This window comes from Coffea eugenioides, chromosome 11, assembly GCF_003713205.1.
Source record: "Coffea eugenioides isolate CCC68of chromosome 11, Ceug_1.0, whole genome shotgun sequence".
NCBI classification, from domain to species: domain Eukaryota; kingdom Viridiplantae; phylum Streptophyta; class Magnoliopsida; order Gentianales; family Rubiaceae; genus Coffea; species Coffea eugenioides.
In genome coordinates this window covers 25,466,971-25,539,059 of record NC_040045.1, presented here as the reverse complement: position 1 = coordinate 25,539,059, position 72,089 = coordinate 25,466,971, and the positions used below count along the sequence as shown (strand labels likewise).

The window sequence follows — 72,089 nt, the reverse complement described above, 5'->3', positions numbered from 1 at the left end:
GTAAGGAGAATGCACTGTATTACTTGAGTCGGATGATGACATCTAATGAGTTGAATTACTCACCCATTGAGAAGTTGTGTTTGGTACTTATATTTGTCATTCAGAAGTTGAAACATTATTTTCAAGCACACACTATTCGACTCATATCTAAGTCTAATCCCATTAAATATGTCATGGCGAAACCTGTATTATCTGATCGGCTCGCGAGATGGTACTTCCAATTTCAATAATTCGAAAATATTTATGTACCTGCAAAGGCTATCAAAGGACAAATATTGGCAGACTTTTTAGCCGATCATCCCATACCTGCCGAGTGGGAGTTGACTGATGAACTGTCCGATGAAGAAGTGTTTATGATCGAATCCTCGTAGTCGATGTATTTTGATGGAGTTGCTCACCGTGATGGAGCTGTTGCGGGAGTTATCTTTTATACTCTTGAAGCAGATATATTGCAGTACTCTTTCACTTTAACACGCCGGTGTTCAAACAATGTGGCCGAATATCAGGTGCTAATTCTTGGTCTTGAAACGGCTGTAGACATGAAGTGGTTGCATCTTAGAATCTATGGTAATTCAAAATTAGTGGTAAATCAACTTCTTAATATTTATGATGTCAAGAAACCTGAATTGATCACATATTATAAGTATGCAAGACAACTCATGGGATATTTAGATAATATCACTATGGAACATATCCCTAAAAATTTCAACCAACAAGCTGACTCTTTGGCAAGGGTGGCGTCCATGATCACTCTATCTTCTCATTGAAATCAAATTTTAATATGTCAAAATTGGGTCATACCTCCAATGTTCGATGAAGAAGATGATGGTGGAGAAGAAAAATACTTATCATATTTTTGTCCATGAGATTGAAAAGGAGGATTGGCGTCACCTCATTATTGATTACCTTAATCATGGGAAGTTACCTAAAGATCCCAAGAAAATGGTTGATATACGTCGTCGAGCGCCACGTTTCATTTACTACAAAGGGACGTTTTACCGAAAATCATTCGATGAGGTGTTTCTACGATGTCTTGGAGAAGATGAGTCCATGCAAGCAATGGAGGAGGCTCATTCTGGGATATGTGGTGCTCACCAATTTGGTCTGAAATTACACTTTCGCATTAAGAGAAAGGGATACTACTGGCCAACGATGGTAAAAGACTGTATCGATTTTGCTAGAAAATGTCAAGTTTGTCAATTTCATGGCAATTTCATCCGTCAACCTCCTGAACCATTGCATCCAACTGTGGCTTCTTGGCCGTTCGATGCTTGGGGTTTGAATATAGTTGGATCGCTCCCAAAATCTTCTGGAGGACACATTTTCATTTTGGCGGCAACAGATTATTTCTCAAAATGGGCCGAAGCGGTTCCTCTAAGAGAGGTCAAAAAAGAGAATGTAGTAGATTTCATTCGCTCGCACATCATTCATCGATATGGGGTCCCGCGTTATATCATCACCGATAATGGTAAGCCTTTTGCAATGTAGCAATGAACAAGCTTTGCGAAAAGTTTCATTTCAAATAATACAATTCGTCCATGTACTACGCTGCCGCAAATGGACTCGTTAAAACATTCAACAAGACCTTATGTAATCTGTTGAAGAAAATCGTGGATAAATCGAAAAGGGATTGGCATCTTCGAATTTGAGAAGCACTTTGGACATACCGAACTACTTTTCGAACTCCCACGCAAGCGACCCCATATGCGCTTGTTTACAGTGTTGAACCTGTTCTTCCACTTGAGTGTCAAATACCTTCGCTAAAAATTGCGATTCAAGAAGGGATCAGTGAAGAAGATAATGTTTGTCTTCGTCTCGAAGAGTTAGAAGCACTCGACGAAAAGAGATTGGAAACTCAACAACGAATTGAGTGCTATCAAGCACGTCTTTCAAAAGCATTCAATAAGCATATCTGGCCACGCTCTTTTCAGATTGGAGAGTTAGTACTCACTGTTCGGAGACCGATCATTCTCACTCATGACGGACAAAGAAAGTTTATTTCTAAGTGGGATGATCCATATGTTGTTCGAGAAGTGTATACAAATGGCTCATACAAGTTGGTTGCTGAGAATGGATTAAGAGTTGGCCCCATCAATGGCAAGTACCTAAAAAGGTACTATGCGTAATCGGAACCACGTGATGCTCCTGGTCCGCATGAGCTAAAACTGTGGATGGCAACCACCAATAGTGTAGTAGTGGTTAAACTGCTAAAACACTCCACCAAATCTAAGATGGTAAACAAATAGATACTCCTGTCCCGCATGAGCTAAAACTGTGGATGGCAATCACCAATAGTGTAGTATGTGGTTAAACTGCTGAAACACTCCACCAAATTTAAGGTGGTAAACAAATAGATACTCTTGACCCGCATGAGGTTAAAATGTGAACGGCAGGAACTACGTGTGATTTGATTCCCTTTTTGGGATACGTAGGTAGATTGGAGGGTAACTTCTAAGTTCAATCACACCACTCCAAATCAAATCTTTGTTCCTTGCAAAAAAAAAAAAAGAATCTTCTCTTTAAAAAAAATATAAAATAAATAAAATGCTCCATTTGAGTTCTTGTATCTTAAAAAAAAAAAGAGATAAGGAACGGAAAGCATTTTATTATTCATAAAAAAGGGGAAAATTCATTACATGGAAAAAGAAAAAAAATGGAACCGATTCAGAAAAAAAACATGGTGAAAAGTCTAAATGTCAAATTTGTAGTCCACTACACCTATCTTGCATGATTCAAGTGCAGATTTCATGTTTTCAATTTCTTTCACTGCGTCATCAATCAAGATGCTGGTACTTTCAATAGAAGAGAACTCATCATGTGTCCAAGTTATTTCAGTCTGGATCTCTTTGAAAGTTTCATACTTTTGATTGATAGTTGAGCTGATTTCCAGACCTTGTTTTCCCAAATTGATAAGTTCCTGTTGCAGAACTTCCTTCCTGTCTTCAATAGATTGTAACTTTTCTTCAAGACTTTACAGATGACGAGTTAGTTCTTCTTCATTCGCCTTAGTTCTCCCGAGTTGGGCGGTCACTTTGGAAAGGAGTTATGCATGTGTTTCTTCACTCATCTTTTTCCATGACGAAAATGCCAAAACATCATATGCCTCCGCCTTGACAAATAATTCTATCAAGAAGTCCTTTAAAGGGAGACCATTGGTAGGATCCGTTCTTGTGATTTCCGCAATGATTTCCTCTGCGCACTCTTTTAAAGAAAAGATCTGTTCAATTGGAGTGTCAAGAATCTGCCCGCAAAAATCCATCTACAAACTCTGCAAGTATCTCTTTCGATGAGCTTGGATCAATTTTTGCTCGTGAAATTCTAAAATCAGTGCTGGCTTAGGTTTCTTTCGGATCTCGTGCGAACCAATTAACTCCTTCTTACGCATTGACGAGGTACCTCAACTGGGGGCAAATTATTTTGGAGTATTGATAGCTACTTCGTCACTTTTATTATTTGAAATTATATCATCAGTTTCGAGTTTGGGTGGTAAATTGTTACCAACATCTTCTTGACGGAATTCAAGAAACGGGGGCTGAAAAGAAAAAAAGTTACCAAAAAAAATTATTACAAAAAAAAAAAATAGCGAGATGATTACCTTAAGTGGCGACACTCCAATCGACGATGGTGTAAAGGAAACCTTCTTCAAATCAGAAGATGTCCTCTTCTTGGATCGGTTCTAGTGACGGTCTTGACTACTATTATCACTCGCCAATGAATGGACTCCTCCTTGGGTAGATCTGATGCTCCGAACTTGAATCCATTCCTTTTCTATAGACTCGATAGAATCACGATTGTCCACCGTTTCGATTTCGATATCTTCTTCTGTGCGAGTCATCGATAAGGATTTTGAAACTTTGGGCGGTGTCTTCTTTGCTGGAATCACTGGTTGTGCCTCTTTGATGGCCTGTCGAGAGTCCTTGGAAGATTTATTTTTTGTGACAATATTTTTCAAGGGACTGCTAGTAATTTTGTTCTTCCGCAAGGTGGATGAGGTAAGACCCGTTACAATCTCTATAGCTCCATTATGATGCACTGACTCGTTGGCGGAAGTAACCTTACTCTTCTTCGATGATTGCTGAGGGATCTTAACGGTGAATTTAAGGAAGTTGAAGAGACACTGTTTGACCGAGTCAACCACCAGGCGTCATAGTCTTTTGTGATCAATGGATGCTTCCTGTGCATGGGTATAGTCATTCGAAATCGCGTCTACGTGCGAATTGAGAAATCCCATAGTTGAATAGCCTCACCCAAAGTATAAGTATAAGTGATCTCTTTCAAGTTGTTGGGGATGTCTTGACAGAAGCGGAATTGTCTGCTAAACCTGCAAGGATTATATTTTTCAATAATGAAAGTATTGTCCTTACGAAGAGTTAAATGGCAAGATCGTTGACTAATGAAGTAGCTCGTAAGTCTTGATGATAAGGATCCATTGTCGACCAACACCTTTTCTTTATTTTCAGTCCAACACAATTTTGGGAAGCATCAAAGGATTCACTTCTTTGAAAATTTCCTCAATTTCTGATTGGCCATAAAATATTGCCATTTTCTCACCACTAAATCTTGTCATGCGCGCATGGTTGCTACTCACTTGATTGTTTTCATAATATACATTGAAGTATTGGCCAATTTAAGCATAGACATAATGGATTGGAAAAGTTATCCCATATTCTCCAAGGTTAGGGGTGTGGACGATCTCTCTCAACCCATAATATATGCTCGCAAGAACGGGAATTGCAAGACAAAATCTTTTCCCTGTGGCCATTAAGCATGCAACCTTAAAGACACTTGGGCGAATACGATCGACCTTTTTGCTTGGCAAAAGGAATTTACAAATCCAGCACGCTATGAATGTCGCAATATAGGTTTCCTTTCTTAAAAACACTGGGATATCCAGTGTGTTGAAAGGGATGTTGAAATCCTTCGTATCAGCAAGGTCGTGTAGCTCTAAGCTTTCAGAAGGGTTGTAAGTCATTTTTGGTTTAGATGTGATCTTTCTTCTATTCGTCCTATTTGGAGGAGCCCTATACCTAGCATCTCTTTTGAACCAGAAGCGAATCCAGTCTTTCATCCATACCCCTTGATCATTCGTCCAAAGGTGGTAGTAAGCAGAAAAGAGGTGCCTGTAAGTCTCAGGGAGAAGTGGTTTCCCTTCTTTGTCACGAGTGAGAAGCTCCTGCGCCGAAGAAATAATTTCATCAAAGAACGAGCCATCGATCGAAAGGCCACCAAGTCGATAAAGGTCCCAAAGTGTGATGGACAACTCCCCAACGGGTGTATGAAATGTATTTGTCAAGGGATGCCAATATTTGAAGAAGGCTAGCAAGATATTTTCACAGCAGTCGTAAGAGTATCTCGACGCGTAGACAGTTTCAAATATGTCAGTATGTGTGAGTATCTCTTTATACCTTCCGAGAATGTCCTCGATCCATTTCCAATAATGAGAAGTGAAGCACGCCTCGCTAAAGAAGGACGAAGGGATCTTCCATATAGTTTTGTCAATATTGAATCCCACGAACGGAAGCGTGAATTTGGCTATTTCTGGATTTCCGTTGTGAAGTGACGAGTTAATACGACCACTTCTTCTTCCCTCGATGTAGTGGAGAAAGTCGAGGGTGCCACCACTTCCTTAGCCCACTTGCTAGTCCAATCTTCGAGATGAAGGCATCCTTCAAGGGGTATGAAAGATTCAGCGAACGGGCTGATTGCGGGTTTATGAATATGTAGTGATAAGCTCTTTGATTGAGGTCCACCCCGTTCGTCCGTCAATGAAATATGTGGCAATGGCGTGTCGTAGTTCTTAATTTGCATGTTTGTTAGAATTTTGTAAAAGAAAGTATTAGATGATGAAGGGAACTTCTTACAAAAGTTTGGTAACTAAATTACCTAATTGGTTGCTTTCTTCAAATCCCTGAAATTGTTTCTAGCTTATTTTCAAGCACGGGGTTGGTTATCTACAAGAGAGCAAGTTAGTAAGGTTGAGATATTGATATGGACCGGTGTGAAAATTAAGGCCATCTTATGACACATGCGGATGCAATTCTACAAGTTTAAAACACAAGACAAGTAGGCATACGAATTTCAAGTGCCAATCACATCCGAGACATCAAGGATGCATCAAAATAAACACACAAAGTCTATTGCCGAAGTTCCGTTTAACAATTAAGTACGGGAAAGCAAAATCCTAGGTGCCAATTTGTCATAAACATGAAAAAAATGGCATAAAAAAATGGCATCGACAGGATGTGGATAGCGGGTGGCACCAATTTGGTTGAAGCAACCGTCAAATATTTCTATATGACCGCTCATAGTGCATCAACTTTTCATCTTAAAGCATGATTGGCAGACATAATGTTCTTACCAATTCATGATGGGAAGTTTCATGTGAGGCCAACAAAGACAATAATTCATATACTTAGCATCTTGTATGGGAAATAAATGTAAAGCACATTGTGTCAGGTGTTCTGGCAACATCGGCAAAGAAAATATTGTCCCTGAATCTATCTGTGCACAGACTACAAAAATCAGCAATTGTTCCATGCAAGGTAGTAAAAAGAAAAAAAAAAGAAACACAAGCAGGGTGGTAATGAGAGCGTCAAGTCATTCATCGGTTAATCCGTATGGGTTCTACTGTAAACTCAAGAGGCATATTAGATCACTGCATGAAAGTTATTTCGGGTGGGATAATTTGAGAGCCCGCGGGTTAGTTATACATAGATAAAAAGGAAAAAAAAGGGTTTTGAACTCTAGCAAGGAACAAATTCATCCATGGCTTGGGAAAAGTAGTGCGTACCTTGAAATAATAGCTCGGCAGCAGTGATGACCGACTTCAAGTTGATTCTATCAGTCGAAAAGGCCAGCAAAGCCAAGCAAACCAGCAAATAATAAACGGCGGCACTAGCAAATAAAGACGTAGCTGCAGTTCGATAACATTAGCGAAAAAAAACGAGGGAGAGTTTGCCTTTGGATTGTGGGTAAACTAATGCCTCAAACCTTCGAGTATATATAGTAGATATGCGTTCCATATTCAAGAAGGATTCTGGTCGAAGGATTCTGGTCAAAGGTGTTTCAGCTTGAGATGACAAAGGGTTCATTATTTGCGGCTTAGCGGGTTAATTTGTCAAGCCGAGGAAGTTGACTAGCAAAAGAAGTTGGTTTCCTCCTGTTTAGTATAGTGGGACGAAAAGGGAAGAAAAAGACGTGGAGTTCCGACTCAAGATAGTTTAGGAGAAGAATTGTTCTCGCAATCGACTTCCTCTGCGAGTTGGGTCTCAACATTGGTGTCAGACGGCTCCTTGAGTTTCAAATATGTTCAGTGGAGAAGTTAATTGATTAGTCAACAATGATGCAAATCCTAGCTTCAAGAGATGGAATACCACAAAGAATAGAATTGGTCTGAAATAGCAAACATGAAGCTACTACGTAAGATGATCCGGCCTCGGGAAATTGAGAGCACTAGTACATGCAATCATCATTCTATGTTATCAATTAAGAGCCATGACTAGTTTCAAGGAGCTTCATACATTAACGGCTTTGGACTTGGGGATTTATAGAAAGGATTTCTACTACAAATTCGGAGAGGAAGGTGAGTTCAAGTGTAATTGGCTTCCTAGTTCACCTAAATTGTCTAGGGAATACCTTCGCTCTGGAGGTTCCTAGCAATTAAATCGGTTGGCAGGCTGATCATCTAAAAGAAAGTGAATTCTAAGCTGGTTTCGGGGGCTTGCTCTTCCATAGGATTATAAAGGACAAAGCTTCAATTCAGGTTGGCCTTGGAAGGGATTATTTTCGCAACCAACTTCTATAGGCTGATTAATTCCTTAAAGAATTGTGGTGGGTTACTCTTCAAGCTTCGGCTTTATCACAAAAAGAAGGAAAACAAAAAGGAACTCAAATGTTTAAGTTCATCAAGGATACAAATCCTAGGATTTCGACATGAAGCCGACTGGTTCGGACCTTGAATCTTGTGAAGCGGTGGAATTCATGATTGATCAAGGAACAATGCACTTGTCTTATAATTGGAGTTGGAAACTTCCTAGGCTAATGAAAAGGTGTTTTGCATGTAAGGTGCACTGGTGCACTAGTGCTTGATCAATCACTTACGAGATTGAATTCCATGAAGTTTGATTAATCACTTATGTGCCTATTCGGTCATTGAAGTCTTTGTGCGGCTGGCTTCCTATTTAGGTGACTTGATTCACAAAGTTTCGAAGTCCAATTTGGCCAGAAAGGAACTTAAGCGAATTAAAGAAAGTCAAAACTTGTCCGTTCAAGTTGTACTCTTCGCAAACAAGTTTTGAGGGGGCATTTGTAGACAATGAAATTTTAATTAAATTCTAAAAATTACCATTGGTCTATAAAGTATTTTTATGGCTTATTTTTATCCAATTGGATATTGTCATATGTCATGTACACTTGGAAAAATTGGTTATTAAATGGCCAATTATATTTCGCCACGCGTCAAGTTGAGGTGTTCCAAATCAATTCAAATTGCAGGGATATCTCCACCAACCAAATCATATCATGTCACATTTCGATTGGATAAATATCTAAATATTTATTTCTTATTAAAGGGATAATATTTAGAGTTGTTTAATCCAAGTATATTTCTTATATACTGCAATAGCTTATCCAGTCAAACGGCGCCACATCACGTGTCCTCACGAGTTTGGCTAATCGAGAAATTACTTATCTCTTTATTGATAAATATAAAATGAAGAGATAATATTTGACTAGCATAGTCCTAATATGACTGCACGTCTTGCAAGACAAGTAAGGTGGTACACAGGTGTTCAACCTCTACCTCTAGCTACAGCTATAAATAGGGGTCTCTCAACCAAATCAAGGGGACAGAGACACCAAGAGGCATCTCATAGGCTCAAAGCATTGAAGCTCCAAGCTACAAAGGTCCGGATCTTCAAACTCTCCAAGTCTCCCATATATCAAGACTTGAGTCTTCAAATGTTTTCTAAAGTTCTTCAAATCTTCTATATCAAGATTTGACCAAATCAGTGGTAGATCCAAGAACAAGCTGCGAAACCCTTGGATTGGCATTCGAGGAGGAGAATCGAGGGAAACTCTTAACGAGTTCGAGAAAACCCTAGAAATTGTACTCACATATTTTTCTTTAATTTATATATCACATATTTGTCATGTATATTTCTTGTTTCTGCAGACTTGAAATTTTATCGCGTACAGGGACATTATTCTCACCCTTGATTAGAATAGTCCCATTCGCCTACCAACGAATCACACAAGAATGAGCGAAGATGCTTAGTTTGTTCTTTTGGCGAAAAGTTGTATTTATAAGTAGCTCTTGGAAGCAAACGAAGGACTAAACCATACTGTGCTTCAATTGCTGGAGGAGAATCTCGTGAAGTACTTCGATCGACCACCTTATACAAATTCTCATCTTTTGCCTTGGCTAAGCACAGATCTCTCATAAGATCATGAAGCCGACATGACTCCAACTTTGTCACTGCACGTTTCCCCTCCTCATGTACTTTAATCTCAACCATGCATCTGTTTGCTAATTCTTCCAAGTAACGCTCTGCAACATCCATCATTGTTTCTTGCTCCCTTCTATCATTCTCAAATATCATACCTTCTCCTATCAACATCTGATATAAACTCTCTGCTTCAATATCGAAATCTTCCCTGAATTTACCCAAGTAAAGGAAGCATGGTTTTAGTTGCCAGGGAGGTCATCGTAACTGTAAGCTAAAACCTTGGGCATCTCTCCTTCTTTTCCAATTTTTTCTCCCTTATCCAGATAAGATTTGATATTCTAATGCACTTCATTCCATTCCCTGAAGGTTTTTTAAGTTCTAAGAATTCCACCTAGAACCACCACGGCCAATGGAAGACCCCCACAGTTATTCAACATTATCTTTCCTAACTCTTCCATCTTGCCCAAATCTTCACAACCTGTGTAGCATTACACAAACTGAGTTTATATCAACTACGACGCATCTATCATTCATAAGCATCATGTTATCATTCAACAACTATACGAAAAATTTGATAGTCTGTTGGCTGAATAAGTCTTCCAATCCAACAACTTGAGAGCTATCAATAGTCCTGAAAAAGGCTATCTTAAGATGCATTTTAGTTCTTTTTTTAATCTACTGGACTATATGAATCTGAAAAAAAGATCAGGTTGTTTAAGTAAATGGTGACAATACAAAAGGAATTATGTTTCCATTGTAGTATTTCAATTGTTAAATATTTCAGAAAGGCTATCAAAAAAAATTGGCACTGATATACATGAAACATGTTTTATATGTCTTGGTTAGCAAGTCAAAAATGTACCTAAAATTATTCGTCATGCGGACGAAATTGTAGGACTATCAGTCTCACACAAACACACACACACACACAGATACACATATCCTTTTACGTGAAATGCATTTAATGTGAATAAAGGAGAAAATTTTTACCTGCACCATTACTCGCCCACAATGATTTCTTTCGTAGCAATTCCCAACTTTCTTCCTTGGTCAAACAATGCAGTTGATGGTGATAACCATTTGGATCAACATGTGTTGCCACATCTCTATTATGAGTTGTGAGCAAAATTTTGGATCCATGCTCCGAAACTCGGATTGCGTCTTTTAGGCAATCCCAAGCTTCTGTTGACCAAATATCGTCGAGGACTATCAAACATCTCCTAGCTCGCTAGCTCATCTTCTTTGCTCGTCATTAGCTGATTGGTCTGTTCAGGTATAAGCTTGAGTAGAATGCGTTGCAAGAGATCTTTTGGTTGCCATTGTTGTGACACACAAACCCAAGCAAAACCTTTAAAATAGTCCTTAAATCTTCCATGGTGATATACCTTTCTAGCAACAGTCGTTTTGCCTATACCACCCATGACGAAAATCGAAGCCACGCTTATTTTGTGCTCTGCCACCTCATTCAGCAAATATTTAACCAGCACCTGAACATCATTAGGCAGTTCAACCACATCCTCGTCGGCCACAAAGAAGTGTGCCTTAATTGTTGCTGCCTGGATGGAGCACTCGACTCCCTTTCCTCCATTCTGGCCATTACATCCCCATACTCGCCAAAATTTTTGGTGAGATTAGAGATCCTACTTCTGAGACTTTGAATCTCTACAACCAAATCATGACGGCTGTGACCTTCTGTGGCAATACAAGAAATCCTCTTTAGAGTATTTGTAAAGCCTCTGTTGCTTGAAATTGAAACCCTCAAAGCATAATCTTCAACCACATCACTTGCTTCACAAGCGACAGATCTAAATTGCGGAACCGCTGTTGTATACTGTCCCTTGCAGACTGTTTCGTGTCTGCATATCTTAAGAATATTTTTATCCGTTCGAGATCGTCACGAAGGAGTCTAACTTGCTCGCTAACGCCTTGTAGAAAGTTTCCTTCTTCAATAATCAATTGCCTATATTCTCTACTGCAAAGGATAGGATTGCGTCTGCCATCTTGGACGAGATTGATTTATATTTTCTGTAATGAATGGAATTCAAAAGCAAAAGATGATGGTTTTACTCTTACATAGCAAGGGGAGAATTTTATCTGACTCAGATATCGACAAACGTTAGTAGACTTTCACATCCTGGCTCTGGAAAGTCCGAAAACCTTGTAGGAATGCTATTAAATTGGTTGCTTCTAGTGTGAAAAGTAGGAATTTCTTCCCACCATGGGCAGAACCACTACAATCACAGCAACTTTTCCCTCGGACCATTGTCAAAGGCTTATGGATCCACATAGGTTCCGGCAACCGGTAGGCAACAGAAGGTGAATTACACAGGAGAGGAATGGGACTTTCTAAAGGACTCAACTGCACACATGAATATACATTAGATTGGATTAATAAATGCTCAATGGGAGAACATAAAGATCCGAGAGACAATAAGACATAAACGCCAAATTCCTTTTCTCAAAACATGAATCCAATGGCCATCATTTTCCAGTTTTAATAATATTCAATTTCTATGCGCATGATTGTGTAAAATTCCTCCAATTTCTCTTGTGGCGGCCAACTCTATTACTGAACCAAATAACTAAAACTAACTGTTTAATAAAAGTTCATTATTCACTATCATTATCATTAGTCAATGACAATTGATTTTTGTTGAACCCATAAAACGTTTGGTAACTTAAAAAATATAGGTATAGCTTTTGCATTTTTCCCTTTTTCCTACTTCTTTTTCTTCTAAATTTTCTTCACTCTCTCAATTTGTTCTAGTATTTTTTTATAGGCGTATGCAACTAATTGAAATTAGTGTAAAACCTCTGCAAATCAATAAATTTGAGACCATACAGGTTTTATTAATTTAAAGAGGTACTAATTAATTGACAAGTTAATAATGTATTAAGTTCTCAAGTGTACTTACAATTCAAAGAAATGCCCATTTAATCAACAAAAGTTTTATTTTATTTTATGAAATATAAAGTATTCTATTAATAAAAGGAGACTAAAATCTAAGATATTTACGAACTTAAGATGATAATCAATATTAGCTACCATAATACAATAAATGTTACTAGTTGGATTATTTGGGTGAAAATGATACAAGTTCAGAAATCTCAATTTTAGAAAAATTTATTGTTGGCATCACTAAAAATCTTGCTAATGATGAAACTAAGGATGATACTATAGTTTTGGAGCCTGTTATGTAGAAAGAAATACTCAAAGCATCAATAACTCTTCATAATTTCTTACTGTAGCATGAGAATTCAAATCCAAAACTTTTAGATGCAATAAGAAAAATAAGGGATGAGATTCAGTTAGATTTAAATTTTAAGAAATAACCAACTAAAATACAATATATATATATATATATAATTTTATTGAATTATTAATTTATGATATGAATAGGACCAAAGGGTTATATAAGATTTTCAAAAAAATTTTATTATTTTATTATTTTATCAAAATTATTAATTAAGCTCATTAACCCAAGTTAGGATCAAAAAATTATTATTTAATAGAGGTTATTGATTTATTAAATATCAATTTTTTGAGTTTTTCTGGTCATTTGTAATAATATCATTCATGAAAATTAGTTTTTGTGAAGGATATTTAAGATATGGTGATTTTCTATGTTATTAGTTATGTAATAATTAATTTCAATTGGCTAATGACTAACATAATTTAAGTTTATATTCAAAAATAAGAGGGTACATAACTAACTAATTAACAAAAGTACCACAAGCAATCGGCTTTCGCGGGTGTATAATCAATTGGTGAACTTTTTTTTTTCCAATCCACAAGCAACCGGCTTTCACCAGTTTACAGTATATCTTTCGGCGGTCACTCTCTACCGGCCCCCACTAAGCTCTATTGGCTTTCTCTTATTCGCTCTGTCCACGGTAAGCAAAAATATTCACTTTTCACCGTAGCCAGAACCCTGCTGAATTTCTCCATGACCAAGGTCTTTTGACATTTCCTCACAATGCATTATTCACGCGGTACTGGCTAGGTAGATGTATACCTGGCAATTGGGCGGATTGGGCGGGTTTTGAGCGGGTTAATATTGGGTTTTTATTTAAATGGATTATATTCAACCCATCCAACTTTAAATGGGATTAATTTTGGATTGGGTCATGTTGGGTCTTCTCAAACCCAAAACCCAAATATGACCCAATATATTAATTAATAGATTTTGATACATAAATTCTCTCAAATATATTTTTATGTACAAAAAAAAATTTTCGCACACATAAACACATTTTCACACACTAAAATAATTTTGGTCCAAGTTGGATATAGCATGAAAAAATTGTATACCAATATACAATTTTCCAAGTCTTGTTACTTGATTTAGCATTTGCCATACCAAACATATTTCTAATATCATAAAAGATCCAATCACGTCTTAATTAAACTGAAATTTTGATGAGAGAGATATAATTCTCAACAAATTAGTTCAAATATCACTATCCAATTCATTTGAAAATTTTTGGAAAAAATTAACACAACATTAAAATAGGACCAATGACAACTCAATCATCCACCAGTCACCAATAAAGCACATTCTAATGCCTTTGGTCCTACATTCTATACGTTTATAAAATGCACAATTAAGAATGTAAACTCTAGCTTCACAGCCAGTGCTACAGAACCAGCTGAATTGTTGGCGTGTTCACCTCGTATAAACTAAAATCTAACTCTGATGGGTATCCATTAAATATGATTTAAAATATATTTCAGGTATCGTATTTTTTTTAAATGAAAGATTAATTAAGAAAAAATAAATAAATATAATAAAGAATGGGTAAGATTAAATAGGAAAAACATATAAATATGAGAGAGAATAATAACTGTTAATACGCGTATATACATGATTAATTAGATAAAATTTAAATGTGTTAATGAACACCTATAAGAAAATTTTTTTAACTAAATATGTGGAGATCAAACACATAATTAGGCTTGTTTATTAAATGAACTGAACAAAGTGCGAGTTATAAATAACTCATTTAAGCTTATTTAGATTCATTTATGTGCTAGAACAAGCATGTTTAATCCTCAATTTCATTCGCATTAAGGTTATTCTACAAATCTTGATATGCGGCAAAAAAAAAATGAAGATGTTGATCAAATAAATTAGGTTCAAAATAATATGGATAAGATAAATTTTTTTCATTGTTAATATATATGAAGTTTGGCTAATTAGACACACTTACATTTGCTTGAATTACTTGAATTTAATTTCTTTATTTGTTTTTTAAATTTAAGTTGGGTAATGGGTGCCCAACACAAATGTCCAAACCGCCCAAAATATATTTAGGTTTTTATTATCCAATCCAAAATTGGCCTAACACCCAAATTACCCAACCCAACCTCTCAAATTAGTGGGTGGGTTGGGTGGGTTGTTGGGTTTTGGGCATAATTGCCAGCTATAGGTTGATGCGTCCCTACACCGTGCATTATTACGATGCACCTGACCAGAATAAATCAGAGTAGAAGAAGGGGACAAAGGCACAATCAACAATAACTATCAGCTCTATAGTAGAAGAAGGGGACACAAAACTGTCCACCCTCAACAATTACTATCAGCTCCACAATAGCTGTCCACACTCAACAATAGAAGGAAGGGACACAAATATCTTCCAATTTTGTGTGGTGATGACAAATTTTGTTCTTCCGAGTTGAGGCCGTGTCTCCTTTTCTTTTATACTTGGTACTCCAATGATCCTAATAGCGTCACAAAATCTTTTCAAAGATAAACATATTCAGAAGAAAACCTAATTAAGTGCAATCTTAATTTTTACTTTACAAATGAACTTCGGAAACCGATTTATCTAAAGACAAGAAACTGTCGATTTTATCGGTAAAGAGAGACAACTTTTGCATCTTTTTTTTTTGGCCCCCTCTACAGAAAGCGAACAAATAAAAGAAAAGTTCTTTGGCTTTGCATATAAATATCATCTCACATTGTTTCCAGTCCAATGCCAAAAATGAAAAAAGGTCAGATTAAAACTAAAATCTATAATCAAGTATAGCTCTTTGTATATCTTAAATATTGTAAAATATTGAACTATTAAAAACTAAAAAGCTTGGCGGTAATAGATGAAAATTACAGAAACAGTGTTGCTAAATGATGCGAGAGAAAGTTGAAAGATTATTTTGTGAAATACTATTGTCATGAAATGTATCATATTAAGGGAAAGAAAAGAATTAGAAAATAAAAAATGAAGTCATTTTCTCATCCTATTTATACTTTACTAGCATGGTCGTTGTGTTTTGTAAAGTTAAACATGGTACATAAAGACCCTAATTGATTTCCCAATTAGTCTACCTAAATCGTGGCTTGGATTGTACTCCATCATTTGAACCCCAGGCGTGCTGTTGTTAGATGCATATTCCCCAGCTGCTCGAAGAGTCCTTGCCAAGTCCAAGTTTTCTAGAAAGGATAATTCAAGTCCAAGTAAAATTAAAGTTCATTTGGGAGTTCAATACCAATATTCGTTAGAATTACTATTTTTTGGAGTTTTTTAAGAAAAATATACTATAGCAATTTAATGTATATGAGGTAAAATGGTGATTAAAAAATATGTTTGCAAAAAATGTATAAAGTTTGATTATCCTTCCACTTAAACAATCACTTCAAGAAAAAGTTTATTCACCTTAAAGACACTCGGGCGATGACTCCATAGCTGTCAAAGTTAATTTCTGTATGGATTCTGGGGGCACTCATGAAACTAATTCGAACCTTGAGCAATTTTTTTTTTTTTGTTATTATTCATTGTTTAATCATGATTCTGGTGGGGATCATTTTTTAAGTTAATTATTTGAGCTTACAAATATGAAAATTTTATTTTGCTGAAAAATAAGCCTTAATTAGATAATTAATTTAATGATGTTACTAAACTATTAAGGTAAAAGTAACTAAACTTTTTTTAAATATGAGGCTATCGATTGACAAAGCCATTTGCGAATGGATTAAATTAGATGGAATGGATGGGATGTTACGTAGTCTGATTACCAATTTGAAATTTAAAAAAAATAATCAATGACCAAAGTATAATGGCTAGTATATGAAAGTCAAGCAACCTTAATTCACGTTGGACAAAAGAGAACACACATGGACATTCATGAACTTTGATGTAAGTTTAAGGGCGCGCTAAGAATCTCTTCAAGAGAATAGTTTAAAGTAAGTGGTAATTACCCCTTTAAGTTTTTTGAAATGTTAAATATGAATTTCCTCAATTAAATGCTATATTTTGATATATGTAAAATGGATCATATATGCCTATTTGAAATAATTTGCTATGCAATGTTTTATGAAATGAGTGATATATTTTCATGAAATGAAAAAGTTGTGCATATGAATTGTGAAATAATTTTATGTTACGGAAATCTCTAAATGGTCTAAAATAGATGGTAGGGGCTATAATCCTAACATGTTATTTTATGTTAGTCATGAGAGCCGGTATAGAGTCTAACCGATTGATTTATGTTATGTTATGTGATCAAGGGGTAATCGCAAAACCTTTTGATCGCCTCTTAAAAGGGATTCATTCTTTAGGCTAACTACTCAGAAACCGAATATTGCATGTACTTGTTTATGAGACATATTTATGAAATGAAATGACATGATTGATATGTTTTATGATTTGCAAGTATGTTCAATGAATACAATTATGTCATGTTATGTGTGTTTCTATGCCATGTTCGGGGATGGCCACCATTAGAACCTGTGGGATTAAGTATCACGTCGGATCCAGGCCACTTGTGTGCATGCCACTCACCTTCAATGAAATATGTTTATGTAATATATGAAATGGAATGACAAATATTTTTAATTGATGTATGCATGTGATACGGTATGACCGAATTTGCAAATGTATATGAAAGACGTGGGTTGAGCAACAAATGCCCAACATATGTAAGTACTATCTGCTGGGCATTCATTGCTCAACCCACGTCTTTTTTTTTTTCTTGTAGTTCAAGAAACTCAGCTCGTATACATTTAAAAGATAAGTGAGAGAGGTAAATAAATAAATGTTTAAGTTTTAGGAAGTTAAAGTAATGCATTTTGTAGATGCAATTAGTGAAGTATATGTATTTCATTGATATCTAAAAGATTTAAACTTTAGTCAAATTTTGTAAGTTATAATCATGATGCCTTGTATTAATGGGAGTAAAGTCTCATAGATACGGCATGCCACTTTCCAAATCCGATCCAGGAACCCAAATTTAGGCCGTGCCAATATTTATAGTTGGCGATTTGTTTGAGATCCTCAAGATTGTGATACACTGTTCCTCTAAAAGAACTGAGATTCATCAATTTGGACAAGTCTCAAGAATTGTAAGACATATTATCTAATGAGTCAAGTACCTCCAACTGCTTGCCCAACCCATCTACCAAAGCTTAGGGCTAGAGAAAGAGCTCAGGAGATGAAAGATATCTCAAATGTCCCAAGTTGGGTATTTTTCTGAAACATTGACTATTAGTTAAATCAAGAGGGAAGGCCGAAAGAGGAAGATGGAGAGAGAGAGAGAGAGAGAGGGAGGGAGGGAGGGAGAAGCTTTAAATAAAAAAAAGGTGCTAGAAAGATTTAAATAAAAAAAAAGATCTAAATTCAAAGAAAATTTCTAACTGCATAGGAAGTTTAAAGAAATAAACAAAATTTAAGCAAAATGAAAAATGAGGAACGAAAGTCATTTGTTGATACAAGAAAAATGAAAAAAAAAAAACTGATTTGATTTGATTTGTCTACATGCACGTAGCCGTTTATTGTCCTTTATTGAAAATTATTGATAGATTTCAAATTCAGTACGAGTAAAAAGCTGTGAATTATAGAAGAAGGGATGGAATCAAGAAACCTGCATTGGGTAGTGGTAGAATTGCTCTTTTTTGGGAGAATGATGGATCTTAGTAGGAAAAGTAAATACTTTAGATTGGTTATGGTAATGTTTCTTAAAAAAGTAGAGAATAATGTGGTGGTGTCTAAATCATTGAAATTGGGAAAGTTTCCTTATTAATTTAACCTCTCTTCTTCAGAACACAAGAACATAGATGGCCTCCTCCAACTGCATTGGTGAATCTTGCACTGAATCTAGCTCTATGCCAACAGCTTGTGAGCGCAAGGAAAGTTTAAGCAGCTAAACAAAGTGAGACAAACCAAACCAACAGCTAAAAATAGTCACAGATTATCTCCTTGTTGGATCAAACACTAAAAGTGAAGGATCATATAACAAATTGGTATCTTTCCCTAATAGCTAAGTAAAGATGCTCGCAATACACACAAATACTAGCTACACAAGATGACCCAACAACTTGCAATCTTGTTGGCCCTTGTCATGCTGGTTTCAGATCATTTGGAGTCCCATAGCAGCTGCTATGTGCAAAGAAACTTATGAACTGAAACTGCAACATGCAAATGAAAGATGGTGCAAGACTTTAGTCAAGAGTTTTCAATACAGAAAATTGGTAATAGAGGCAAGTATTGTTTTCTTAAGAAACCTGAGGCTCAGAATTTCCTGCAACAAACCTTAATTGTTTGACAAATGTTTCAGAGTTTGAATTAACTTTCTTTCGTGTCTAACCATGTAGAATGAAACTAGAAAAAGGACTTAATCAGTCATCATAAGATAAAATTGCAATATACCAAGCTTTAACAATATAGGAAACAAACTCAGTCATTCATCATAAGAATAATTTGTATGTGTAATAAGCTTTATTAAGAATACAATACTCTGCCATTGTACCTTTTTTGGGACAATTAGCAGAGAAAATTTTCATATAAATTTTAATTGTATAGACTAACATAGCGCCAGCTTTTGCAGCAAACTTTAATTTCAAAACCTATAAGAGTGGACCAATATCACATATTTGTGAATCAAAAGACATCACAGATTGAATTTTGAAACCAGAAATCTACAATTCCAGTTCAAATCACATTAAATTTTTTTAAAAAAGTGTGAAAACACCGCAATCATCCATGTTACAAATCAATTACTCCAAGTTTTTCAATTAATATCCTTCTATGGGTTAAAATTTCCATATAAATTAAAAATTGCAGGAAAACAGAAAAGAGATTAAGTAAGTTTAATTACCTCACATTTGAATCAGATGAGATCAGGGAAAGTCAGGATATTCACTGTAGAATTTTCTTAAGACAAGACCCAGGTTTTGTTAAACAGCGTTGCTTGGACGAACAATTTCCACTTGATAAGTTATACCAACCAATCTGCACAACGACACGAAAATAAAGAGAAATAACCACAAAATTGAGCTCAATCTACTATTACAAATGTCCTTCAAAAAGCTGATACAAAAGTGAAAACTCTGAGAAAGACAAGAAAAAGATTAAGCTGAAGGGCAACAGATAAATAGCCATAAAATTGAGCTAAATCTGCTATTAAATCTTACAAAATTTCTTCACCTTTTGGAAGTGGATCTATTTTTTCATGAAACAGGGGAATGGCAACAAAAGTGTGTTGTCATAGCCAAAAAATTCATGTTAGGACAATATTTTAGTGATTTTTCTCATAACAAAAATATGTGTTCTATTAATGACAATAACACAAGTCCTCACCAAAAAATTAACATTATGGGATAATAAGCACTATTGTCATTAAATTTAATTTATTTATGAAAAAATTAGATGTTGTCATAGGGTGTTGTAATTAAATTTGATATATATCAGATAATATTTAAGGCAAAAGCAGCTAAACAGCAAAACAAATCTGACTCCACGGCAAATATATAGATTGCATCTTTTAAAATTAAAAGGAAACAAGATGATAAACAAATATAAACCGGACAAGCAAATTAAACAAATGTAAAGTCTGCCAACTAAGCTTATAAATTTTTAACCAATAAAAAAGTGTCTTGCATCTTTTCCTACTTAACTTATGTATTTCATTCTATTCAATTGTAATTCTTTGGCATCTTATATTTAACAATCCTTTATATATATATATATATATATATAAATATATATATATATAGTTCAATCCAATTAGTAATAGAAAATAATGATCTTAAAATTTTTCTATAAATATCTATAGTAAATTCATTCATCTTTAACAAAAAAAATTGATAACATTGCTGCAAAAAAAGAAAAGTTAATAAGCCCAAACAAAAAAAATCTCAAAAAAGAATTTTCCACCAACATTTTGTCCTCCCAATCCTCCACAGGCACCACTTGCATGGGAAATAATTCTAATAACTGAGAATGGAATCAAAGTGCATCATCACTCAACAAACATGTCATATCATTTTGTCCTACAAATTAAAGTAAATAGTATTTGATTGAATTAACACAAGCTCTAATTGTTGCACTACAAGAAAAAAGGTCATTAGTGACAACATTTCTTTGTGATGACAAAAAGTCGTCACAAAATGAGGTTGTTTAGTCACGACTTTGAAGGTTGTCACAATTGACTCAAAGCAACTGAGTTTTCAGTGACAACCTTTAATTGTTGTCACAAAACTATTTCGCGCCACGGGACTTGGAAGGCGCGAGTTTTGCGATAGTGACGACTTGATAAAAGTTGTCAGTAATTCTACCACTTTCTTTGACAACTTTACATTGTTGTCACTGTTTATGTTTATTGACGACCAATTTTTGTCAATAAAACTATAGTGTAGTTAGTGACAACATAAGTATCATCACTAACTTGAACATCTCTAATGCATTTATTTAATTGTGAGCCTCAATATTAATTTAATTTTTTTTTAAAATTTGATGATTTATTAACTATGACTTTATTTAATTGTGAGCCTCAATATTAATTTAATTTTTTTTAAAATTTGATGATTTATTAAACTAGTCAGAGTTACTTAAATATTAATTTAATTTTTTTAAATTTGATAATTTATTAAACTAGTCATAGTTACTCAATAAGTTTTTAACTGAAAAAAATTAATGAAAGTTTTTAATTAGAACAACTATATAAACTATTACAATTAGAACTCAAGGCCTCTAAATTCAAATACCTTAATTTTGGATACTGTCAATGCCTCCTTGACATCTAATTGGTCGAATGTTGAAACTCATTAAGTACAAATTCATTTTGATGAAAAGCGGAAATAGTTGTGTTATATAAGTTAATTAATGAAATCAGGACTACTAATTACTGCAATTCCTTCAAATTTAATGTTGATTTGCTAAAAGTCAAAACGAATACATATTTTTCTTACAAATCAATACGTATACTATAGTTTCGTGCAAGTTTACATTCATGATTCTTCAATATAAAACATCTAAAAAAATATAGTACTATTAGACAAAACTAACAAAATTTTCTAGAAACTGATAGAAAGTTCTTAACACATAATTAAGATTTTTCTTTTTTCATGTTTAAAAATAATTAATTATTTCTTAAAATAATATGAAAGTAGATTCCCGATTTAGTATACTTAATTAAAATGTTTAATTTAATACAAAGAAAATAACCTTTCTTTGAGAATCTAAATAAAAAGATAAAACTAAAAATTGGATCAAATTTTTCGTTCAAAATGAAAAAGAAACAGCGGGAATTGAAAATTGGTGGAGACATTCTTTAAAAAGCAATTTTCAAAAGAGTACAAGTCTACCACTTTTGGGCTAAGTCTGATACACTTCTAATTCTCACATTTTCACTCGCTGGCCTTCTCACTGTCTCTCTCGGTCTCTCTCTCACTTCGACCCCTCTCAATTTCTTTCTCACTAATGCTTGAGCATTCCTTCTTATTGGGCTACTGATTTTGATATGTTTCCTCAGAGCATGTGCTGTAAAAAGGCAAGTTTCTCTCTTCTTGCTTAGTAATCAATTTCCCCCAATTTTTATTGACCCGATTTTGTGTTCCCAACTTTCAATTTTTGGGTAAATTCTCTTCTTCTCTATCATTTGTATAGTTTCCCCAAAGTTTCTTACCCTAATTAGCAATCACCATCATTTGCAATCACCTTTTCTACCCTACTTAGATGATCAATTGTTTCAATTTCTCCCCAAATTTTATTGCCCTAATTTAAAAAAAAAAATTTTCTGCCCAGGACAAGGAGGGCATCCCCGGGACCAGCAGCACCTCATCTTCACTGGCAAGCAGCTCGAGGACAGCCGCACCCTAGTCGACTGCAACATCCAGAAGGAGTCAGCCCTCCACCTCGACGGTGGCGCCAAGAAGCGCAAGAAGAACACCTGCACCAAGCCGGCGGTGATTGAGGGAAATTCTCCCCCTCTTTTTTATAAACTTTATTGTTACTAGTCTAATTGAACATTAGCAGCATGTTCTTATTTTGAAGATTTGGGTTTGTTACTGCAAATCGTTGAGTTATTGAACCATTTGCATCATGAGCTGTGCCTCGTTAACTTGCTTATTTGTGAGTTGTGTTATAGAGGTTTCTGTGGGAAGCTTGTCGAGACACTACTTTAATCATCTTGATGGTAGCTGCGGCTGCTTCTTTGGCCCTTGGGATAAAGACAGAGGTAAGCTTAATTTTTGAGTTTGCTCTAATTATTATTATTATTATTTTAATTTTAAGGATAAGTTCACTCTTAATACTTATTTTGAATTGAGAATTGTAAGCCCTATAAAGTTTTTTCTGTTTAATAATTTTGTTGTACTACTATATGTTTGAGATCATGATTTTGTTAGTTGTATGAATTTTAAATCTTGTCTTTTGATTTTCTGACAAGAATGGTATCTGTCCCTATCAAATTCTTATAGATTAAAGTATTTTTTAATATACTTGTGATTTACTAGCTAATCTGAGTGGAAAATGGAAAATGCTGACATGTTTTGATTGGTTAATTTTGATTTGGTCTTGCCATAGTCTAATATGTTGTTTTCCAGGGTATAAAAGAAGGATGGTATGATGGTGGAAGTATTGCGTTGGCTGTCTTTATCGTCATTGTTGTAACAGGTATTATGACAAGTTTAGCAAAGAAAGTTGGTACAATGTGTGGTTAATTAATGACCAGAAATGCAGTTAATTTCGATTCTGTGGAGAACTGAATGAAATGTATTACATCCCCCCCTGTTGGAAGTGCTCTATCTTTGTGTAAATGTGCGCACTCACAAATCGACTCTCATTTCCTTTGTTTCCATTTATTTATTTTTTTAGAAACCTGGACAAGTTGCTCCAAATCATTGCATTTGTACTTTGCCTTAAAAGCTGTATATTAGCTATGGATGTAGTCCTGCAAGTTAAGATACTGTAGACTTTTTTTTTCTGCTAACTTATAAATTCATTCTAGAACACAAACCTCTAAGGTTGCATCTCAAGTCTAAGGTGTTGCATCTGGTGACTGAGAAATCTGGTGATAGAGTTCTAAGGCTGCATCTCAAGTCTACTTAAGGACTTGTACTAGTATCATTTTGGAAGAGCTTGGTAAGAGGACCAAAACTCATCAATTAGTTTTGATGTGAAAAAAGATCTTCCTCCGTAAAAATTCATGAACTAGGAATGTTATTAGAACAGCATGGACAGCTTCTTATGGTATGTTTTGAGAGTCCATGATTCTCCAGAATATACTTGTTAGCCTTACTTGTGCTGAATTTCACATGTTTCACTATTTTTTAAGGGCAAAGGTGCTTTGGCCAAAATGTTTTGCTTGCAAATGTGTTGACCACATTTACTTCTCTGCCTAGTATGTTCCTTTTGTTAAGTTTACAAGGGAGAGGTCAATCCTCTTAAACAGAAACAAAACATAGGGTCGCAGCCCCTAAAATATTTGCACCACGCAATTCACTAAGTTCCTGTGGCGGTTCTGTTATAATCTGCATCCCAGATTCTTTGTTGACACTACTTTTAGCTAGCTAGTCTGCACACTTACTTCTTTCTCCAAACATGTTGTAGCCAGGATTCCCGATCCCTGCTTAAAACATTCCTGATCTGACATATTAGATTGTATAGTGGTGAGTCCTGTCCTGCTCCTTGTATTAGTTCGAAAGCTGCCTTGCAATTCGTGTCCAGAATCACTCTTCTTTCTCCAGAGTTCCAAGCCATTTTTATCCTTTTGAGTACTCCCCACAGCTCTGCTAAGTGCTATCATATTATCTATTAGCCCAATATTCACTATAAAACCTGTTTTCCATCTCCCCCAGCTATCTATATGTCCCTTTTCAAATTAATATGGCTTTGCCTCTTCTACTTGGAATAATGCTAAATTGAGAAGTGTACATCTTGCCACAGTTAATTGCTAATTATTGATAGTTTCACGTCTTACATGGTAGTTTGTTCTCCATATAGCATTATTTTATACTGTATAATCACAAACTTTTTGCTGGATGTAGGTTGGATTTTCTGTTAACGGAGTAATAATACTAACTTTTATGTGGGTTTTGAAGGCATTCCTTGAGGTAATACCTTTTCTTTTCACATGAATGGTTCCCATTTTTGGTGCCATTCTTGAAGTAAATTTCACTGTGAATGTTTTGCAATGTCCCGCCACTTGCCTAACTCACTAGTTTGATTGGAATACAATATTAAGGGGTGCTGGTTTTCTATGGAATTAATACACCATGACAAACAGCAAAAGTAATTTCAGAGATCTAGAACAAGAAAGTTGTTATTTGCTTTTAAATGGCAAAGAAACATTCTAGTTATGTTGGTACACATTGCTCCTACTTGACACCTTATATCATGATCGACATTACTTTGGTTATCATACTTGACACCTTGTATCCTCTGTGGTGCATTAGTTTGGATTGTTTTGGTTTAGTTTAGTTTAGTTTATTTGAATGTTTTAGCTAAGCAAGTGAACTGAAGTTGCTTTTCCTTTAGTGTTGTGCTTATCGTCTTATCAACTGGTTATATTGTTCATAGCAGTACTTATATCAGTACTTGTTATAGTAGTGCTTGTTGCCTTATCAACTTGTTATATTATTCCTTTGAGGCTGAAGTTTAATAGCAGTACTTATTTCTTGAGCTAATTTGGTGCATTAGTTTGGGGCTGATTTTGATTTTCTTTGGGGCTGATTTTGATTTTGATTTTGAATGTCTTAGGACGATGGAAGGTAACTTTGGTCCGGATCTTCTTGGCTTTCTTCTTAAAAGTTGTCCCAGATTTGACAAATTTGGCAACCTTGGCTGCCTGAGCCTTTGTATCAAGCTTTTTTGTGGTGTCAGCTTTAGGAGCCATTGCTGAAAACTGCCTTACAAATCTTTTACCTGAGGGGAGGAGCTGAGTGTTGCTGAAGCGGCTCTGTGTTGAAATTTGGGACTTGGATTTGTTTTGTAAAGCTACCTCGAGTTATGTGTGAAATTTAGGCCAAATACCACTTATCAAACTATCTATAGGGTGTTGTTGAACTTCATTATGATATTTGAATGCTTATATGATATTTTGACATTTCGTAATGCAATGGATGCATTCATTTGCTAATTATAAATCATTGTCATTTTTTTCCATTTATAGATATAATTGTTGTAGGAAAATTTTCAATTTTCATGGTGATAAAGAGCTATCATTGAATCAGAATTTTCCATTAATAACAATCTGCGGTCATAAAATTAAAAAGTGTTTAGTGACAACAAAAGTCGTCAGTAATTAGTCTATACCAATGACAATTACATATCACTTTTAGTGACGACATTTATTTGTACATCATTGAAAAGATACTATGTCATCACTAAAATTACAATAATTATTGACGACATCAGTTGTCACAAAAGAGTTCCATTCACTGACGACTTTTATTGTCGTCACTATATACTTTTACCGACGGGCCTTCAGTGACGACTCTGTGACAACTAGAAAGTTGTCAATAAAAGTTATCAGTGACGACTTTTTATTTTTTTGTGACAAAAATGGCTTGTCACTGAAGACCAAATTTCTTGTAGTGTTGGTTTTGATATCAATAAGACTTGAAGGCAACACGATGATTCTTTATCGCCAAATCCTAAACAGATTTTAAGTTTAATCCGAGATATTTGATTAAATAAAGATGGTAATCTAAAACAATTACATGGGAAGCACAAATAGTTTAAATACTAATCTATTAAATTTAATTTATGAGAGAGTATGTCAATCCATTTCCAAAGACGAGGAAATAAGGAAAATATTTTGATTTCACCTTACAACATGGAAGGCAATGCTTTCAAATATAAACTTAATTCCTTATCACCAAATTCCTTAATCAGTCACGGAACAGGAATTACATTAGATGATGTTTCAGATAAACAAAATAAATATTTGGAAGCTAAAACTAAAAAGAATCTCACAGAACAAGTACTATGATCCCGTTTCTTCCGAAGAGGAAAAAGGATTAGAAAAAAGCACAATAGTCATTAAAAAGACAAAAGAAAATATTGAATGATGTTGGTGAAACTTATCAAAATTGAGATTCCAAGAAAAAGGGAATTCCAAGAACCATAAATTGACTATTAAAAAGAGAAAAATTAGAGGAGAAAAAGGTAAAAGGAGAGAAAGAGTACCTGCAGATTTTAACCAAAGGCACGTGGCTTATTTTATCATAATCTTCTCCTTGTTGATCATTCTTTATCCTAATTCTATTGTTGAATTCTTCAGGCATGTCCACTAGAGATACCTTGTTTAGGGTGGTTAAAAATCTCAGCCCATCTGAAATCATTTCCAATTTTTCACAGAACCTAATCTGTAAAGTCGAGAGGTTAGGCATGGCCCCTTCTTCCAATTTCCACTGCTTTAAGTTGCCCAATTCGCAAAGCTCGAGATGTTTTAGTCGGGAAAAGCCCATTGAGTGGCAGATTATTTCTTGGCCCAGAAAAGAATTTGGCCCAAGTACCAGTAATCTTAGGTTAGGAAGCTTCTCAAGTGTTTCCATTGGGTCTTCTTCAATGTTAGTATCATACAGCTCTAATCGAGTAAGTCCTGCAGGGTCAGGAACTGCATGTGATTGGTAGTCTGGTAACTTTTTGCATAAACTATCACCAATCTCTAATTCATGAATATTCCTACTAAACAACACCCTTGAAAGAACATCCAAACCAGTGCTACTGCCAAAATCAAAGTCATTGATTATAAGTGAGCTGATGCGAGAGCAGTCCAAGTTTGATATATGATTGATGATGTGTTCCAGGTCCTCGAGATTTTTATACACATTTGCTTCGAAAGATTTGAGATTCGACAATTTGCATACATCTTTAGGATAGCAAAATCTGTTATCGAATGATTCAAGTATCTCTAGCTGCTTGTTCAAGCACAGCTTAGGCAGAAGGCCCCACTTAGGCTGAGGGCCCAACCGCCAGTCCGGAAGATAAAGATATCTCAAACATTCCAACTTCCATAGGACGTTCGGTATTCTACAAGAATTATCACTACCAGATAAATCAAGAGTTTCCAAGAACTTTAAATTGTCCAAGGAATATGGCAAGTTTATTCTGTGACCTCTCAATCTCAAACATCTCAAATGGATAAGCTTATCGACATACCCCAGAGGTGATTTGAGATAACAACTTTGGGAGGCCAAATCGAAGGATAAAATTGTCAAAACTCTGAGCATCTTCAAATTCTTGACTTGGGACATTATTCTCACCCCTGGATTGGAATAGTCCCATTCGCCTACCAGCGAATCACACAAGAATGAGCGCAGATGCTTAGTTTGTTCTTTTGGCGGAAAGTTGTATTGAGAGATATCCTCCGGAAGCAAACGAAGGACTAAACCATACTGTGCATCAGTTGTAGGAGAAGAATCTCGTGAAGGACTTTGATCGACTAGCTTATACAAATTCTCCTCTTTTGCCTTGGCTAAGCATAGATCTCTCATAAGATCATGAAGCCGACATGACTCCAACTCTGTTACTGCATGCTTCCCCTCCTCATATGCTTTAATTTCAACCGTGCATCTTATTGCTAATTCTTTCAAGTAACGCTCTGCAACATCCATCATCGTTTCTTGCTCCCTTCTATCATTCTCAAATATCATACCTTCTCCTATCCACATTTGATATAAACTCTCTGCTCCAATGTCGGAATCTTCCCCGAATTTACCCAAGTAAAGGAAGCATGGTTTTAGTTGCCAAGGGAGGTCATAATAACTGTAAGCTAAAACCTTTTGCACCTCTTCTTCCTTTCCAATTTTTTCTCCCTTATCCAGATAGGATTTGATATTCTCATGCACTTCATCCCATTCCTTGAGGGTTTTTTTAGTTCTAAGAATTCCACCCAAAACCACCACGGCCAATGGAAGACCTCTACAGTTATTCAACATTTTCTTTGCTAACTCTTCCATCTTGCCCAAATCTTCACAACCTGTGTAGCATTAAACAAATTGAATTAATATCAACTGCGACGCATCTATCATTCATAAGCATCATGTTATCATTCAACAACTATACGAAAAACTTGATAGTCTGTTAACCGATAAGTCTCCCAATCCAAAGACTTGAGACCTATCAATAGTCCTGGAAAAAGGCTATCCTAGGCATGGTTCAAAGGCTCATCCAAATCAGACGAGTCATCATTAAGATGGAGCTCCCCATTCTGAGATGGGTCTCCTACTCATTGGAGATGCATGAACTGCCGGTGAGTCGTTCAGACTCGATCAACTCAGACCGAGTCGACTCGGAGACTCAAAAAATTGCCACAACCATCCGAGTCATCCAGCTTCAACTCAGATCCAAGGATACAACAAGCTTTCTGGTATTCTAAAATCCATGAAGAGGCAACGATAATCAGAAAAAAACACGTCAAGAACATTGAAAATCCATCAACACTAATTAAGAAAATACAATAACAGAGATATAAAGAAAAATTAAAAAGCATGAGATAGGTAAATGAAGAAACCGGGGAGAGGAACGTTGAGAGGAAAAAGAAACCAAGAAAGTTTGGACTTGGGAAGAAGGAATTGGGTTATGGCTGTGGTGGAGCATGAAACCGAGAAGACTGGGTCAGAAGTCGGGGAGCAAGACCCATTGAAACTTTGACATTGACAGATCTATCCTTTATTGCCAGTAAGTGGTCGTAGTTATTTTGATTGTTAAACATTCCCCCATTCTTTTTGGTAAGAAGTTCTAAAGCTTCTTACTAAAAATTCGTAGGTAATTCCATGTTTCTTTTTAGTGTGCCATTTCACTTTGAAATCCAAAACTTCTTAAAATATTGTGTTCTGATCTTTAAATGTTTAAAATTCCTTATAAATATTGTGCTCTTTTGACAATTTTGGATAGACATACATATAAATATGTAGCACACTAAAAATATATTTACCCAATATTTACTGTTATCTGAAACACATAATGATTAGTGAACATCAATTTAAAATCTTTGCAATAAGGGTGAAAAATAGAATAATACAAAAACACATTAATCTTTATTTCTTATTTTTTAAAAAAAAACTAATAAAAATATATACATGTATTTTATCGTAAATTTAAAACATTCATTTGTTTGGAAAGAATAGAGAATGAATTTTAAGAAGAATTACATATTTGTCTAATATTAAATATGGTCTCACTAATACAGTGACGATTTTGCTACGCTGATGCAAAATGGTGACGGCCGCAGCCGTTCCCTTGAACCATGACACTAAGAGACATGTTAGTTTTTTTCAGATTGTATGAATCTGAAAATTAAAAAAAAAAATTCAAGCTGTTTAGGCAAATGGTAGTTATATTTCAATTGTAGTGTTTCAATTGTCTATCGGCGGCCTTTTACATAAAATGAATTTAATCTGAATAAAGGAGAAAAATTTTACCTTCACTACTACCTTCCCTCAATGATGGCAGCTTCGATTTCATGCGTAGCAACTCCAAACTTTCTTCATCAGTCAAACAACGCAGTTGGTGGTGATAACCATTTGGATCAACATGTGTTGCCACGTCTCTTTTACGAGTTGTGAGCAAAATTTTGGATCCATGCTCTGAAACTGGGATTGCGTCTTTTAGGCAATCCCAAGTTTCTATTGACCAAACGTCGTCGAGGACTATCAAACATTTATTATCTTGCAAGTGCCGTTGAAGCTTCTGCCTTGGTGGCTCATCATTATCTGTTTGCTCTTCTGCTTTCTGTTTTCTGTTTTTAGGAATAAGCTTGAGTAGAATGCCTTGCAAGAGATCGTTTGGTTGCCATTGTTGTGACACACAAACCCAAGCAAAACCTTTAAAATAATGCTTCAATCTTTCATAGTGATATACCTTTCTAGCAAGAGTCGTTTTGCCTATACCACCCATGCCGAAAATCGAAGCCACGCTTATTTTGCGCTCTGTCTCCTCATTCAGCAAATATTTAACCAGCACCTGAACTTCATTAGGCAGTTCAACCACAACCCCGTCTGCCACAAAGGAGTAAGTGTGCCTTAATTGTTGCTGCCTGGATGGAGCACTCGACTCTCCTTCCTCCGTTCTGGCAATTAAATTTACATACCGGCCAAAATTTTTGGTGAGATTAGAGATCCTAGTTCTCAGACTTTGAATCTTTAAACCCAAATCATGAATGGCATACCCTTCTCTGGCTATACAAGCAGTCCTCTTTAGAGCACGTGTAAAGCCTCTGTTGCTTGAAATTGAAACCCTCAAAGCATAGTCTTCAACCAAATCACTTGCTTCATAAGCGACCGCTCTAAATTCCGGAAGCCACTGTTGTATAGTGTCCCTTGCAGTCTGTTTCGTATCAGCATGTCTTAAGAACATTTGTATCCATTTGAGATCGTCACGAAGGAGACTGACTTGCTCGCTAACGCCTTGTAGAAACTTTGCTTCCTCAATAACCAACTTACCTATATTCTGCACTGCAGAGGATAGGATTGAGGATAGGCTTTCTGCCATTCTGGATGCGATTATGGTTTGACTCTGCAATGGATGGAATTCACTAGCAAAAGATGAGATGGTTTTACTCTTCAATTTATCTTGACTCAGATATTGACATGTGCAATTTATCTTCACTGAAGTGTGGAACCTTTTGAAATTTCCACGCATGCATTGTTATTGTTAGGCCCCACACGGTGCGTTATTACAGCTGCAATACTCTATGCTCATCTTCCTTTTGTTCCCATGTTTTGGCCGTTCAAGATGGGCCCACATCATCTACCCATCAAAAGTCCCTGGACGTGGATGCGCCGCCTACACATCATTTTGTTCCCATGTTTTTGACAACCATCAGGCCTCGAATCCTGTGTTATTGTGGTGCACCCACCCACAATAAATCAGAGTGGTACGGTGCTGGCCTGGCTGCTCGTCCAACTGTGCACCGGACCAGAATAAATTTGGTTCGGTTGACGAGCATTATTGCACGTCCAATGAAAAAGTAAAAAAAGAAAAATAAATCGGGTCTTGGATTTTACTCTATTCATCTAAACCCGAATCCGACCGTCGATACATACACGCTCCCCAGCTTCCGACCCTTGCCTAGTGCAAGTTTTGTAGAAACCATAGTTCATGTCGAGTAAATTTTAAAGTTCGTTCGCATTGCAATTTTTCTCTTAAAAAATTTTATATTTTTCATGAATATATTTTTCATTCACATTTTTACTGATAGATACATCAAATCATTATAGTATTTTTTTTAACAAAATCTCTAAAAACTAGTAGTTCAAACGGGCTCATTCGCCCTAAAGACACTCGGCTGATAACTCCATAGTTGTGGGAGTTAATTTCTATGTGGATTCTTGGGGTTCTCATGAAAATAATTTGATCCAAGAGCTCATGCTCTTTTGAACAGTACATTTCAAATGTTTATTACGTTTATCAGATATGTATACATTAACTGCTTTACCTTGAATGCCAAAATTTTGAAAAGTCTGATTCATGAAAATTGACAAATTTCATTCATTTGTCTCACACTCTCATATTTAATGCGAAGTTTGATATCTTTAGCTTTCGTTACAGAGACTAGTCACATTTTGTAAAGAAGTCAGCTATCTTTGAACTTTCATTAGATACAGCTGTTCCAAAATGAAAATCTCCAACGATCTTGATTACGAAAAGAATGTGAAACGTGAACGCCGACTAGCTTGTATGCATTTTTATTTTTCCCTTTTGGTTTGAATGGAGCCTGGAAATTATAGTAATTCACATCGGCAAAGAATGGCCTCGTGGGTTTTTATTTATTGTTGCGTACTTGTAATAATCAAAATAGGGTATTATAAACTCTGTAGACTTTTTCTAGGCAAATGAAATGATTGAAGGGACTCGGTCAAGTATCCATCTGTAATTTGGAAGAGGTTCCAGCTTTGAATGATTCCAAGGAAGCCCTTTTTCTCCCTTCTTTTTTTCTCCTTTTGGGGGAACCTTTACTGGGGTGAAGGAATGGGAAGTTGAACTTTTGAACTCTTGGTTGCGTTCTCTTTTTGGCTACGTGAATTAAGGCCGCTTGCCTTTCATATACTCGTCATTATATTTTGATCATTAAATATTTTTCTTCGTTTCAAATTGGTAGCCAAACTACTGTGACATCTCAGCAATTCCATCTCTATTAATTATTGTTTAATTATTTTTCAGACAAAGGCACAATTAACAATAACTATCAGCTCCACAATAGAAGAAAGGGACACAATACCTACTGCAGAAGCAGGACTCGCAGACTTATCCAGCCTTTCAATTTTGTGTGGTGATGACAAATTTTGTTCTTTCACGGCTAATTTTCTTTTATTCTTGGTACTCCAATGATCCTAATATTCAGGCCACAAAATCTTTTCAAAGATAAACATATTCAGAAGAAAACCTAATGTTTATTTTACGACTGAAGACAAGAAACTATGAACATGTTATCGGTAAAGAGAGACAACTTTTGCTTCTTTTTTTTTTTAGCCCCTTCTACAAGAAGGGAACAAATAAAAGGAAAGTTCTTTGGCTTTGCATGTAAACATCATCTCACATTGTTGTTAGTCCAATGCAAAAAAAAAAAAAGTCAGATTGAAACTAAAATCTATACTCAAGTATAGCTCTTTGTATATCTTAAGTATTGTAAAATATTTGACTATTAACAACTAAAAAGCATGACGGTAATAGATGAAAATTACAAAAACACTATTGTCCTGATGAAGGGAAAGAAAAGAATTAGAAAATAAAAAAATAAAGTCATTTTCTCATCCTGTTTGTACTTTACTTGCATGGTCGTTGTGTTTTGTAAAGTTAATCATAATACATAAAGATCCCAATTGTTATTTGAACCCCAATCCTGCTATTGTTAGATACATACTCCTAGCTCGAAGAGTCCCTTGCCCAGTCCAAGTTTTCTAGAAAGGATAGTTCAAGTCCGAGTAAATTTAAAGTTAATTTGGGAGCTCAATACCAATGTCCCATTAGAATTATTATTTTTTGGATTTTTTTTTAAAAAAATACACTATAGTGATTTGATATATGTGAGATAAAAAAGTGATTAGAAAATATATTTATGAAAAATGTAAAAAGTTTGATAATCCTTCCACTTCATCAATCACTTTAAGAGAAAGTTCATTCACCTAAAAGACACTCGAGTGATGACTCTATAACCGTCAGAGTCAATTTCTATATGGCTTCTTCGGGCACTCAGAGAAATAATTTGATCCTTGAACAATTTTTTTGTGTTATTATTTATCATTAATCATTAATATCCAATGCGTTCTATTTTTGGCAAGGCGGCTTGACTTTCATATACTCATCTTTATATTTTGGCCATTGATTTATTTTTCATTTCAAATTGGTAATTGAAGAAGCGTTGAGCTTCCCCGGACCGAGCTGGCCTGACGAGCTCGGCGTGTTGATGGAAAGGACGTGTTCCTAGCCTGCAAGACAAATAAGAGAATGGACTAACAGGGGGCCCCGAGATCGTCCCCGAGGGCTCTCCGACGGTCAAGTTAGTCTTCCGGTGGGTGATGTCCACGAGAGTAAAACAGTCGGAGGTAATGTGCTAATAGTGAGTGTATATCGAGCGTACCTTCTGTAGCTGATGTGCGTTACCATTTATACCTGCCGGTAAGTCCGACCTCCGTACGTTTCGGGACCTGCCCAGAATAGCCCCAATCCCGCGCCGAGGGGGATTCTCCCCGCCCTATGCGGGATTGTCTCCCAGGGCCTCTCGGAGCCCTAGTAGTGGTCTGTCCCAGGATGGTTGTCAGGGGCCTGCAGTCCCGGCCCAACTCGGCCCTTGCTGGGCTGCCACGTGTTTAGGCCCAGGATGGGGCCTCTGCACTAACCCCCTAGATTAGGTAGGGTTTCCTGGCAAACCTAATCTATACCCCTGCCACGTGGGAGGCCAGCGCCGCGTATTGCTCTGCCAGGGTCACCTCTGGCACAGTGCTGCCACCGAAAAGTTGGGCCCCGTCCTTTCAGTTGTCGCGTCCCCTCGGTTTCCGTACCATTCGTAAATGCGTTCACATGAGGGCGGTTCAAATTCAAGCAACCGTTTCCCCCAATTTCCTACCCTATAAATAAGGGTCATCAGATTTCACTCTACTCTCTTTGCCATTTTCCCCTTCCTTCGTGCATTTTCAATTTCCAGCAACAAGGCTTCCGGCTTCCAGTGCCCAGATTCAGGCGATTCCTCATCTTTTTCCACTCCATCCAGTAGTAAGTGGTTTTCTTTCTTCCTTCGCACTTTCTTTCACTCTTTATGTCAGATCATTCCGGCGTTACTTCCACCGCCTCTCGGATTCCTGCCCGCCGTAGAACCCCTAGGGTTTTCATTTCTTCTTCATCTTCATCTTCATCTCCATCTTCATCTTCATCCCCTCCTCCTCCCCTTTCTTCTTCCTCTGCTTCCAACCCCGACTTGCTTGAGCCCATAGACGTCATGAGCTCTCCATCTACTCATTCTCCTTCCGCCCGTATCCTGGAGGAGGTGGCCGAGCTCGATGCCTTCATCGATCGGCAGGCTACCTCCGTCCCTTCTCCCAGGTCCCAGCATGACTCCCCTGGCGGAGCCCAGTGAGGGGCAGGCGAGGATAGGGATTCCTCCGAGTGGACCCCTGCTCCTGAGCAGGGGGATGATCCCGGACCCGACTACGGTCAACCTGACCAGCAAGAGGTCACCCTCTCCCCCGGGGGAGTGGCCGAGCTGGCCGGGTCCTTTTCCATTCCTCCGGCCTTCGAGCCGCGGGCTGCCGGGCCCGACGATCGAGCCTGCCGACCTCCCCCTGGCTTTGTAGCCATTTACAGGGAGCAGCTACTCGCTGGGTTCCGACTCCCCATTCCTCCAGCCCTAGCGGAGATCCTGAGCTACTGGGGGCTCCGGATCGCCCAAGTCCATCCCAACTCAATCAGGATCATCATTGGATTCCTGATCTACTGCCAGATCTGCTCCATCCCCTATTCGCTCTCTCTTTTCCGAGCCTCTTACATCCTCAAGCTCTCTCTCCCTGGGTGGTACTACTTTTCCCGCTGAGGGGCTAGCCAAGTTCGGGGGGGAAAGGGCACCCAAGATCTACTCTATGGGGTCCCTTCTTCCATAAAAAATTGGAAGGGGGACTTCCTCTTAGTAAAATCCACGAGCTTTCCCCTGAACGTGTGGAAGGTCGGGGAGGCCGACTCCGACCCCTATCCGGAGGACCTGGATCCCGAAGCCCTCGGCCAACTGGTGAGCTCCAAGATGAAGCTCTATGCCGCCAAGTTCTCCACCGAGCAGATCTCCGCGGCCGGGCTGATGGAGACGTTGTCCGAGTCCCCTGGAGAGGTGGTGGCCTCCCCTACCGACCCCGAAACCTGTAACGCCGACTCTGTCCCTGTAGCTCGTTGTATTTACGTATATGTATTATGTTTCCCCCTACTGACCTGTTTTGGCTGACCTGGCTATATTTGCTGCAGTGAAGAGGCTCTCCAAACTGTTGGGCACACCTACCGGGGAGGTTGCTCCCACCACGCAGCCAGAGGCCGCGAAAAAGGCCTCCGAGGCCTCTTCGGCTCCTGGGGGCAGCGCGGCTCCCCAGAAGGAGGCCTCCTAGTCTCAATCCCCCTCCAAGCAGGCCGCCGACAAGAAGAAAACGACAGGGCCGAAGAGGGGTCGAGAAGACGAACCTTCCCAACCCGGGAAGAGGCCTACGCCAGCTCCAGCGCAGCGCCCTCTCCTGCTGACGTCGAGGAGCCCTGTCCACCTGAGGATTGGCTCCGCGGAGGAGCACGCTCGGGAGACGCCTCCCCCGAGCTTGTGGCACTTTTGCCATGTGGCCCCCGTGAAGTCGGGCCAAGCCCCACCATGCACGACCCCCGTCACTTCTGCCCGTCCTGGGGGCTGTCCATCAATGACCGAGCCCAGTTCCCCGAAGTGGCTCGCGAGTTGGTTGCGGGCTCAGTCCTTCCACGCGACAGGAGGTGGATGGAACTGGCCAGTCCGTCCGAGCTCCAGGACATGTATTTCACCGTCCAAACTCAGGTAAATTCCCTAATCCTCAGGACAGCCGTGTCCCCGCTTTTCGGCTAAGTCGCGCAATGTGCTCACTTCTTCCTTCTTCTCCTCAGGCCAATGCTGCTGGAGCCGCCCTGGCGACCCGCTTCTCCGAACTGTCTCCCGACTTGGAGAAACTGCAGAAAAAGAATCGGGAGGCAGAGCAGAAGCTCGCCCAAGCCCTTAAGGAGACAGACTCCCTCAAGGCCAAACTGGGCAAGGTCGAGAAGGAGCTGGAGACGGCCCAAGTCCAGCTCGCCTCCACCCGGTCCGAGCTGGACTAGGAGAAGAAGGGCGTGGTGAAGTTGAGGAAGGACCACGCCATTGAGCTCTCCGGCACCGTCAGTCGGGAGCGCAAGAAGGCTGTTCGGGAGTTCATCTCCTCCGAACAGTTCGCTGAGGACGTGGCCCTCCTTAACCAGCCCATTCTCCAGGTCGGCTTCATGCGGGCCCTGGACCAGGTGGAGGGCCTCAACCTACCTGGCTTCGACTTGGCCGCATTCAAGGATTCCAATCCTGCCGCCAAGGAGAAACTAGATTGGCTCTTCGATGGGTACTGCAAGGGGCATGCCCTGAAGGACCTGGTGGGCAGGAGTGACGTGGGGGCTGATCTGGCGGAGCTTCCCCTGGGTGAGGATGAGGCTCCTGGCAGGGCTTCCGGGAAGGAGCCGGTGGCCTAGGGTTGCGGCCACTCCAGAAACCCTTTCCATTTTCTTATAAGGATGTGACCATGCTCCAGTTGAAGATGTTCTTGAAGGTCCATTCGAAAGGGTTTTCAAGGCCTGGGCCTCAGGATCTCCGCAGCTATCTTTTTGAATAGCCTTCACCATACGCCTCTCAACATGTTTAAGATGTACCTTCAGCCCCCGCTCCAGGCAGGTTGCCAACAAGGAGAAGAAGGGTCGAGCTGTACACATCTAGGTCTTCCTTTCCTCCCCCTTTATAGCTCGGTAGGCTCTGTAATAGATAGACTTTGAATGCATATATAAAACTCGGAGGGAATTGCCTTATGTCGACTCGAAAGCTTTGTAATAGATAGGCTTTGAATGCATATATAAAACTTATCTTGCAATTTTTGCCTGCGCCAAACTTTAGCAGTTCAGACCCTATGCCGACCTCCCGGGTCGAGCACCGAATAAATCCTCCAAGGCAGCGCACCGGCCCCTTGGGTTGGGCATCTGTTACATTTGTAAGAAAACTACTAAGTTGTCAAAGACCAACAGGCTAAGGTATCGACAAGTTTCATAAAACTGCTTCCCGTCGTGCCGACCTCCTGGGTCGAGCATCAAGACTTACAAGATAGTCCCGCCGACCTCCCGGGCCGAACAAAACTGATTTACCAAGACGATGTGCCGGCCTCTCGGGTCGAGCACCCATTGAATTCCAAACTGGCGACCACCCAATTCGAACCAAATCACCAAAGCGACGTGCCGACCTCTGGGGCCGAACACCAGTCTTTAAAGCCTGGAGCCATGCCGGCCTCCTGGGTCAAGCGTCGAACTTTCCTCCTTCAACGTTTTAAGTCGTGCCGACCTCCTGGGGTCGAGCATCCATTCGTGCCGACCTCTTGGGGTCGGGCCGTTGATTCGTGCCGGCCTCTTGAGGTCGAGCAGCCCTTCTCAAACTCGCCGTCCTTCCATTACCATTTATCCCCAGCCCCCCACTAGGGCACTCAGCGCTATATGAGTGTGCTAGTGTAGGAGTTAAACGTAGAAGCGAAGCGGCATTGATAACAACAGACTTAAAACTTGAAAAATCAAACATTTATTTAATAATGAACTTGTACGTAGATTGAAAGAACAGACAGTAAGACATCCTGGCCTAACCTACTCTACAAATAATCGCAGATTCGAGAAGTGCCAAGTGCGGGGTACCTCCACTCCATCTAGTTTCGCAAGCTTGCAGTACCCAGCTCGGCTGGCTTCGACGACCTTATACGGCCCTTCCCAATTCGGGTCGAGCTTGTTGGAGCTATGAGTTCTGCTGACCGAGTTCTTTCTTAAGACGAGGTCTCCCAGCTGGTACTGTAGGCTCCTCACCTTGGCGTTATGATAGCGGGCGAGCTGGCTTTTGTACTTAGCCATCCGTATCGTCGCTTCCTCACGCTTGGCCTCCAGCATGTCCAAGTTACATCTCAACTCTTCTTCGTTGGCTGACGTAACGAAGTTCTGCGTCCGAGGCGAGGGGAGACCGATCTCCGCAGGCACCACGGCCTCCACCCCGTAAGTCAAAAAGAACGGGGTCTCGTGAGTGGCTGTCCTGGGCGTAGTGCGGTAAGCCCAGAGGACACTAGGGAGTTCATCTAGCCAGTTAGACTGGGCCAGTTCCAACCTAGTCTTTAGCCCCTGTAGAATGGTTCGGTTCGCGTTTTCCACCTGGCCGTTGGTCTGGGGGTGGCCAACCGATGTGAAATGTTGGTTAATCCCGAGCTCGGCGCACCATCTCTTGAAGGGGTTTTCGGTGAACTGTCGGCCGTTGTCGGATATCAGAACATGAGGAATCCCGAAGCGACAGACTATGTTCCTCCAGAAAAATTTTTAGATGGCTTTCCCAGTAATAGTGGCCAGAGGCTCCGCTTCAATCCATTTCGTGAAGTAGTCGATGGCCACCACGAGGTGCTCGTACCTCCCCGGGGCTCGAGGGAAAGGCCCCAGGAGGTCTATCCCCCACTGAGCAAAAGGCCAAGGACTAAGGATGGGAACCATTTCCTGAGCTGGCCGGTGGCGCAGCTGGGCGTGCACCTGGCAAGCGCGGCATTTCCGAACCAGGGCCGCGGCATCTTGGAACACCGTGGGCCAATAGTAGCCCAGGAGAAGGCACTTTTTGGTAAGTACTCGGGATCCCACATGTGCCGCGCACAAGCCCTCGTGAACCTCTCGGAGGACGTAGTCTCCCTCCTCAGGAGTCACGTACTTTAGCCAGGTGGTTAGATATGACCTCCTATAGAGGGTCCCCCCAGCGTAGGCGTATTTGGCAGCTCTGAGCTGGAGTCGGCGGGCCTCGGTCCTGTCCCTGTGGAGGGCGTCCGAGTTGAGGAAGTCGATGAGAGGAGTCATCCAGGTGGCCGGGTTAACTATAGCCAAGACCTGGATCTGGTCACTGCTTTTCTGTTTGACCACCTCTACCAAGATCTCCTTGTTCAGGTGCGCGAACGAGGAGGACGCCCGTTTCGATAGGGCGTCTGCGCGCTTGTTCTGGGACCTCGGCACCCGCTCGATTTCAAAGGTATCGAACAGGGCTATTGCCTCTTGTACCTTAGCCAAGTATTTCTTCATGACATCCTTCTTGGCTTCGTACTCCCCGCGAATCTGATGGACTACGAGCTGAGAGTCGCTCCGGACCCTGATTGCGGTTATGCCCATCTGGTGGGCTATCCGCAATCCTGTCAATAGCGCCTCATACTTGGCCTCTGTCGCGCCCCATTTTTTTTAAGAAAAATAAATAAATATAAATGGTTTGAAAGTGAATTTTTGATTTGAAAAATGAATGAAAAACATGGGTCTAAATGGGACTTGAAAGTGCGACGATTCGACCCAAAATAATAGTTTAAAAGGGTTTTGAATGATAATTGGAGTCACCACTTGGTATTGAGTTAAGGTGTACCAAGTCACCTAAAAAATAAATTTTTTTGAGCAAAATTATAGGAAAACCCTTTTAAACGACTCCTAAGTCTACAAAAATCAGAGAAAGTGTTTGGAAGTCACATTTGATGAGAGGGAAGACAAGGACAAGGTCCAAGGCACCCTCTCAACCTAACCAAGACTAGTTGCGCGATTTAGTCAAAGATTTTCTTATTTTTAACCAAAGATTTATCACATTCGGAAGTACTATATGAATGCAAAACCTAGACTTAGGGGGCATTGGGGGGCAAAATTTCTCTTCAAAGTTTGAATGGTGCCAATCACATTAATTGTGATGCCCAATAATGACTCTTTGGAGAGGTCACGAATAATGCTAATGACGTAAAATAAGTGGAATGAATGTATGCAATGTGAAAATATGAGTTTGTGTGAAGTGAAAAAGTAATATAAAAAATAATAGTGTGTAAGTGGAAGTGTGCAAATGGATGTGCAAAGTAAGGTGAGTAAAGTGATAGTATGAAGTGTGTGTGTGCACGTGATAGTATATAAAGTGTAAGTGGCAAAGTGAAAACGTGCAAAATAAAAGTTGTGTGAAGTGAAAATGTGGAAAAAGGGATAGATTATGAAGTAAAAGTGCATGTGATAATGGATAAATGAAATGCATGAATCCTAGAGGAATGCAAGCAAGACCGGTACGGGGGACTAATGTTCGTGACTTAATTTTCCTTTTGGTTAGAAAAGAATGAGCGTGCTAAGGCTATGTATAGCCAAACTCGTCCATCCCCCTTACCAAAAGAGTGACTCCCTAACCTATACAAGCAAATGAGCTAATCTAAATGAAAATGTAATTCTAAATATGTAAGGGAAAGGGAGTGAAGGGTCATGCAAAATGTAAAACTAAAAGGAAAGAATGAATGAAGATGTAATGAAGGCATGCAAGTATGTGCTAGCGCGGGGACGGCCCTAATGGGTCTAGCATTGGACTAGCCCTTCACTAACGCTTTTTAACAAGCATTGGACTTGCGAGAGTTCGAGGGGGAAGACCATGACTAGCATTGGACTAGCCACGGTGACGTACATTCATCTATATAAGCAAATATAAATAAAAGCAAGTAGACATGTAAGGCACGTAATTCACCTAACACATAACACATAAGCATGCATGTCTAGATGCCAAACCCTAAGAAAGCAATTAAACACATAGCACATACGCATGCAAATCACACAAAGAAAAAACAAAGAAAACCTAACTATTACATTAGGAGGGGGAAGCCTACTACAATCTAAAAGGGGAAATAAGAAGGAATAAAACGATTAAATCCCTAACTATTACAATTTCGGCATTCGAGTGCCTCCCAAATAATCAAAATGAACTAAAATAAATATACAAAATTAAGACAAGTAAAACGAATAAATAAATAAATAAAATGAAAACATTCACAAAAGACATGCAATTAACACATAAATCACATAAGTACACATAGGGTCGAATAAAGTAAAAATAAGGGATAGAGTGTACCTCCCTTGAGTTGGCGTCCTAATGAAATGAATTTTACTTATTTATCCTCCAAAAATAAAGAAAATATCAAGGCATCACTTTGATTAACAAATAAGTTATGTAAGAAAATGAGAATTAAGCACGAAATGAAAATTAAACAAAAATTAGTCACAAAACGGAATCACTTAAAGTATCTACAATAAATCGTCTATGCTCAAGAAATTAAAACAAGCAGAACCCAATAATCAAAAGGTTCTAGAATGAGGTGCTAAAATTAGTGACTTAAGATAAAATTTGTCCAAATCAAATACTCAACTTCACAAAAGAATGAAAAAAAAAAAACCGATTTATTATAGTTAAACCACAAAATTACCCAAAATTCTACTAAAATCCAAATCAAGACTATAAATCAGCGAAAGAAATTCTAAACCTTCAAAATTATCCTAACATTCATTGAAAACCCATCCAAAAAATCACATTAAATCATATCAAAGAAAACTAACACTTTAAAAGGGCAAAACGATTAAATTTTCCAATTTTATGGGTCATAATAGGACAAGGGGAAACTTAGGGGAATAAAATGCAACTTTTCTTTTTTGACATGCATGCAGATTACGTAGAAGCCTTTCTTTTCTGCACCAATTCAGTCGCGCTTTTCTTTCCATTTCATCATGCAAGCACAACAAGAAACCAGAATTCTACCTATCCATCATTGACTAAACATGCGACTTCATAGCAGGATTTGAAACAGAGAATCAGAGCTGACCATCAGGAGTGCAAAACTAAAACAGCAATAGAAGGAAAAAAAAAAGAAAGTGCCGCAAGTTTTCTGCAGTACTTTGCTTTTATGCTTTCAGCAAACAAAACAAATCCAAACGCACAGCTTGTCTATCAAAATTCTGATTTCAAACCCAAACACACAGCTTTAAACTAGGCGCAAACTACATACTCACCACCATCCAAACAGGTAAAAACCTTAGAAAGATCTCACGCTCATGCAAAATTCTGGAAAACATGCAAACACTTGAAGAACAAAAGCTGCCGCAACTTTCTCCATTTCTTATTTGGGCAATCATGATTAGCGTTATCCATTCTATCCTAGACAAGGTAAGTTACACAATCAAACCATTCTAGTGAGGCAGACAAATGAACCCAAATCACAAACCAGACCAGGTAGACATAACACAAGAGACCGAGAATCAAAACTACACTTTGCTTGCTAGTTTCTGGTTTAAAGGAACTTTTCTTTGTAAAAGGAAAATGTGTCCGTTACACATCCCCCATGCTATACCCAATGTAAAAGGCAGGACAAACGCAACCCAGAAATGGCAAATAAAATCCCAGAAAGTTTAAACCAAATGAAAACTTCAGCAACCCAAGAGGAAAGAGACCTTGCGGCAACTTCCTTCTCACCATTTCAGCAAGCATATGAAACACTTAGATACCCCAATGGAACCTGTAGATGCATCAACTAATCTACACACAAACATCCCCAACGACTCGGACAACAAAATACAGTCCCAACGACTTGAATTGTGGGATCCGGAAACAATAACAAGCAAGACATCAAGACCTTTAGACTCATTCAAATTTCTGGTTTCTTTCTGCAACTTTTCTGCTGCAACTTTGCGACTTAAACTCACACAAACAGTGTTATGCAAAAAGAATCAAATAAACCCAGCAACCAATGCTCACATCAATCTCCAAATCACCATTGTTAACATAACCGAAGTACAAGATTAACGGCAAAACTGGTTCATTCAAAAAGTTTTCCACCCTTTTTCTTTGGTTTCATTATCAGACGTATAGATCAGATGAATCAATCTCCAAGCAAACAACAAACTTGCCCCTTACACCATTTAACATTGAAACCCGACATCAAAACTAGACACACAACAAGAAAAAGGCAGAGCAGCAATCAACGAAACATTAGAACAGATTTTCCTAAAGCCTCATGCCATTTTATGAACGCGACCTTCAGATATTCAGCAACAAAGATGAATGAGAAACTCAATGATGCATGAACGGAAAACAGGGAAAGGCTACCTTCGCTCCCTTAAACAGCAAAGCAGCACTTGAATAGCGCAGCAATGAACTTCAACGCAGGCCAAGCGAAGCTGTGAAAAAGTTTCACCTTTTGATGCGACTGCCTTCTAGATTCTGCACCACCTCTCTTCTTGGCCGAAAGCTTCTCACTCACTCTCTTTTTCTAGCGTTCCCGAGCTCTCCCAACGAAACCCTCAACTCTCGTTTCTTTTCTCCTCGCGAATCTCACATTTTTCCTTTCCTCTACCTCCCTCTGTCGACCATCACTCCTCCTCTCCTTGCTCTATTTTTCTGCAGATTCTCTCCCGCCGTCACTCTCCCTTCTGATTTCTGTTTTTCTTTTTCTCCCCTTTTCTATTTTTTCGTTAGCCTCCTTCGTAGCTCCTCTCAAAACCCAGCCTTTCTCACAGCCGACCTCTACTTCAAATCTCCCAGAACTCTCTCTCTTTATATCCCCTAAACCCTGATCTTCACGGCTCTTGTTAAATCTCGTTTCACCTCCTTTTTATGGCCATCCGATCGCTCTTCATTCCGGATGAGAGCCAGGTAGGATGAAGTCAAGGTAATCCAAGGGTAAAGGAAACACAATGGAAACAACGACGAAAAATGAAATGGGCTAAGCTGTATTTTTCCTCTGCAATTTTTCCGTGTGTTTTTCTTCTTAAATTGTAACATGACAAAAATGCTAGAATCCTATGCTTCTCATGGTCCGTGAGCTTGTCCTTTTTTTTCTTTTTCCTTTTTAACACGTAATGAAATAATTTTAACAAGATAAATGAACGCTACAAAAATTGAATTTAAAAGAAAAATAAACATATTTTTGTGAACAATTTTCTCTCTTCTTTTTTCGATAAATCCTAATACTAGAAAGTCTTAAAATAAAATTACATGACTAAATGAGCAAAAAATAATAATAATAAATAATAATAATAATCTAAAATGCTACAAAAATGCTAAAAAAAGAATGCCTAAAACAAAAATCATGGGATTAATAAATAAATAAAATAATTATCAATAAATAAAATAAATAAGTTAAAAATTTGGTGTCTACCGTTTGCCCCTCTTTGTCTGAGTTTTGGAAAAACTTGAGACAAAGAAATAGACACCAAATGCCCACCTGTGTTATTCGGCTGCAAAGTGCTCGAACGACTGAGGACTGACCCCTTTTAATGAGACTGACTCAGGCGAGAAATTTAAAATGGACTGACCCAAGCAGGAAATTTAAACGGGACTGACCCGAACAGAAAATTTGAAAGGGGACTGACCCCGACAGGAAATTTAAAAGGGGACTGACCCCGACAGAAATTTAAATCGGGACTGACCCGAATAAAAATTAAAATCATGGGACTGACCCGAATAAGAAATAAAATCATGGGACTGACTCGAACAAAATTTTAAAATCATGGGACTGACCCGAATAAAATTTAAAATCATGGGACTGACCCGAACAAAATTTAAAATCATGGGACTGGCCCGAACAAACTTAAAAATCATGGGACTGACCCGAACAAAATTTAAACCATGAAACGCACACTAGTGGGATTGACCCAACGGCTAGTGGCGATGCAAAATGAAATGCACACTGGTGGGACTAACCCATATTCAGTGGCGGTGTAAATGAAATACACGCTAGTGGGACTGACCCATGTTTAGCGGCAATGAAAATGAAATACTCACTAGTGGGACTGACCTAACGGCTAGTGGCGATGCAAAATGAAATGCGCACTAGTGGGACTGACCCACGGCTAGTGGCAGTGAAAATGAAAAGGCTCACTAGTGGGACTGACCCAAGGGCTAGCGGCGGTGCAAAAGAAATGCGCACTAGTGGGACAGACCCAACGGCTAGCGGCAGTGTAAATGAAAGGCTCACTAGTGGGATTGACCCAACGGCTAGCGGCGGTGCAAAATGAAATGCGCACTAGTGGGACTGACCCAACGGCTAGTGGCTAAATGAAATGCTCACTAGTGGGACTGACCCAACGGCTAGCGGCAGTGTAAAATGAAAGGCTCACTAGTGGGACTGACCCAACGGCTAATGGTAATGAAAATGAAAATGCTCACTAGTGGGACTGACCCAACGGTTAATGGCAGTAAAAGAAATGTTGGTATGTATGAAGAGATTGTATAAGATTTACTTGAAAAATCATCCAAAAATTTGCCTCAGTGATGAATTGGTCAGTGGGATTAAACCCGAGCCTGCCTTAATAACGGGTCAGTGGGATTGAACCCGAGCCTACCATGGTGGTTGGTCAGTGGGATTGAACCCGAGCCTACCGAGCCTACCATGGTGGTTGGTCAGTGGGATTGAACCCGAGCCTGCCTTGAGAATTAAAACACACACGTTAGTGAGATAAATTCAAAATCCAGAATGCAAGTTCGTAGCATGTCCTCGAGAGTTTGAATCGTCCGCTCTGACTGTCCATCCGTCTGAGGGTGATAAGTCGTGCTCAAATTCAGTTTAGTCCCCAGGGTTTCTTGAAACTTCTGCCAAAACCGAGATACGAATCGTGGATTCCGGTCGGAGATGATGCTTACAGGCACACCATGTAGCCTTACTATCTCGTCCATGTACAGTCGAGCCAACTTGTCCATGGAATACTTCATATTCACCGGCAAGAAATGGGCCGACTTGGTTAAGCGATCAACGATCACCCAAACGGCATCGTGTCCTCTTTGTGTCCTCGGTAGACCGGAAACGAAGTCCATTGTGATGTTTTCCCACTTCCACTCGGGTATCTCCAAGGGTTGTAACAGACCCGATGGTTTTTGATGCTCTGCTTTCACCTGTTGGCAAATGAGACACTTTTGCACGTACTGGGCAATTTTCCTCTTCATGTTGTCCCACCAATAGGTTCCTTTGAGGTCCTGATACATCTTGCTGCTGCCCGGATGGATTGTATACTTGGACCGATGAGCTTCTTCCAAAATTTTCGTTTTTAACGACTCCTCCTTCGGTACCACTATTCGATTTCGATATTTCAAAATACCCTCAGGACTCAAATTGAAGTCCGTGATTTCTCCCTTCTCCACTTTCTCTCTCCACTTCTTTACCATCAAATCTTCGTTTTGCCCCTCTTTAATGCGTTCCAGTAGAGAGGAGGTCACCCTAACATTGCTAAATAGCACCTTATGGCTCCCAAGACAGGGTCTCCACTCACAGACGGTTTCTAATAAACCCCATTCTTTAATCATCAACCCTGCTACTTGTGCCTTACGACTCAAGGCATCGGCTACCACATTTGTCTTTCCAGGATGGTAGTTGATTGTACAGTCGTAATCTTCCAAAAATTCCATCCATCGTCGTTGCCTCATGTTCAGTTCCTTCTGGGAGAAAAGGTACCTAAGACTCTTATGATCCGAGTACACTTCAAAAGTCACCCCGTATAGGTAATGCCTCCACTTTTTCAGAGCAAACATAACTGCGGCTAGTTATAGATCGTGGGTTGGGTAATTCTGCTCGTGAAGCTTCAACTTCCTAGAGGCAAACGAAATTACATTCCGATTCTGCATCAAAACACACCCTAGGCCTTCTCGCGACGCATCTGCATATACCGCGAACCCGTCCACTCCATTTGGCAAGACCAGTACTGGAGTCGTGGTCAATCTTCTCTTTAATTCCTGAAAACTTGTTTCGCATCGGGTGTTCCAAAGAAATCGACCATGCTTCTTCGTCAGGTCGGTTAAAGGTCCTGCCAGTTTGGAGAAATCTTTAATGAAACGGCGGTAGTACCCAGCTAGCCCTAGAAAGCTACGAATTTCCGTGGGATTTTCTGGTCTCTTCTAATTTGTCACGGCCTCTACCTTTGCCGGGTCCATCGAAATACCTTCGTGGGAGATTACGTGCCCTAGGAACGCTACTTTCTCCAACCAAAACTCGCATTTGCTAAATTTGGCGTACAACTGATGTTCCTTAATGTCTGCAACACCACTCTCAAGTGCTCCTCATGCTCCTCGCGTGTCTTAGAATAGACCAAAATGTCATCAATGAACACAACGACAAATCGGTCTAGATAGGGTTTGAAAACCCTATGCATTAGGTCATAAAGGCGGCGGGAGCATTAGTCAGTCCAAAGGGCATAACGGCAAACTCGAAATGCCCATATCTCGAGTTGAAGGCAGTTTTCGGTATATCCTCCTTCCTAATCAACAACTGATAATACCCTTGTCGAAGATCCAATTTGGAGAAGACCACTGCACCTTGCAGCTGGTCGAACAACTCGTCGATGTGGGGCAGTGGATATTTATTCTTGATCGTAACATTGTTCAGCCCCCGGTAGTCAATACACATCATCAAGGTTCCGTCCTTTTTCTTCACAAACAAGACGGGCGCTCCCCAAGGAGACCCACTCTCATGAATGAATCCCCGCTCCAGAAGATCTTGTAATTGCAACTTAAGCTCCTTAAGTTCCGCAAGCGCCATTCGGTAAGGGGTTTTTGAGATAGGTGCAGTTCCAGGTAACAAATCGATTTGGAATTCTATCTCCCGTTCTGGAGGTAAAGCTACTAACTCATCAGGAAATAAATCTGAAAACTCCCTCACTACGGCCACGTCTTCCACTTTTAACTTATCCGTAGGGGTGTTAATCAAAAAGGCCAAAAATCCTTGCGCCCCTCGACTTATCAATTTCCTAGCTCGAATGCCCGAAATCAAAGCAGATGAGGCTAACCTACCCTTTATATCCAACCTTAAGGTTGCCTCGCCAGGAATGTGAAATTCTACCACCTTCGTTTTACAATCCAGTTGGGCATTATATTTGGCTAGCCAGTCCATACCCAGAATCACATCATACCCCTTAATGGACAAGCTTATCAGGTCTCCTAAAAACCTCCTTTCACCTACCCATACATCGCAATCCCTATAAACCATACTAGTCACCAAACGTTGATTCCCCGTAGGAGTACTAACTTCTAGGTCATAAGGTAAACTAGCAGGTTTTATATCGATGCCACACATGAAATCAGGGTTAACAAACGAATGAGTGGCACCAGAATCAATTAAAACTTTGGCAAAGCGGTGGAAAATAGGGATCGTACCTTCTACGACCTCCGAACACTCTGGGACCTGATGGGGCTCTAAGGAGTAAACCCTAGCTGGAACTTTCGGTTTGGACCCATCTCCCTTCGTTGGTCCAGTATTGGTCCTCGGCGGGGGTTGGCTTCCCTTTCCATCTTGTTTCAAGACCGGGCATATAGCCAATTGGTGGTCTGCGCTTCCACATCGCAGACATTTGCCCTGTTTCCTCCAGCAATTATCTTCGGTGTGGTTTGCTTTTCCACAATGCCCACAGGGACCACGAGGTGCCGAAGCCGATCCACTCTGAGCGTTTCCCCTTTGTCCTCGCCCAGCTTGACCACCCCTGAACGGAGTCCCTCTGCCCGAACCAGAGTGTCGACCACTACTCGTTCCTCGTCCAAACTTAGAAGGAGTGCTCTTCTCACCTTGTCCAGACATACTCCCAGAAAAACCACGCTTCTTAGCCTGGAAGTTTCGGACCTGCAGCCGTGCACTCTCAACTCGTTGGGCTTTTTCCATTGCCTCGCTAAACGCGGTAATTTGAGCCGCCGCGAGGTCTTTCTGGATCTCAACGTTCAAACCCTGAATGAAGCGCCTAACCCGTCGTTGCTCAGTTATGATTAGCTCAGGCGCGAATTTAGACAGGCGGGTGAACTGACTCTCATACTCCGCCACAGTCTGAGCCCCTTGCCGGAGCCGGATAAACTCGTCCTCCTTCCTCTCCTGGACTAGAGGAGGGAAAAACTTTGCATTAAATTCTCGGATGAAATTCACCCAAGTCCTAGGCGTCTGCTCCCGCTCCCATTTCTGCCTAATTACGTTCCACCAGGAACGGGCAGCCCCCTCGAGTTGAAACACGGCAAAAGTCACCTGCCGTTCGTCTGGGTAGTGTAGAGCTGCAAATATATCAACCATCTTCTCGAGCCATTTCTCAGCAACGTCAGGGTCGGGTCCCCCAACAAATTTCGGCGGAGCGAACTTTTGGAAACGTTCGAGAGCTCTATCCTCGCTCTCGACATGGTGGCCAGGGTTTCCGGGGTTTCCAGGGTTAGGGTTTGGGTTCTGAGCTTGTTGCTGCACTACTTGTGCAAGCAGGTTTGTCATTTGCTGCATAGCAGCAGCTATCTGAGCATTAGGGTCGGCTTGGGGTTCAGGATCAGGTCCAGTCGGGATTTCCCTCCGCACCCCTAACCGGCTGTGGGTTGTTCTGCACCGCCGCCCACGTTCCTGACCACTCCGAAAGTACCATTCCATAGGTTTTTACTGGTCTGGCAAGAGTTACTAAACCAAAGTCATCAATACGGCATCGTACAGTACATTCAAAACTTGCACAGTAAACACATATGGATTAACAATTCAAACATGATCAAAACATATATACAAGCCAAAAGCCAACACATAATAACAATCAGTCAATATGTACAGGGCAAGTCAGGACAACAAACATAGGAAATCCCCCGCAGGATTGGCCTTATCAAAAGAGATTTACACTGTAGCTAATCTAACGGACCTAAACGATTAGCTAAGACTCTATCCCTATCCTCTGTACATACAAAACCACCAAACCATCCCAAAGAAGCTAAAAGTCAATGGCTAGTCAGTTGCGGGGTCTGTGGGCACCCAGGCGACGGGGTAGAACTCCTCATCAGGGTCGGCCTCCGCACCACGACGCCTTGTCGCCTACACTCTTCCAAGGCCTACGTCACACAAAGTTAAGGATCGCCCTCAGCGAGACCCTGGCCTTACAGAGCTCGCTTAAAGTTGCGCTTCTCGTGACCTCCCTCACTGCGCGCAAAGCGTCGTCTATCGATCCTCGGGCCTCAAGTAACGTCGTACTCTAGCTTCTTTATTCGCGCAGCTATTGCTCTCATTCGCTCGCCCTATCCTGGATCGCATCGACCTCAAGTCGAGCATTTCTCTCTAGCCAACCTTTTACGCTCTTTATCCAGCGCAAACACGAGAGCGTTCGGGTAAGTATATTTCTCCTTACACGGGCACCGTCGAAGACGGTTAGACGGGCTCCAGCGAATTACGGCCCCTCCCGGCCGCACCTGATAAGGGATCACGGGAAGTACTTTGCGAGGTCTAGCCCCCGAAGGACTAGCACTAGAGTCACCCTGTCCGGCCATCCTACATCACAAGAACATGTAATCGTAAATATAAGCTTAAAGGCCAAAACAACAAATCCTCAAGTCAAACAGTCCTATAACACCCAGGCTAAGTCAAACCTAGGCTCTGATACCACCTGTGACAGTCCCACCTTCCCCTAAGGCGAACCAAAGGGCTTAGCGGACTGCCTGCCCAGCTCTCGCCAGGACTACGGGCAGTTACACGCGATCTAGAACGTTTCGGGAAAGTAAAAGCGCGCTCGGACAAGCCACAAGAACCAAAATAACAAAATAATAAGTAAAATGAAAACGATGAATCATGCCGGGAATAGTGGAATCCGAGATCCCACCAAACCTTAATACAAAGCAATTCAACATTTACAACCACATTGGCATGTCAAAAGCGATACATAAGGGATACACATATCCGGTTTGCCATTCAAACAATGAACCCAATACACATTAGGGTTTCATGCAAAGAGCTATCAAAATAGACATATACAAGGCTCAATTTGGCAACCAACAAGTATGAGCTTCCAAAAGTGATTATTTTCCTGTAAGGAAAACAAATGGAATGGTGTGAGTTAAAGCTCAGTGAGCAACTATCACACAATCAACCAAGATCACTTAAGCATAATCGTTCATTGCAAATATTCAAATAAGAAGCAAAACAATTCGGTAAAAGGATACGGTCGGCTCTCAAGAGCCCATTTCCACGCTACATGCTTGATCCAACTTCATTGACCCTCCGTCAATATTAAAAGTACCAAACCGTAGACCTCTCTTCACTTCCATTCCTTCCACCCATCATTCCCCCAACCGGGCCCGCACTCCAAGCAGTAACATTAGGTGATACTCGAGTACACCGGAACCAAGGGTTTCATTACCACAAGATTCCCATTTCAGTCCCCGTGGCGAGTCAATTTTCACGACCAAACCCTCGCTGGCTCGATTCAATTGAATGCCAACGGGGTCGAGCTCAGTACAGTAGGGCCGTTGGATACTCGTCCAACCAACACCCAAACAATTTCCATGAATGAAATCCAAGAATTCATATAGCAGTACAGTAATACAGTGAAACGGTAAACAATCGGTCACAAGAATAAAAGGAATGAGGGCGGTCAAGTACACCCTCACCCTAATCATTTCCAATAGCCAAACAAGCCTTCAAGGCATCACAATCACATATAGCAAAGCCACATTATAAATCCAAGTGAGTAGTATACTCACCAAGTAAGCAAGTGAGGTTTCATGCACCGTCGTCCCTAGTACGTCGTGCACTAACGTCACGCCCTAAAATATACAAACAAATACCATAAGACTCGATAACGAGTCACAAAGCCAAGCCTAGTATAACCCAATAGGGTTTCATATGCATAAACAAGCATAATAGCAAACCAGAAATTTTCAGCAATGCACTAATGTGATCTTCACAAAAAAATAGTTTTGGCCTCCTAAAGCGGTAATGGCACAAAATGCGCTACGCTTATCGGATGAGGGATGAGGGCGTAAGACCCACCATCGCGAACCTAAGAGACAGGGCTACAACAATGTAGAGGCCTCTCAGTCCAAATCCTAGCACAACTAGGTCAAAAATGCAGAAAACCAACCCAGAACCGTCATTGCAGGTTCCCAAATCACACAAAACTGTAATCAGTCCAACTCAGCCTACACAGGTCCAAATGCATTGATTCCAAAGGCATATGAAAGATAAGACATCAAGCTACATTTCATCAGAAGACACCAACAACAAAATCCAAACCAATTCCAGTCAAAACAGGCAATTACTATCGCAGTTCGGACATTCTGTTCACCAAAAACAGCAACAGTAAAAACGGCATAACTCACTCTATACTACACCAAATGCCCTGAAATTTTGCAGGCACTTCATACTCATCAATACCTACAACTTTCATGTTTTGAGTAAAGTCCAATTCGGCCTCTATCTATGACCTAAAATTTCGGACAGATTAGGGGTTCATGAACCCTAACTTTTCACATTTCATTCCAAACCCAAAATTGATTGCATTTATCAACAATTCACACCCACTAGAGTCAAAGCCCCTTATTACCAACCATCAAAAACAACCACACCATCAAGATCATATGAAACCAGAAAATTCCTCAAAAAATAAAAAACTCAACCAATTCATTCCAAACCATGAAATAATCCACAATTTCTAACACAATAGCCACCATTAGGCATAAATTCAACATCATTAGATATAGGAGGGTGTTCATATACCACTTACCAAGTAACCAAGAGAGAGGAAGATGTTGGACACCTTAAGTCTTCAAACAAACTTCACTAAACTACTTACTAACACCCAAGGGAGGAATTTTATGGAGTGAAATCTAGTTTAGGTATTTGTTTTTGGAAGATTGAACCAAATGGAAGCTTGAAATTTGATGAAGTTTCTTCCTTCTTGAGCTTGAGAGGTTCGGCCATCAAGAGGTGAAAAATGGTGAATTTTAGTGATTTTTTGAAGATATTAACCACTTAGTCAAAATAGTCAAAAAATTGAATAGTAACTCTTAAGTCTTCTCCAATGGATTGGTGACACTTGTCACCACCATTAATGCATTCCTATCCTTTCTTTTCTCTCTCACATCAATCATTTCACACACTCTACTTATCTCTTAACACCCGATAAATTTTTTACAGTATCCGAAACTTAACCTTATTGGCCGAATTTTTCCGAACTTTCCGCACTAGTGGGTCCCACGTCCTTTCTATATCCGTAATTTTTCAAAAACTACCCAATGCTAGGAAAATCATCTAAAACTATAATTACTCATAAAATTCACCAAAAAAAAAAATTCCTAGGCCAGAAAATGCAGAAAACATGAAATTTAAAGGGAAAAACCCTAGAAAAATATTAGAGGATTACGGGTTCTCACAGACTCATTTGATTGCAAAAATTGGCTTGGATGCCTCTCCATTAATTTGAACAAAGTAAGAAACTATGTTTCCTAACAGACAATTTCATGATGAATTTCTCAAAATAATATCAAATTACAAATGATTCCTTCCTTACTTTTAGCATCTATGCTTAGAGTAGCGGGTCACCACTTCTTATTGGCTCATTTTTCAGGAGCAATCCAGTGATCTTATTTCTGATTTTTGAGGGGGTTAAGGGAAATGAGAAGTCAAGATTTGTCTGGTTCTTGTGCCCAAAATCACATCTTAGTGAAAGCAAAGAGTTTGTCACCCTTATTTCTTAAGAAAACGTAGTCCACATATAAGCTTTATAGGCTTGCAACAATATGGATGGAAACGATAGCTAAACATGTGAAAACTGGTCATAGCGTTATGATCACGAATGATTGATGGACTCCTTAGAAGCATGACCTTTGTTTTGAGTTGTCATGAAGGAATAAGTCAACGATGGACTTTTATGGGCTTGTAATGTGGCTTGAAGACGATAGTTAAAGAAATAATTTTCAAGGACATTGCACCGAAGATCGCGTTTTTCTCAAAATTGCCCTCATTTTGGACTCCAAGATCTTGGACTTTGTTTGACTTTTTATCATCACTCAACAAGGACTTTCAGCATCAAATCTTTTTGCATTTTTCTTTTGCATTCATTTCGCTCGTTTTTTTCTTTTTTCCTTTTCCTTTTTTTTTTCAAAAGTGCCCTCGCGGGGTTTCACATGAAGAGCAGTGTCAACCTCACACCTAATCAATTCAGAAATACATTCAAAAATTTCTTGGCATCAGTATATGAACATCACTTGCCAATTAGAACATTTCTTGACGGAGATATTACAAAGAACAGAAGTCAAGACTTTCGGCTTTTGTATTGGGGTCAGGTGGGGTGATTAGAAAAGTTAAGACTTGAAAGCGGATTTCAAAACGGTTTGAAGAATCCGAGATCGCATTGTTGCGCCAACCCTATTTTAGGGCTAAATCAGAATTGGCCCCGGTTTATGCTCAATTGAGGCTTTTTCTCTTTCATTCATTTTTTTCTTCTTTTGATTTTTCGGCCTTCTGCCATTCTTTTGAACTTTTCACAAAATTTGCCCCAGTCTATTTTTTGAACTGAAGTTCTCTTTTCTTCTTTTGTCTTTCGATTTTGTTGCATTATCACGTTTCACTTCTTGAAATTTTTCCTTTTCAACTCAAACTTGCCCCAGTGTGGGGTTTGCGATTCTCAGGGGTTGCCAAATGAAGTATTTTATTCTGAAAGTTCAAAAGGGATAACTAGGGATAGAATGTCTGATTGAAAAAGAAGAGGATCTGACTTTTATTCCGTTCCTTACAATAACTCTGAAAGGAAACTTCCATTAATGGGAAATTTCTTGCATGTATCTGAATTAATTGACTGAGGAAGACTCTCCATAAGTGGTTCGTCGGACAAAACTCTTCCTTTTTCTCTTTTTTTTTCAAAATTGAAGCCCAGATAGATTCAAATTTCTCCAATTTGTGATTCCCTCTTTTCTTTTCTTTTAGCATTTTACTTTTCTCCTTTTTAGAAAATTCTCCAATCTCCCTCCCCAATGTGGGGTGCGATCGTAAGTGCTTTTAAAAAGAACCACCAATTTTAGCTCAAATGAGGATGCAAGGGATAAATGGTGTTTAGGTTGTAGAAACGATGACCAAAGTATCATTCTTAAACCTCATGACAACCAAAGTAACGAAATGGTCATTGAGAATCCATTCTTTTTTTGATATCTAAAAATTTTCAATGTAGGGGAGTGATCATCAAGGCACTTATTTGGAACGAAATTATTCTTTTAAAGGCTCAAATGGGAGAGCAAATGATAAAATCTGTATAGGTAGAGAAACGAACGCTCGAAATATCATTCCAAATTTTCAAAACAAACAAGAATAATGCACATTTTTGCTTTCACTTAGATGTGAATTGAATATAATTAGACACAGTTGACATTTTTAAGCAAAGATCGCTCCAATTTGTAATTTATCAATCAATGTGACTGATTTTATTTTGGGGTTAAGTGAAGGAGAAAAGGTATCTCATGGGGCCTTTTGAGTGACCTCTTTTAAATTTGAGCACTCTTATTGTGTAGCTCGGATCACCAATCTAGCGTACACAAGGATTTTAGAAAGCATACACTTGCGAATTTTCAGGCTGGAGGTTAAAAAAAATCCCAATTTAGTCTTATTTCTTAAAATTCATTATGAAATCTCCAATGAGCAAAAATAAACAATGAAATGTACATGAATATACATACAAAACAATAATTGTCCAAAGCTTTATTGCTGAAAAAATTTAAAACAAAAATTCTCGTCCAATTATAATACAAATGAGAAGAGAAAAACTCCTAAAGAGCTCCACATATACACTTTTGTCTTCTTTTCTTTTGGAACAAAAATGTATTAACAAATCCAATAAACAGAATTTTTCTTTGAAAAGCAATTATGAAGTCTCTTTGAGGCTTTAGCCTAACGCTTCCAGATAGATCCTTCATGTTTTCATTGCAGGGTCTGCCCAAGAATCAAGTATTACCTTTCAAACTTTATCGGATCAAAAATTGTTATCAGATATAGAAAAATATTTCCACCTTATTGAAACATTTTTTATGAATGCAGGGGAGGGGGAAAAACAAAAGAAAAATACCCTGAATTAGTAAGTAAGACTATAAAATCGGTATGCATGTCCTATGGGGGAACCCTTTTATGCCAAGGGTAGGCCTAGAATGAGAATGCAATCCTCCAGAGTAGGCACTATACAATACCTGATGGATCCAATCAACTTATTGAGTGAAAAATAATTAAAAAATAAAAATTGTCCAATTGGAGTGAAAAGGGGACATTTGTCCCAAAAAATGAGGACAAAGTCCGAATGGATCGCCTGTTTTGATTAACACACCAATGATGTGTGAAAAATTATACTCTTAAAAGGATTACATGTCTCGACTAATTTATTCAGCAAAACTTGGACTTAAACCCTAAAAGGGAAAAAACAGGTCAAAGGGATTGAATGAAATTGATGATTTATTCAAAATTGACTAGATCATCTTAAAAAGGGTAAAATGGTCAAATGCAAATTTTGATTATTTATTCAAAATTGAATGGATAACCCTAAAAAAATGAATTAAACTAATCAAATGAATTGCATGAAATCAATTGATCAAACAGATCGAGTGAAATGATGATTTATTCAAAATCGATAAGATTGCCTTAAGAACTAATCAAATGAATTGAACGAAATTGGTGATCTTATTCAAAATTGACTAGATTGCCCTAAAATGGGTAAACTAGTCAAATGAATTCAGAATCGACTAGGTTGCCCTAAAAATGAACAAATTGATAAAATGAATTGGATGAAATTGATGAATAAAACGGTCCAATGGATCGAATGGAATTGACAGCTTATTTAAAAATCAATTGGTAGTTTCAAAAATTTATTGCGAGGCATTAGTCTATGAGCCTTCTAAAATCAAATTTTGGCCTCAATTTATTTATCATCTCAATAGTGAGGAATTATTTGTAAATTTCTTCAAGTTAATGTCCTTTAAGCAAGTGATTTTACCAACTTTGATAAAATGGCCAAAAAGTGATTATTAGACGCTCATATTCCAAAGATCGCTTCTATGAAAATGATCGGATCCTACCTTACCTTGTGCCCTACCCCTTTGGATGGTACAAAATGTAAACGTGCAAGTCTTCTTGGATTAAGTATCCGAGACACGAGATGGTTTATTCCTATAACGGGATTCCCTAAGTGGCATTCCCTCTAAGGCTTATGCATGATGCCAGTTTATTAAAGCAGTAAAATATGCAATTTGAAATGAAATATGACCTAAGGGACCCTTTATTTGCTAGGGTAGACCTAAAATGATATGACATTATTAATTTAGGAACGAAATATACCAAAATTTCTTAAACGTGCAATAGCCTATTTACAATGGTAGGTTCTAAAAGAAGGTCATGCCAGACCTCTTATTTGCTAGGGTTTGTGAATGCAATGGGGACAAAACCAAGAAAAGTTAGTTCAGCCAGATAAATACACATAACACATTGTAGCAAGGCAATACAAAGAGATAAAGCAATAAAAGGAAAAGAGGGGTTGGATCCCTCCCCTCGTGAATAGTGTCCCTAATAGGGTAAGGCAGACTCTACCCTAGGCAAGTTATCATGGATGCATGAGGTGTTGGCTCGCTAATGCATCTAGACTCGATAGGTTTTAGGTCCCCAAGCCTTCAGACTTGGAAACCAATGGTCATCAATCCCAAGGTTCTTTGTCGGTGGCTCGAGCGATTCCCCAGACATTGCTACGCACACATCGTGTCACGGCTACATGTCATGAGTGAATTTATAAAAAATCCTCAACCTTCAACTAAAAGCTAAAGGCTATGAACCCAAAGCTTAAAATGGAAGATTGAGTGATCCCTCGGATCATGCTACGCACACATCGTGTCGCGATCACACGCCCAAGTAAGTTGTCTAAAATCCTAATAGGGTGGAGTGGCGTGACAAACCACTAAAAGAAAAATAAATGAGGGGTAAAAAATTAAAGCGTATGCACGTATGCTAGTGCTCGTTTGGAGGGGAGAGATCGAGAACCAACGTGAGACTCTAGGGTAATGTCCCCCACCCAAATGCAATGCAAAGCACGGGATAAATAAACCATCATCCATCAAATCAATTGTACGCAAATGTGTGAGGGAGTGAGTTGATATGCGCGAAATGCAAAAATCCTAAAAAGGAAAAAAAATGCAATCCTAAACATCCAAATGTGATATATGAGAGGTAAAAAGAAGAAAAAAAGATTGACTAAATCAAATTTGTTCGGACTCTCTAAGTCCCCAGTGGAGTCGCCAGCTGTCGCGCCCCATTTTTATAAGAAAAATAAATAAATAAATGGTTTGAAAGTGAATTTTTTGATTTGAAAAAATGAAAAAAACATGGGTCTAAATGGGACTTGAAAGTGCGACGATTCGACCCAAAATAATAGTTTAAAAGGGTTTTGAATGAAAATTGGAGTCGCCACTTGGTATTGAGTTAAGGTGTCCAAGTCACCTAAAAAATAAATTTTTTTGAGCAAAATTATAGAAAAACCCTTTTAAACGACTCCTAAGTCTACAAAAATCAGAGAAAGTGTTCGGGAGTCACATTTGATGAGAGGGAAGGCAAGGACGAGGTCCAAGGCACCCTCTCAACCTAGCCAAGGCTAGTTGCGCGATTTAGTCAAAGATTTTCTTATTTTTAACCAAAAGATTTATCACATTCGGATGTACTATATGAATGCAAACCTAGACCTAGGGGGCATTGGGGGGCAAAATTTCTCTTCAAAGTTTGAATGGTGCCAATCACATTAATTGTGATGCCAATAATGACTCTTTGGAGAGGTCACGAATAATGCTAATGACGTAAAATGAGTGGAATGAATGTATGCAATGTGAAAATATGAGTTTGTGTGAAGTGGAAAAGTAATATAAAAACAATAGTGTGTAAGTGGAAGTGTGCAAATGGATGTGCAAAGTAAGGTGAGTAAAGTGATAGTATGAAGTGCGTGTGTGCACGTGATAGTATATAAAGTGTAAGTGGCAAGTGAAAACGTGCAAAATAAAAGTTGTGTGAAGTGAAAATGTGGAAAAAGGGATAGATTATGAAGTAAAAGTGCATGTGATAATGGATAAATGAAATGCATGAATCCTAGAGGAATGCAAGCAAGACCGGTACGGGGGACTAATGTTCGTGACTTAATTTTCCTTTTGGTTAGAAAAGAATGAGCGTGCTAAGGCTATGTATAGCCAAACTCGTCCATCCCCCTTACCAAAAGAGTGACTCCCTAACCTATACAAGCAAATGAGCTAATCTAAATGAAAATGTAATTCTAAATATGTAAGGGAAAGGGAGTGAAGGGTCATGCAAAATGTAAAACTAAAAGGAAAGAATGAATGAAGATGTAATGAAGGCATGCAAGTATGTGCTAGCGCGGGGACGGCCCTAATGGGTCTAGCATTGGACTAGCCCTTCACTAACGCTTTTTAACAAGCATTGGACTTGCGAGAGTTCGAGGGGGAAGACCATGACTAGCATTGGACTAGCCACGGTGACGTACATTCATCTATATAAGCAAATATAAATAAAAGCAAGTAGACATGTAAGGCACGTAATTCACCTAACACATAACACATAAGCATGCATGTCTAGATGCCAAACCCTAAGAAAGCAATTAAACACATAGCACATACGCATGCAAATCACACAAAGAAAAAACAAAGAAAACCTAACTATTACATTAGGAGGGGGAAGCCTACTACAATCTAAAAGGGGAAATAAGAAGGAATAAAACGATTAAATCCCTAACTATTACAATTTCGGCATTCGAGTGCCTCCCAAATAATCAAAATGAACTAAAATAAATATACAAAATTAAGACAAGTAAAACGAATAAATAAATAAATAAAATGAAAACATTCACAAAAGACATGCAATTAACACATAAATCACATAAGTACACATAGGGTCGAATAAAGTAAAAATAAGGGATAGAGTGTACCTCCCTTGAGTTGGCGTCCTAATGAAATGAATTTTACTTATTTATCCTCCAAAAATAAAGAAAATATCAAGGCATCACTTTGATTAACAAATAAGTTATGTAAGAAAATGAGAATTAAGCACGAAATGAAAATTAAACAAAAATTAGTCACAAAACGGAATCACTTAAAGTATCTACAATAAATCGTCTATGCTCAAGAAATTAAAACAAGCAGAACCCAATAATCAAAAGGTTCTAGAATGAGGTGCTAAAATTAGTGACTTAAGATAAAATTTGTCCAAATCAAATACTCAACTTCACAAAAGAATGAAAAAAAAAAAACCGATTTATTATAGTTAAACCACAAAATTACCCAAAATTCTACTAAAATCCAAATCAAGACTATAAATCAGCGAAAGAAATTCTAAACCTTCAAAATTATCCTAACATTCATTGAAAACCCATCCAAAAAATCACATTAAATCATATCAAAGAAAACTAACACTTTAAAAGGGCAAAACGATTAAATTTTCCAATTTTATGGGTCATAATAGGACAAGGGGAAACTTAGGGGAATAAAATGCAACTTTTCTTTTTTGACATGCATGCAGATTACGTAGAAGCCTTTCTTTTCTGCACCAATTCAGTCGCGCTTTTCTTTCCATTTCATCATGCAAGCACAACAAGAAACCAGAATTCTACCTATCCATCATTGACTAAACATGCGACTTCATAGCAGGATTTGAAACAGAGAATCAGAGCTGACCATCAGGAGTGCAAAACTAAAACAGCAATAGAAGGAAAAAAAAAAGAAAGTGCCGCAAGTTTTCTGCAGTACTTTGCTTTTATGCTTTCAGCAAACAAAACAAATCCAAACGCACAGCTTGTCTATCAAAATTCTGATTTCAAACCCAAACACACAGCTTTAAACTAGGCGCAAACTACATACTCACCACCATCCAAACAGGTAAAAACCTTAGAAAGATCTCACGCTCATGCAAAATTCTGGAAAACATGCAAACACTTGAAGAACAAAAGCTGCCGCAACTTTCTCCATTTCTTATTTGGGCAATCATGATTAGCGTTATCCATTCTATCCTAGACAAGGTAAGTTACACAATCAAACCATTCTAGTGAGGCAGACAAATGAACCCAAATCACAAACCAGACCAGGTAGACATAACACAAGAGACCGAGAATCAAAACTACACTTTGCTTGCTAGTTTCTGGTTTAAAGGAACTTTTCTTTGTAAAAGGAAAATGTGTCCGTTACACATCCCCCATGCTATACCCAATGTAAAAGGCAGGACAAACGCAACCCAGAAATGGCAAATAAAATCCCAGAAAGTTTAAACCAAATGAAAACTTCAGCAACCCAAGAGGAAAGAGACCTTGCGGCAACTTCCTTCTCACCATTTCAGCAAGCATATGAAACACTTAGATACCCCAATGGAACCTGTAGATGCATCAACTAATCTACACACAAACATCCCCAACGACTCAGACAACAAAATACAGTCCCAACGACTTGAATTGTGGGATCCGGAAACAATAACAAGCAAGACATCAAGACCTTTAGACTCATTCAAATTTCTGGTTTCTTTCTGCAACTTTTCTGCTGCAACTTTGCGACTTAAACTCACACAAACAGTGTTATGCAAAAAGAATCAAATAAACCCAGCAACCAATGCTCACATCAATCTCCAAATCACCATTGTTAACATAACCGAAGTACAAGATTAACGGCAAAACTGGTTCATTCAAAAAGTTTTCCACCCTTTTTCTTTGGTTTCATTATCAGACGTATAGATCAGATGAATCAATCTCCAAGCAAACAACAAACTTGCCCCTTACACCATTTAACATTGAAACCCGACATCAAAACTAGACACACAACAAGAAAAAGGCAGAGCAGCAATCAACGAAACATTAGAACAGATTTTCCTAAAGCCTCATGCCATTTTATGAACGCGACCTTCAGATATTCAGCAACAAAGATGAATGAGAAACTCAATGATGCATGAACGGAAAACAGGGAAAGGCTACCTTCGCTCCCTTAAACAGCAAAGCAGCACTTGAATAGCGCAGCAATGAACTTCAACGCAGGCCAAGCGAAGCTGTGAAAAAGTTTCACCTTTTGATGCGACTGCCTTCTAGATTCTGCACCACCTCTCTTCTTGGCCGAAAGCTTCTCACTCACTCTCTTTTTCTAGCGTTCCCGAGCTCTCCCAACGAAACCCTCAACTCTCGTTTCTTTTCTCCTCGCGAATCTCACATTTTTCCTTTCCTCTACCTCCCTCTGTCGACCATCACTCCTCCTCTCCTTGCTCTATTTTTCTGCAGATTCTCTCCCGCCGTCACTCTCCCTTCTGATTTCTGTTTTTCTTTTTCTCCCCTTTTCTATTTTTTCGTTAGCCTCCTTCGTAGCTCCTCTCAAAACCCAGCCTTTCTCACAGCCGACCTCTACTTCAAATCTCCCAGAACTCTCTCTCTTTATATCCCCTAAACCCTGATCTTCACGGCTCTTGTTAAATCTCGTTTCACCTCCTTTTTATGGCCATCCGATCGCTCTTCATTCCGGATGAGAGCCAGGTAGGATGAAGTCAAGGTAATCCAAGGGTAAAGGAAACACAATGGAAACAACGACGAAAAATGAAATGGGCTAAGCTGTATTTTTCCTCTGCAATTTTTCCGTGTGTTTTTCTTCTTAAATTGTAACATGACAAAAATGCTAGAATCCTATGCTTCTCATGGTCCGTGAGCTTGTCCTTTTTTTTCTTTTTCCTTTTTAACACGTAATGAAATAATTTTAACAAGATAAATGAACGCTACAAAAATTGAATTTAAAAGAAAAATAAACATATTTTTGTGAACAATTTTCTCTCTTCTTTTTTCGATAAATCCTAATACTAGAAAGTCTTAAAATAAAATTACACGACTAAATGAGCAAAAAATAATAATAATAATAATAATAATAATCTAAAATGCTACAAAAATGCTAAAAAAAGAATGCCTAAAACAAAAATCATGGGATTAATAAATAAATAAAATAATTATCAATAAATAAAATAAATAAGTTAAAAATTTGGTGTCTACAGCCTCATTGTTGGATGCCGGAAAATCGAATCTGAGCGCGTACGTCAGTTCTTCCCCGGTGGGCGAGGTGAGCAGCAGGCCTGCTCCGCTACCTTCCTTACTCGAGGCACCGTTTACGAACAGCACCCATGGCTCCTCCGGCTGTGTATCTGCAGGCAAAGAGATCGGCTCGGTCATGGTTAAGCTAGCCCCCTCAGCCAGGAAGTCCGCCAAGGCCTGGGCCTTGATGGCAGTGCGAAACTGATAGCCGATGTCGTGCTCGGCCAGCTCGACGGTCCACTTGGTCATTCTGCCCGAGACCTCAGGTTTCGTGAGTATCTGTCGCAAGGGCTGATCTGTCAGGACTGTAATGCTATGGGCCTGGAAGTAAGGTCGGAGCTTATGGGCTGCGTGCACCAGGGCAAGGACCAGCTTTTCGGCAGGCGAGTACCGGGTTTCTGGCCCTCGTAGAGCACGGCTGACATAATATATCGGCCTCTGAACCCCCCTGTCCTCCCGCACCAAGACCGCGCTGACGCCTCGTTGCAGGCAGACAAGTATAGAAACAGGGTTTCTCCCTGCTCTGGGGCAGTCAAAGTGGGCAGCTCGGTCAGGTATGCTTTTAGGTCAGCGAAGGCTTTCTGGCAATCCTCAGTCCATTGAAAGTCCTTAGGCGCTTTTAGAATTCGGAAGAAGGGCAGCCCCTGACCGCGGAACGCGAGAGAAATTTGTTCAGGGCGGCCATCCTTCCCGTCAGCTGCTGGACCTCCCTTACGTTCCTTGGAGAGGCCATGTCCATGATGGCCTGGAGTTTCTCCGGGTTGGCCCGGATCCCCTCTCGGGAGACTAGGAAGCCCAGAAACTTTTCCGACCTGACCCCGAAGGTACACTTCTTCGGGTTCAGCCGCATCCGACTTTCCCACAGAATGTTCAGGATTTTCCTCAGGTTGGGAACGAGCTGCCGGTCAGTTCGACTCTTGACGATCATTTCGTCCACGTAGAGCTCTATACTCCTGCCAATCTGATCCTGGAATAGCTTGTTGACCAGGCACTGATAGGTAGTTCCAATGTTTTTCAATCCAAACGGCATTGTCCAGTAGCAGTACGTCCCCTCCTCAGTGATGAAGGAGGTCTTCTCCCGGTCCTCCTCGGCCATTTCTATCTGGTGGTATCTCTTGAAGGCATCCAGAAAACACAAAACGTCAAAACCCACGGTGGAGTCTACTAACCTGTCGATCCTCGGCAAGGGAAAGCAGTCCTTCGGGCAGGCCTTGTTGAGATCCGTAAAATCCACGCACATCCTCCAGGTCTGGTCCTCCTTCTTAACCAAGACGGGATTGGCCAATCAAGTCGGGTAGTATACCTCCAGAATGATCTTGGACTCCAGTAACTTGCCGACCTCCCTCTTGATCACCTCGTTCCTCTCTGAGGCGAAGTTCCTCTTCTTCTCGCTTCAAGCCGATGAAGCAGAAGAAGAGGATCCACGTTGAGGTGGTGGACGGTCAGGTCGGTCAGAATCCCGGGCATGTCCTCCACCGTCCAAGCGAAGACCTGGGAGTATTCCCTTAACAGGGCCTTCAAGCCCTCCTTCTCCTCAGAGGGTAGCAGCGCACCGATGCGGAGCACCCGGTCGGGACGGTCTTCCCTCAGGGGGAACTCCTCGATCTCGTCCTGGGTGTCCAGCTGTCGGGCCTCCTCCCCCGGGATGTAAGGCTCCAAACTGGTCTTCTGGGCGACCACCTTCTCCTGTCCCCGGAGCATGGACAAGTAGCAAGCTCTGGCCACTTCCGGATCTCCATGCACCTCGGGTATTTCTCCCTGGGTGGGGAATTTGACGCTGAGGTGGAACGTAGAGGGAATAGCCCGGAGGGCGTTCAAGGCCGGCCGACCTAGAAACATGTTGTACGGGGACTGTTGCTTGACCACTACGAAATTGACCGGGATGGTCCGGCATCTGGGGGCCTGCCCCACTGTGACCATAAGGGTGATCTTTCCCGCCAGGCTGATAAGCGGTCCCGTGAAGCCCACCAGGGGTGTCCGAACTGGGGTCAGCTGTCCGTCCTCCAAGCCGAACTCTCTGAACACCCGATAAAACATGATGTCGACTGCACTCCCTTGATCGACGTAGACTTTTTTCACCCGATAGTTATTGGTTACTACATCTATCACGATAGCCTCGTGGTTCCCGGAGGCTAGGGGAATCGCGTCCTGTGGCCCAAAGGTGATCTCCTCGTCCATGCGCAGGCGCTTCAGGGAATGGTCCCCCTCGGGGGGAGGTCGCCTGTTCTTCTGAGCTGTGTGGCTGTCCCCCCCGTGGGGCCCCCAGCGATGGTGTTGATCACCCCCGCTAGGTTCTGGGTGTCCTGGTCGGGGAGTTGCCCCGAAGCGCCTCACGCCGCTCAGGGCGGTCGCGGCGCCGGCCCTCTCCTCGGTCTCCGCGGTGGGTGCGCTCGGGCTCCTGGCCGAGCTAACCTTGCCGGACGAACCGTCCCAAGAAGTCGCGCTGGATCAGGTCCTCGATCTCCCTTTGCAGAGCCCAGCACCCCTCCGTGTCGTGCCCGACATCACGGTGAAAGGCATAATACCGGTCCTGATTCCTTTTGTTTCGGGAGGTGCCCATCTTAGGTGGCTGACCTCCCAGGCCTTCCGCCTCCATGACAACCAGGATCTGGGCCCTGGGCCGAGTCAAGGGGGTGTAGCCCTTTTCCGGGAGAGGTGGCTGAGCAGGGACCTTCTCCCTCGAGAGCCGGTCAAAGACGTTCTTCTTGGCCAGGCCATCCTTGTTCTCGGGGGGGGTTTCCCCGTCCTTTCCGTTCTCCGAGCTCTCGATCTGACTCTCTCTTCAGGCGAGTCGCCTCCTCCGCGTTGGCGGCCGCGTGCGCCGGGGTCAAGAGCTCCTCCAGGTCCCCGGGAGGCTTCTCTACCAGCATGTAGTAAAGCTCTTCTACCCTGAGCCCGTTCATGAAGGCGGCCATGACTACCTTTTCGTCCTTGTCCCTGATCTGTAAGCTCTCCGCGTTGAAACGGGTCATGAAATTCCTCAACGACTTGTCAGGCCTTTGCCTGATTGTCATCAGGTGAGTCGCGTTCTTCGAATAAGTCTTGGAAGGGACGAACTGGGCAACAAATTGCCTGGCCAGTTCGGGGAAATTTCGGATGGATCCCGGTGCCAGGCCTTGGAACCAGAGCCGGGCCTTCCCCTTCAGGAACATAGGGAAGGTCTTGCAGCGGATCTCGTCCGCCGCCGTTTGCAGACGCATGTGCGTCAGAAAGACAGAGAGGTGGTCTTCCGGGTCGGTCGAGGCATCGTACAACTCGATGTTCGGGATCTTGAATTTCCGGGGTAGCGGGTATTTCTCTATCTCCCGGGTAAAGGGCGAAGTCGTGTAGTTGTCCTCGTACAATCGTGGCCGCAAGATCTGCTCGATTTCGTCTCGGACAGGCTTCCACTGAGGGGGGTCGCGCGGCCGGCTCTTGACAGACCGGGTAGGAGAGCGTTCAGGCTCGTTCCGCGTAGGTTTCCGCGAGGAGGGGCCCCTCGGCCTGCTCCCCACGGGCCTGTCACGGGAGTGCCTTTCGTTGTCCCCTACCACCGAGGCTCGGGGGCGAGGGGGAGTCCGTGGTCGTTTCCTTCTGGGAGGCTGGTCTCGTGACTCATCTTCCGAGGGGTCGGGAAGTGGTTCCTTTTCCTTCCCCTTCACCTTGGAGGTCTATGCACTCCCGACTTCGCCCCCCTCCTTCGCCTGTCGGATTATGTCTTCCAGTATGGGGAGGTTCTCCGACACGAACTGGAAGATCTGCTGCCTTCGTTCCCCTGAGAGGGCTGAGCCTCCGGCGCCTCGAGCCGCCTCGGTCTCCATTCGCCGGGAACCCTCGCCAGCTCCAGGGTCAGTGTTCTCTACGGTGCGCTTGGATCGCGTTCTCGCCATCAACACAACTTCGATTACCTTTCTTTCTCACAAACGGCGCCAACTGAAGAAACGCTGAGCTTCCCCGGACCGAGTTGGCCTGACGAGCTCGGCGTGTTGATGGAAAGGACGTGTTCCTAGCCTGCAAGACAAATAAGAGAATGGACTAACAGGGGGCCCCGAGGTCATCCCCGAGGGCTCTCCGACGGTCAAGTTAGTCTTCCGGTGGGTGATGTCCACGAGAATAAAACAGTCGGAGGTAATGTGCTAATAGTGAGTGTATATCGAGCGTATCTTCTGTAGCTGATGTGCGTTACCATTTATACCTGCCGGTAAATCCGACCTCCGTACGTTTCGGGACCTGCCCAGAATAGCCCCGATCCCGCGCCAAGGGGGATTCTCCCCGCCCTCTGCGGGATTGTCTCCCAGAGCCTCTCGGAGCCCTAGTAGTGGTCTGTCCCAGGATGGTTGTCAGGGGCCTACAGTCCCGACCCAACTCGGCCCTTTCTGGGCTGCCACGTGTTTAGTCCCAGAACGGGGCCTCTGCAGTAATCAAACTACCGTAACATCGCCTCTATTTCATCTAATTTAATCCATTTGTAAATGGTTTTGTCACTCGATGGTCTCATTTTCAAACAAAGGATATTTCTTTTGGTTATTTTTACATTAATATTTTCATAACATCATTAAATTAATTATCTACTTAAGACTTATTTTTCTGCTAAGTAAATTTTTCATATTTGTAAGCTAAAATAATTAACTGAAAAAATGATCACCAGCACAAATATTTTTCCTTCCCCGTAACTTTTCTTTGCAACTTTTTCTTTTAGACAGCCTATTGGAAAAAGCTGCAACTGATAAGTCCGATTTCATGACATTTGTAAGAAGTTTGTCTGAGTTTAGCCTTACTTTGCAGTTTGCAAGTGAATCAGGCAAATGCTTAAGCTATTAATTAATTTCTATTCCTTTATCTATCAAAAAAAAAATGTATCGGTGAGTTAGAGAACGCATAGCGGCATAGGAAACAATAGGGGCATCTCTTCCTTCCTTGGTCCTATCTTTTAAAAAGGGCCCAAGCCCAAGGAACAGTGATGCGTGGTCCCTCCTAGGTGTTCTGCCGGCTGGATTGTGATTTCTTGCCAAGTCTAGGGGTAATTTGGTCTTATTGTGTTCTTCGTATTTTTGTCTCTTTATTTAGTGGTTCCTACAGCTCTCCCAACAACAGTTTATTCCCAAATACCTCTGCCAACCTCTGCGCATGGAAGAGGAACCCCCTCCCCATGTCAACACCACACTGGCCCTCAACCCTCTCAACCTCCCTCCCTTCCACCAACGAAAATACAGTAGGAGAACCCGAACCAAATGATCGAAAATGGCCCATCACTAGGATTCCCTGAACCCTTTCGGTTCATAACAACCAGGCAAGCCAAGTTGGCTACAACCACCACCAACCCCCGGAAAACCTCCCGATAAAAAAAAAAAGCAAATTCCTCCGACCAAAAAGAAACCACTTCATTATCCAACCCTACCATCTACATCCATACCTCTTCTCAGGACCACTAGGAACCAAAACTTTAAGCATTACCGCAAGCCCAGAAAAGATCCCTGCCCAGACATATATGAATTATCAGTACCTACTCGAGTTTGCAATCCGACTGAGGGCAACGATGGATGCAATCCTAAATGTCCACGTGACAACAATAACCTGCCAATAAATAATGGACAACTCCATGGTGCCACAACTCCCTGAAGAGATATGAACCCTTGCATGGAACTGTAGGGGCATCGCACGTGGAGAATTCATGCTGCATGTCAAAGAGATGGTCCAAAAATACCGCCCAAACATCTTGCTACTACTAGAAACCATGGTGGCCGGTCCAAGACTAGACGTGATCCTACAGCACTTACCCTTCACAGGTCGTCTAAACGTGCCAGCTTTAGGTCAATCAGGTGGTATCAGCCTACTATGGGACACCCAGGCCCTTGATGTGGAAAACTTCACCCCAGAAAAAAGGCTCATCCATGTCAAGCTCCAACACAGGCACGCTCACACGTCTTTTTTACTAACAGGTGTTTACAACCTCTCCCAGTACCAACACCTGCAATCTCGGGTATGGGCCTCTTTACTTCAACTCGCATCTACCCATGACCTTCCTTGGCTAGTGATAGGGGACTTAAACTGCACCCTTTCCCTAAATGAACATCTTGGGGGCATTCGCAGAATCTCAAGAAAAATGATAAATTTTCAACAATTCCTTGCTGATAGCCGCTTATTTGACCTCGGGTTTTATGGCCCTAAATATACCTGGAAAAATGGTCAACCAGGTCCGGGCCATATCCGGAAGCGCCTTGACAGAGCCTTAGGCAATACCCACTAGTCTAGACGTTTCCCACGTACGGAAGTTTTTCACATCACTCCTTCTTTCTCTAACCATCTCCCTATCCTTTTAACCACAACAAGCCTTCAACCTCGTCGACCCCATTTCTTCAAATTTTCCAACACTTGGGCCTCTATACCAGAATATACAGGCTTAGTTTCTCAAGCCTGGAGTCCCCAGGTCAAGGGCTCAAATGCTTTTCGCTTTCACCATAAATCACTAGCCCTTGCTCGCATGTCTAAGGGATGGCGTAAATCTTTTATCGCCAACCTCAGTCCTACACTCACCTCTCTTGAGGAGACCCTCACCACTCTCCATACCCAAATGGAGAGTCAACCCACCCCTAGGATCCAAGCTCAAGAGATTTTTTTTACCAATAGATGTAAACATCTCTTGCGTCACATTCACACACATTGGACCCAACAAACTAAGATCGCATGGTCAACCAGAAAGCGCAAAAACTTCATTCAGGGATTGCGGCACCCTGGGACATCTGAATGGATTTTCTCACCTTCTGGTATCAGCAGTTTACTTCATGATTACTTCTCCCAACTATATACCTTCTCTAATCCATAGCCTTTTCCTAATTCCGTAGATCCCCATATCCCCAAACTCTCTCATGAGGATATCGTCTCCCTCAACAAACCGATCTCTAACGATGAGATCCGACGACACCTTCTTTGGGATAGGAAACAACAAGAGCCCGGGACCGGATGGTCTCAATGCTTTATTCTTTAAAAAATACTAGCCTATCATAGGAAATGATACTGCATAGGTCATCAAATCCTTTTTTTCACTCCAAACATCTCTTACGCTCCCTAAATACAACCCACATCATCCTCATTCCCAAACGTGATGCCCCTACCAAGGTGGAACACTATCGACCCATAAGCCTCTGTAACCTCATTTACAAAGGCATATCTTCCATAATAGTGAACTGCCTGAAACCCATCTTGCAAAAATTAGTCTTCCCAATGCATTTACCCCATCCCGTCACATATCTGAAAACATCCTCTGAGCCTACGAAGTCCCCGATTCTACGAATAAATCCAGTTCCAAGATTTGGCAGCTTGCTTTAAAACTATATTTAGTAAAAGCCTTTGACAAGATGGAGTGGTCTTTTATCAGACAAACCCTTAAACGACACTCTTTCCCTGATAATTTGATTGATATCATCATGAATTGCATAACCTCTCCTTATCTGGAAATTGTTTTTAATCGGGATAAAACTAAGAAAATTTTTCCCCAAAGAGGCTTACGACAAGGCGATCCTCTCTCGCCTCATTTACATTCTTAGGCTCAAATTAAGAAATCAAAACAAGATTATTAAGTAAAGTTCTAGTAGAGGAGCGAGTTTTTACCCTCTCAAACAAATCACTAATAATAAGCTCTTTGGGATGATTTTGTACAAATTTTCAAACTTTTGAGAGCTTCTTGGGAGATTCATCATCTTTCTTCTCTTCTTCTTCTTCCATACTTTAAGAAGTGTTCTCTTTTGATGGATTTTCTTCATTCATCATCTTCACAAATATTCTTTGTGATAACATCATTAGATTCATCAAATGTATTCAATCACAAGAGTTCTTCGATTGTAAACTCTATAGTCTCTTTTATCACTAGAATAGGCTAAGAAAATGCCTTCATCCATTTTCTTATCAAACTTGCCAAGATGTTTTTTTATAGTTAAAATAAAATATTTGCAGCCAAATACTTTAACATAACCAACAATTGGCTTTTTACTAAATAAAAGTTCATGAGGAGTTTTGTTCAAAATAGGTCTTAAAAATACTCTATTCATAATATAACATGCCGTATTAACCGTTTTGACCCAAAAATATTTTGGTAAAACGCATTTAGTAATTATGGTTCTAGCAGTTTTTTGAAAAGTTCTATTTTTTCTTTCACTAATACCATTTCGTTGGGAGACCGTAACAGTTAAAAGCTCATGTGAAATATTATTGTGATCACAAAAATTTAGAAAACTACATTATTTAAATTTTGACCCACTGTCACCCACAATGCTAATATTGAATGAATTTTGAACTTTGGCAAATAAAGAAACAAAGTTTTTGAAAGCATCATCTTTATAAACAAGAAAGAGCACCCAAGTATATATAGAATAATCATCAATAATTACAAAAGGGTTAAAACAAAAAAAAAAACCTCTGTGGTATACCTAATATACAGAAAAAACCCTTGTGATTTCAAAACATATAAAACGACATCTCATGTTTTGAACTAAATTGTAAACTAATAAAATTCGTTAAACTTAACAGAATCCAGTAAACTTAACGAAAAATTTAATGGAATCCAATAAACTTAACGGTAATCTTAACGGAATC

At 40.2% G+C, this 72,089-nt stretch overlaps 3 protein-coding genes and 1 long non-coding RNA gene across 5 annotated transcripts in view; 2 read left to right on the top strand and 2 right to left on the bottom strand.

Annotated features, from left to right (window-relative positions):
- Positions 1-371, top strand: part of LOC113752125 — a 5,101-nt gene extending 4,730 nt beyond the window's left edge. The window contains exons 5-6 of the mRNA XM_027296261.1: positions 1-83; positions 258-371. The exon at positions 1-83 is cut by the window's left edge and continues 1,472 nt beyond it. Coding sequence (XP_027152062.1) covers positions 1-83; positions 258-371 — 197 coding nt within the window. The remainder of the gene's footprint in view (positions 84-257) is intronic.
- A 22,289-nt stretch (positions 372-22,660) lies between these two features.
- Positions 22,661-25,804, top strand: LOC113754276. 2 transcript variants are annotated; one of them, XR_003465163.1, is made up of 5 exons: positions 22,661-22,718; positions 22,807-22,896; positions 23,264-23,333; positions 24,707-24,772; positions 25,419-25,804. It is a non-coding gene; the product is annotated as an uncharacterized LOC113754276 (long non-coding RNA). The 2 variants fall into 2 exon arrangements; XR_003465162.1 differs by lacking the exon at positions 22,661-22,718 and having other exon boundaries at positions 22,735-22,896.
- A 49-nt stretch (positions 25,805-25,853) lies between these two features.
- LOC113752124 (probable disease resistance protein RF9) lies at positions 25,854-31,157 on the bottom strand. Its single transcript, XM_027296260.1, has 3 exons — positions 30,089-31,157; positions 26,850-28,644; positions 25,854-25,911 (listed from the first exon to the last, which is right to left on the bottom strand). Exons 1-3 carry the CDS (start codon positions 31,155-31,157, stop codon positions 25,854-25,856), a joined length of 2,922 nt encoding a protein of 973 aa, XP_027152061.1.
- Positions 31,158-66,211: 35,054 nt separating this feature from the next.
- LOC113752123 lies at positions 66,212-66,721 on the bottom strand. The gene has a single exon (XM_027296259.1). It carries the CDS (start codon positions 66,719-66,721, stop codon positions 66,212-66,214), a length of 510 nt encoding a protein of 169 aa, XP_027152060.1.
- Between the last annotated feature and the right edge of the window lie 5,368 nt (positions 66,722-72,089).

Excerpts from the sequence above, each read along its gene's own strand:
- LOC113752124 (XM_027296260.1), bottom strand. The coding sequence starts at position 31,157 with ATGGCAGAAAGCCTATCCTCAATCCTATCCTCTGCAGTGCAGAATATA. Across the intron at positions 28,645-30,088 it reads GAGGGAAGGTAGTAGTGAAG|GTTGTGAAGATTTGGGCAAG; the intron begins GTAAAATTTTTC and ends AATGCTACACAG. Across the intron at positions 25,912-26,849 it reads CCTTTGGTTAAAATCTGCAG|ATTGTTATTAATGGAAAATT; the intron begins GTACTCTTTCTC and ends TTATGACCGCAG.
- LOC113752123 (XM_027296259.1), bottom strand. The coding sequence starts at position 66,721 with ATGCGTCTGCAAACGGCGGCGGACGAGATCCGCTGCAAGACCTTCCCT.